The sequence below is a fragment of the Vanellus vanellus genome (assembly GCF_965231255.1).
Source record: "Vanellus vanellus genome assembly, chromosome: 26".
Taxonomy (NCBI): Eukaryota; Metazoa; Chordata; class Aves; order Charadriiformes; family Charadriidae; genus Vanellus; species Vanellus vanellus.
In genome coordinates, this window is record NC_138931.1 from 2,305,615 (window position 1) to 2,365,254 (window position 59,640).

At 67.2% G+C, this 59,640-nt stretch overlaps 7 protein-coding genes across 15 annotated transcripts; 5 read left to right on the forward strand and 2 right to left on the reverse strand.

Moving 5' to 3' along the window:
- The first annotated feature begins 1,323 nt into the window (after positions 1-1,323).
- Positions 1,324-2,522, forward strand: NPM2 (nucleophosmin/nucleoplasmin 2). The gene is made up of 6 exons (XM_082495634.1): positions 1,324-1,402; positions 1,518-1,603; positions 1,726-1,845; positions 1,928-2,021; positions 2,115-2,239; positions 2,363-2,522. Exons 1-6 carry the CDS (start codon positions 1,339-1,341, stop codon positions 2,387-2,389), a joined length of 516 nt encoding a protein of 171 aa, XP_082351760.1. The 5' UTR covers positions 1,324-1,338; the 3' UTR covers positions 2,390-2,522.
- Positions 2,523-5,567: 3,045 nt separating this feature from the next.
- On the forward strand, positions 5,568-10,190 carry FGF17 (fibroblast growth factor 17; the record flags this gene model as incomplete). 2 transcript variants are annotated; one of them, XM_082495703.1, is made up of 5 exons in its annotated part: positions 5,568-5,599; positions 5,798-5,834; positions 7,952-8,129; positions 9,250-9,356; positions 9,894-10,190. In XM_082495703.1, the coding sequence occupies 5 exons, from the start codon at positions 5,568-5,570 to the stop codon at positions 10,188-10,190; spliced, it is 651 nt and encodes a 216-aa protein (XP_082351829.1). The 2 variants fall into 2 exon arrangements, with proteins under 2 accessions (XP_082351829.1, XP_082351830.1); XM_082495704.1 differs by having other exon boundaries at positions 7,985-8,129.
- Positions 10,191-14,749: 4,559 nt separating this feature from the next.
- On the forward strand, positions 14,750-24,880 carry DMTN (dematin actin binding protein). The gene is made up of 17 exons (XM_082495661.1): positions 14,750-15,242; positions 19,480-19,543; positions 19,835-19,895; positions 20,411-20,485; positions 20,669-20,824; positions 20,957-21,001; positions 21,133-21,241; positions 21,412-21,468; positions 21,552-21,704; positions 21,813-21,922; positions 22,010-22,115; positions 22,241-22,305; positions 22,408-22,456; positions 22,773-22,780; positions 23,041-23,100; positions 23,190-23,270; positions 23,376-24,880. The coding sequence occupies exons 3-17, from the start codon at positions 19,878-19,880 to the stop codon at positions 23,487-23,489; spliced, it is 1,206 nt and encodes a 401-aa protein (XP_082351787.1). The 5' UTR covers positions 14,750-15,242; positions 19,480-19,543; positions 19,835-19,877; the 3' UTR covers positions 23,490-24,880.
- A 157-nt stretch (positions 24,881-25,037) lies between these two features.
- On the forward strand, positions 25,038-32,432 carry LOC309681728 (actin filament-associated protein 1-like 2). The gene is made up of 17 exons (XM_082495662.1): positions 25,038-25,146; positions 27,898-28,026; positions 28,146-28,220; positions 28,319-28,395; positions 28,652-28,736; positions 28,809-29,026; positions 29,104-29,283; positions 29,480-29,563; positions 29,764-29,851; positions 29,927-30,144; positions 30,224-30,354; positions 30,449-30,569; positions 30,674-30,785; positions 31,069-31,218; positions 31,332-31,492; positions 31,595-31,708; positions 31,817-32,432. The coding sequence occupies exons 1-17, from the start codon at positions 25,131-25,133 to the stop codon at positions 31,841-31,843; spliced, it is 1,986 nt and encodes a 661-aa protein (XP_082351788.1). The 5' UTR covers positions 25,038-25,130; the 3' UTR covers positions 31,844-32,432.
- A 798-nt stretch (positions 32,433-33,230) lies between these two features.
- On the forward strand, positions 33,231-39,522 carry FHIP2B (FHF complex subunit HOOK interacting protein 2B). 5 transcript variants are annotated; one of them, XM_082495677.1, is made up of 16 exons: positions 33,231-33,303; positions 34,245-34,414; positions 35,335-35,439; positions 35,598-35,720; positions 35,903-36,079; positions 36,173-36,369; positions 36,450-36,558; positions 36,640-36,716; positions 36,886-37,075; positions 37,167-37,336; positions 37,429-37,551; positions 37,632-37,722; positions 37,812-37,955; positions 38,366-38,506; positions 38,587-38,687; positions 38,803-39,522. In XM_082495677.1, the coding sequence occupies exons 2-16, from the start codon at positions 34,295-34,297 to the stop codon at positions 38,906-38,908; spliced, it is 1,974 nt and encodes a 657-aa protein (XP_082351803.1). In that variant the 5' UTR covers positions 33,231-33,303; positions 34,245-34,294; the 3' UTR covers positions 38,909-39,522. The 5 variants fall into 5 exon arrangements, with proteins under 5 accessions (XP_082351803.1, XP_082351806.1, XP_082351807.1 ...); XM_082495680.1 differs by lacking the exons at positions 38,587-38,687; positions 38,803-39,522 and having other exon boundaries at positions 37,654-37,722; positions 38,366-38,501; XM_082495681.1 differs by lacking the exons at positions 38,587-38,687; positions 38,803-39,522 and having other exon boundaries at positions 37,657-37,722; positions 38,366-38,501.
- Positions 39,523-39,692: 170 nt separating this feature from the next.
- NUDT18 (nudix hydrolase 18) lies at positions 39,693-41,801 on the reverse strand (the record flags this gene model as incomplete). The annotated part of the gene is made up of 3 exons (XM_082495866.1): positions 39,693-40,485; positions 41,359-41,572; positions 41,646-41,801. 3 exons carry the CDS (start codon positions 41,799-41,801, stop codon positions 39,890-39,892), a joined length of 966 nt encoding a protein of 321 aa, XP_082351992.1. The 3' UTR covers positions 39,693-39,889.
- A 3,078-nt stretch (positions 41,802-44,879) lies between these two features.
- HR (HR lysine demethylase and nuclear receptor corepressor) lies at positions 44,880-57,880 on the reverse strand. Of its 4 annotated transcripts, none has more exons than XM_082495889.1 (19): positions 57,641-57,880; positions 51,102-51,962; positions 49,516-50,362; positions 48,887-49,076; positions 48,399-48,631; positions 48,180-48,329; positions 48,007-48,093; positions 47,797-47,918; positions 47,542-47,620; positions 47,235-47,398; positions 46,904-47,137; positions 46,627-46,798; positions 46,386-46,461; positions 46,085-46,215; positions 45,885-45,980; positions 45,666-45,805; positions 45,423-45,590; positions 45,199-45,303; positions 44,880-45,113 (listed from the first exon to the last, which is right to left on the reverse strand). In XM_082495889.1, the coding sequence occupies exons 2-19, from the start codon at positions 51,909-51,911 to the stop codon at positions 45,051-45,053; spliced, it is 3,867 nt and encodes a 1,288-aa protein (XP_082352015.1). In that variant the 5' UTR covers positions 51,912-51,962; positions 57,641-57,880; the 3' UTR covers positions 44,880-45,050. The 4 variants fall into 4 exon arrangements, with proteins under 4 accessions (XP_082352015.1, XP_082352014.1, XP_082352013.1 ...); XM_082495888.1 differs by having other exon boundaries at positions 45,199-45,297; positions 46,386-46,518; XM_082495887.1 differs by having other exon boundaries at positions 46,386-46,518.
- Between the last annotated feature and the right edge of the window lie 1,760 nt (positions 57,881-59,640).

Below are 59,640 nucleotides of genomic sequence, written 5' to 3' on the forward strand. Positions count from 1 at the left end.
AAGGTGGCACACAGCAGGGCATGGTGGCCTGTGGCAGACAATGGTGGCACACAGCAGGGCACAGTGACTCCTGGCAGACCAAAGTGGCACACAGCAGGGCAAGGTGACCCGTGACACTACAAGGTGGCACACAGCAGGGCACAGTGGCCCGTGGCAGACAATGGCGGCACATGCCAGACCAAAGTGGCACACAGCAGGGCAAGGTGACCCGTGACACTACAAGGTGTCACACAGCAGGGCATGGTGGCACATGGCAGAGCACAGTGACCCGTGGCAGACCAAAGTGGCACTACAAGGTGGCACACAGCAGGGCACGGTGGCCCGTGGCAGACAATGGTGGCACATGGCAGACCAAAGTGGCACACAGCAGAACAAAGTGGCACACAGCAGGGCAAGGTGACCCATGACACTACAAGGTGGCACAAAGCAGGGCATGGTGGCCCGTGGCAGACAATGGTGGCACATGGCAGACCAAAGTGGCACACAGCAGGGCAAGGTGACCCGTGACACTACAAGGTGGCACACAGCAGGGCACGGTGGCCTGTGGCACACCGAGTGGCACAGGGCAGGACGCCGACGCTGTAGCCAGCGGGGTCCCTGCTCTTGCTGCGCCCCTCGGCACGGCGGAGCTGCCGGGTGCCCCGCGGGCCCCCGAGGTGGGGCTGTGTCCCCAGCAGCCAGCCAGGGGGACACCAGCCCCCCCCTCCCCAAGCCTCCCACCACCCCCCCCCCACCTCCAGCTGGGACTCACTGGGGACACTGGGGGTGTGATGCTGATGCTTCTCCTGCCGCAGCTTTTGGGGTGGCGGGTCCCCCCCGCCCGGTGCAGGGGTGCTGTGGCACCAGGGGACGGGGGGGGCTCTGCAGGGACACCCACTGCCCCAGGGTGGGACGGAGGGGCTCCATTGCTCGTTAGCGGTGAGGCAGGGCTGGGGGCTGCGGATTGCACACACCTGAGGGGCTTAATTAAAATTAACACCCCCCACCCCCCCTCGAAGGGCTGTGGCTATTTAAGAGGGGAAGGGTGAGGGTGTGATTGGGTGGGAGTTTCTTCTGCCTCTATAAGGTGCCCGGGTTTGGGCAGTGGGGGGGGGCTGCTGGTGTGTCTGGAGGCTTCTCAATAATTAAATTGGGGGTCTGGGGGTGAGTTTTGTCGTGCTGGGGATGAGGTGTTGGGGAACACAAGGGGTGAGCTGCCCCCCAATCTCTGGCTGCTGGTGGGGGGCTGGGGGGTCCCACAGCCCGGGGAGGGCGGCCTGGGGATAAATCCTTTTGGGGGGATCCCCGCAGAGCGGTGCTGTGTGCCCCCTCCCCCCCAGGCTGAGGGACCCCGGAGCCATGTCCCTTACGGACAGCGTTGACATCGACAGCAAATCCGAGAAGCCCGTGTCCTTCATCTGGGGTAAGCGCCGGGTCCCCCCCAGCAGCATCCCTATGGGGCAGGGGGCTGCCATCTCCCTGTTTGCTGTGTCAGCCCCCCCCACCCGACCCCCCCCCCCCCCCCCCCGTGTCCGCAGGGTGCGAGCTGAGCAGCCAGCGGGACTCCTACACCTTCCAAGTGCTGGAGGAGTGGCAGTGCGAGCAGCAGCTCGCCCTGCGGACGGTAGGTGGTCCTTATCCTCCCCTCCCCCCAAACTCTCTGGGGTCTCAAGGGAACGCCAAGGATGCTATGGGGGTCGTGGTGATGGGGGGGGGGGGGGCTGCTTTTCTTGCCCCCTTCCAAAGATCTGCCTGGGGGAGACGGCGCGGGATGAGTTCCACGTGGTGGAGATGGTACCGGCCGAGGAGGGGGACGCTCGTGCCCCGGTGCCCCTGGCCACGCTGAAGCCCTCTGTGCTGCCCATGGTGAGTGCCCGGGGGGGGATGCCCCGGGGAGGCGGGGAGGGGGCTGCTGCCGGTGGGTGCTGTCACCCTTCTTTTTTCCCAGGCCACCCTGATGGGACTGGAGCTGACGCCTCCAGTCACCTTCCGCCTGAGAGCCGGCTCCGGCCCCGTCTACATCAGTGGGCAGCACATCTCCAGTAAGTACTGGGGTACCACTGCCCTGTGACACCCCTCCCCACCCCCCCCCTTCCAGCCCCAGGAGGCAGAAGTTCAGCCGATCTCTCCCGCAGTGATGCCCAACCTGTCCTGGGATGAGGAGGATGAAGAGGAGGATGCTGAGGAAGAGGAGCCAGCGGAGGAGTCCCCCGAGAAGCCCCCCGCGGGCCAAGCTGCCAGGAAGGGCAGTGCTGCCAAGGTGACACCCCCAACCCCCCCTCCTTGGCTGGGGGTGTGGAGGGGTCCCTGTGCCACGGTGGGGGGGATGACTGGGGATGCTGGGAGCCCCCATGCCCTGATCCTGGGAATGGGATGCTCCCAGCCCCAAACCCCTCTGTTATGGGGGTGAGCCATGACCTTCATCCCTCGGGGAGGAAGACCACGGGCTGCGGAGCACAGTCCCTGTCCTGCCCGCGCGTACCTGGCACTGCCGCCTACGTTTGCCCCTTCTCTCCCCTAGAAGAGGAGGCTGGAGAAGGAGGATGAGCTGTGAGTACGACGGAGAGAAATGCATCCACCGGCCCTGCCATGGAGCAGGGGATTCCCACCCCCCCTGCCCCTGCTGCTGAGACCCCACACCCCTAATCCCAGCCCTCCCCTTCTCTTCCAAGCAGGAATAACGTTTCCCCCGAGGATCCCCTTCCCAGTAAGGTAGGAACCGGCCGGGGGTGTCCCTCTGCATCTCCCGCTTACCCCATCGCAGCCAGGCGTGTGGGTAGCGCATGTCAACCGGGAGCTCTTGGGGAGGGAAAAGGGGCTGACGTGTGATGCTAAGTGGCTGCTGAACTCAAAAAAAAAAAATGGGGGAGAAATGTGGGGCCAGGCTCTCCTGGGGAGGCTGGGGGGTCCCCGTGCTCAGCCCCGTCCCTGTCCCCGCAGGGGCGAGGAGCCGGCCGGGGCAGGAAGGCAGCAGCAAAAAAATAGCGGGAGCTGTGGCAGAGCCTGGCCAGGTACGGATGGGGCAGCGGGATGGGTGGGGAGGGTACGAGGGTCCCTCCAGGGCTGGGAGGGGGTCTCTGTGTGGGCCCCCCTCCCCCCTAGGGTGGCCGAGTGAGGCTGGGGAGGACCTGCCCCCAAAGCAGGGTGTAAAAACCCTTTTTCCTTCCCTTCCAGGTGCGGAAGAGCCTGGAAAGCTGCCGGGTTTGTGTTGTCTTTCCCCAATAAAGGATATTTTGCACTCCCGGCTCTGTGCTGGGGATGGAGGGGTTGGGCGGGGGGGGGCTGTAGGAGCATCACCCACCCTGCCCAGGGGATGCTCCTGCCTCCCCCCCAGGGCTGCGAGGAGCCCTGTGCCCACCGTCTGCTCCGTGCCTCGGCAGCATCCTTCCCCTCGGGCTGGGGGGGTCGGCGGTAGCCCCCCTACCCGCCGCCCGGCGCGGGGTAACAAGTGTTTCTTGTGAATAGGAGACAAAGGGGGATTAGGGAGCAGCGGGGAGATGATTATAACCCATTGACCTGGCCTTGGTCTGGAGGCAGCAGGTATTTGGGGAGGGTCCGGTGCCCCTCGGGAGCGTGCGGAGAAGGGGGGGGGGGGGGCGGGGGGACGACGCACCGCTGTGTCTCAGATTGGCTCCGAGAGGGGAGCTGAGCCCCCCACAAAGGGAGGCTTTAGTCTGCTCCAGGTGTGGGGCAGGAGGGCTGAGCCCCTGATGGGGGGGGGACGGGGACACATGGATGACAGACAGGCGACCTGGGGCCAGGTCTGTCCCCAGTCAGGATGCGAGAGGATGGGGATGGGGGAGCTGCTGGGATGGGGATGGGGGGGGGGGGCAGGGGGTCCCCAAGAGGGTCTCGCCTGCGAGGGCCACACGCAGGCGGCTTTGACAGGCAGCACTGTCCCTTCAGCCTTTCCTCGCCCCGCAGGGGCTGCTTGCACAAGCTGTCCCCCCCCCACCGCAGTGTTGACGGCTCCCCGGGACCCTCTGCCCCAAACCCAGAGGGGGACACACCAGGAGTGATGATGGCTCCAGGGCCATCAATCATCCCCCACCGCTGGAGGGGCCGAGGCGCTGCCCTGCCCCGCGACCCCCCAGGGATGGGATGCGGGGGGTGCTCACCCCCCCAACTCCCCCCCCCCCCCCCCCAGGGATTGGGGTGGAAGGGGGCCCCTGAGCTGGGGGATGCCATGCTTGCGGTGATTTGCGGCTGCGAACTGGGTTTTGGGCTGAATTCCTGGCCCTGGGAAGTGAGAAGGCGTCAGGGGAGGTCTAATTTGGGTCATTAGCACTGAATCAGCCCCCCCTGCCCTCCCACAGATGGGGGTGTGGGTTCCCTGGCACTCTCCATCACGCCTTTCCCGTGGGGCCCCGTATCCCTCATCATCCTGGTGGGGAAACTGAGGCACAAGCATGGAGGCAGTGGATTCTGTACAAAACCCCTCATCCCCTGCGCTGTCCCCTCTGGGCCACCCCACAGGGGTGTCATGTCCCCCCCCCCCCCCCCCTTCCCCGGGGGCATTACCCCCACTCCCTGCCAAGGCGATTTATAAGGCACTTAGCGCCTCCCTGGCCCAGCAAACGGAGCGTGGAGGGATGCGCAGCCCCCTGGTGGGGGGGCTATACCTGATGGAGCAGTTGTGTGGAGGGGGGCTACGACAAGACACCCCCCCACCACCTCCTCAGAGTCCCCCAACGCTAATAAAAACCACTGCGGCGCTTTTCTCCGCATCATGCCCCGACCAGGGCCGTCCCTGGCACCTCGCTGAAAGGAGGGTGACAAAAAGCATCCTCCGTGCCAGCGCATCCTTCCCCGAGGCCTGGCACGGCTTTTCCCACCCCCGCTGCCATCACCATACCCCCCCCCCCCCATCTCCCCTTCCTCGGCACCCTCCCCTGTGGGGGGCTTCGCTGGTGATGGGGACCCCCCGAGTGGCTGAGCCTCCTCCCCCCCCGTCCCCTCCTCCCTCTCCATCCCACCCTCCTTCCCTCCGCAGTGCCGACTGCCTCCCGGGAGAGGTTCGGCCCCTCTTTCCACGGGCTCTCCCCAACCTTTAAAGGCTGCCACGCTCCCTGCGTCGCCCACCCTCCCGTCACCACACCGGGACCCCGGGAGGGTGCTGGCGGCTGGATGGAGCTGGGGGGGCTGCGGGTGCTGCCGCCTTTCCCGCTAACTGCTGCGAACCGGGGGGGTTAGCCCAAAACCGGGGAGGCTGATGGGGTGGGGACGCAGGGGACAGGATGGATCTGGATGTCCCCAAAGCGTAGGGCGCGCGGCCCCCAGGGCTGGAGGAGGAGGAGGAGAGGACCCGACCCCGGCTGCCTCCCCCATGCTCCGTGGCTGTTGCCGCTCCGGAGACGTTGGCATCGCACGTGGGCTCACCGGCGCGGCGGCAGCCCGGGTTTCACCCCGTTTTTCCCTCGCCCGCCCAAAACGCGGGGATCACCCGAGGAAGGAGGGGACGGGCTGCTCCTTGGCTTTCCCTGCCCCGGCGGGGATGTGCCGGCGGTGAGGGAGGGCAGGTTTGCAGAGAGCCCGCGGCGGCGGTGCCTTCGTTTCATGCCGGTGTCTGGGGGACTTCGAGGAGCGCCATGCAGCCCATCAGCCTGCAGAACCTCTCCATGTAAGCCCCCGCGCGCGCCGCTCGGTCGCGAGTCTTCGCAACCCGCGTTTACCGGCGGTTTAATTCTTCGTGCCGTTAGACGCGGCTATTCCTCGCGGGGAGGGGGATTTTGGGGGTGGGGGGGTGGGTGAGGAAAACAACTAACCCCGAACAAACCACCCTGTTTTCTCTCCCTTTCTCTTTTGTCTCCGGCCGCAGATGTTTCCAGCTCCTCATGTTCTCCTGTCAGACCCAGGTGAGTGGATGGGTTTTACTAACCCCGCGGCACATCTGGCTGCGCCGCGAAGGCGCCCGCTCTGCCATCCGCCCGGATAAGCCCTTTCGCTTCGGGGATGTCCTTTGCTCTGGCGGGGGGGTTTTCCCGGTGGCCGAGGGGGCCGGTGCGTGGCCACCCCAGGTGGTACCCAGCTCCGGGCAGGGGAACGATGCCGCGAAGGTGCTGGCAGGGATGCGTCCCCACCGCAGCCGGCTGTGCCCATCAGCACCGGTCTCAGGGCGGGGGGGGGGCTGCAACGGGCCGGCACTGGGGTATCGGTGGTGGGGAAGCGCATCGTTCCCCGGACCCTTCTGCTTTCCCATCTGCCGTAGGGCCCGGGCAAGGTCAGGGGGAAGCCCTCCCGGGGCGGGGGATGCATTTCTCGCAGCTTTGCTCGGGGAGGGACGTGCCAAGTCCATCAGCCTTGAGCTCCCGGGGCCGGACTCTGCCCTCGCTCCCGCCGAGGCCGGCTGCCGAGGGGGTTAACGGGGCACAGCAGGTTCTGGTGTCCGTCCCCCCACACCAGCGGGGTGGTGTGAGGTTCAACACCCCCCTTCCTTTCTTCCCCCCGCCGCCCCCCCTCCACCCCACCCTCTCGGGCTGCACCGTCCCTTTTTGTGCGCTTTAGAAAGGCAGCGGCTATTAAAATGCACTGTTCCATATCAGCACCCTCTGCTCCAGAGCCCGAACAAAACCCCCGTAGCTGCCGGCCCCGGCAGCCTTAATACATGCTCGGGACCCTTTTTCTTTTTTCTTTTTCTTTTTCTTTTTTTTTCTTTTTTTTTTTTTTTCCCCCAAGGTAAATGCTTTTATTTCTTTGAAAATGAGAGGGGAAGGGAACCGCCTTTGATGGAGAGGGGCCGCCACCACCACCCCCCCCAACCCCCCAAGCCCACCTCCTTGGCCAGTCCCAAAGGCTTTAAAGTGCATCCTGGCAGGAAATGAGTCCCCAGGCGCACACAAAGGTGGGGGGTGGAAGTGGGGGGGCAAGCACTGCCCCCCACCATCCCGCTGCTCCCCCCCCACCTCACTGCAAGACCAATCAGGGCCGGGTCCCCTCGTGCCGAGCTTCACACCCGGCGAGGGGATGCTGCAGCCTGGGGGATGCGGGACGGTGGGTCCCGTGCAGCTGAGTGATGCTGCGCACCCCGAACTGGGCAGCCGGACCCTAAAAAGCTCCCTGGGTCTCCCCATGGGGTGAGGTCCCTTCGGAGCTTTTTTGGGCTGGCTCAGCCAGGACTGGTGTCCTTTGGGCATCTCTGGTGGCCGCAGTGCTGCCCGGAGCCCAGCTTCCCACTCGCACTGGGATTAAACCGGGTTTTCTCTTAAGATGCTCATAGAGAGGCACTGGTTGGGGTCCGGTATGTGGACGGGGGCTGACCACCAGCACTAATCCCCCCCTCCCCACCTCATCTGCGGTAATTAGCTGCCGTTTACCATACAATAACCCTCGTGTGTTTGTGCTGCCCCGTTAGCATAAGCCACGGAGCTGGTTGGGGTCCGAGAGGTGTTTTTTATTCCCCCGGTCCCGGGCTCAGTGCGTGCTCAGGGTGGACCGGGAGGGGACGGCTCTGCTCCTGGGACACCCGGCCCGGCTTTGGGTGGGTTTCGCCCCCGCTATGAGGGACCCAATGGGTGTTTCACAAGCTCAGCCCTTGCACCCCAGCCTGTCCTTGGAGCAGAGGGTGCTGCCCGAGCAGGAGATGCTGCTGAGCATCCCTCTGACCCCTGGGGGGGGGGTGTCCCTTGTTCCCGAGGGACCGGTCAGCTGTGCCCGGAGGAGAGCATCCTTCCCTGCGAGACCCTGCGTCCCCCTCACGCGTGGGACGCAAAGCAACATCTCTGCCTCTCCCTGCCTGCCGTGCCGCTGGCTCTCGGGTCCAAAGCATCTGCTCGGTGCCTTCGTCGCTGCTCCGAGGGGACCAGTTTGGCCGGCGATGGCTGGGAGCCCTCCCTCACCCGCAGACGGGGGTGGCGGGTGGATCAGCGTGTCCCCCCAGCCCCCCACCCCCCCCCCACCCCGGGCTCCCCGCTCCATCCCTTTGCCGTCGGCTCTCCAAAACAAATTGATTTTATTTTTCCCTTTGTAAACAAAGGGGGAGAATCAACCGTCTCCTAATTTTAACCAGTACGTGAGGGACCAGGGGGCCATGACCGACCAGCTGAGCCGACGGCAGATCAGGGAGTACCAGCTCTACAGCCGGACCAGCGGCAAGCACGTCCAGGTGAACGGCAAAAGGATCACCGCCACCGCCGAGGACGGCAACAAGTTCGGTAAGGGGCCGGCGGCTCCCCCGAGGCGTTTATCCACAGCCCGGGACAGCCGTGCTCACGGAAGGGCTGGAAAAGGATAGGGAAATGCCTCTTCCCAGAGAAGTTTTGCAGGGGAAGTGGGGGCGCGTGGAGGTTTTAATTGTCTCAGCTGGCTGGTTTTGCACCCAAAAATCCTTCAAATAACTCCCGCGTGAGCACGGCTCCCAACCAGCCAGCCCTGACCTCAAAACTTCCCAAATCAGGCATTTCTCTGACACCACGCAGCATTTATAAGCCCTATATTTAGGGCTTCTGCTTTCTAATCTCTTCCTGGCGCGAGACAGCCAACTTTTCCCGGCGGAGAATCACCTCATCCCACCATCAGCCTCTTAAATATCCCCATGTGGCGGGCGGCGCAGGGAGCCCACCCGGGGCAGAGCCCCCCCCCCCGGCCTCATTCCCTTTCCCCACAGGGTTTGCCGGGGACCCCCATAGCCCTAACGCCACGCTGATGGGCATCGCGGCCCCCCCGCGAGAGCCAGGCTGGCAGCCCCGACCTCTAAAACCTTCGGGAAAGGCTTTTTGAAGCCCGTTGGCCGGCGAGGCTGATTCACCACCTTTCCAGGTCTCCCTGCCCGCTCCGGCACGGGCTGTCGGGGACGTGGGAGCCACCGGGGTCATTGGTTTCAGTGTCGGCTCCCAACCTTCGCAGCCAGCGCTGTGTTGTAGAGACACAATAAGGACGAGGATAATTAACCCGCCGGGTGCTGGACTCGGTCTAGCCTTGGAGAAGCCATTGAATCGCTGACAATGCGGATGTGCCGGGGAAGGGGGGGGGAGGTGAGGAAGGGGCCGTTTCTCTCCCCGGTGCTTTCATCAAACGGCCGGTTTGACTCTGCTGGGTTTTAACAAAAGCCCTTTAGCATCGTGGCTGTTGAGCATCCCCCGGCAAGGGCTGCCCTGCCCCGGCTGCGGGGGCTCGGCGTCCTCCTGGCCCCACCGGTGATGGGCAGGGAGGGATGCTGGGGGGCGAGACGGAGGCAGGGAGAAGGAGATGGGGGTGGTTTGGGTGCCGGTAGCTCCTGGCGGGGGGGTGCCACAGCCCCCATGGGACATGTCCCCCTTGCTCCTTTCCTCCCAGCCAAGCTCATCGTGGAGACGGACACATTCGGGAGCCGCGTCCGCATCAAGGGGGCCGAGAGCGAGAAGTACATCTGCATGAGCAAGCGGGGCAAGCTCATCGGGAAAGTGAGTCCTGGCACCCCCCGCGCTCACCCTCTGCCTGTCCCCCAGTCCCCGGAGCATCCCATTGAGCAACTGGGTGTCCCCCAGTCCCCGGAGCATCCCATTGAGCAACTGGGTGTCCCCCAGTCCCCGGAGCATCCCACTGAGCAACTCAGCATCCCACTGAGCAACTCAACATCCCCCAAGCTGGGCATCCCACTGAGCAACTGGAGCTGGGATGCTTGGCCAGGCTGGTCCCCATGTTCCCAGTCACAGGGGCTGTGTTGGTGCAGTGGGGGGGTCTCTCCCTGCCTCCCCCAGAAGCTGCCAGTCCCCCTTCTCCTCCATCGGTACTGTCCTGCTCAGCCCGGCTCCTGCAAGGAGAAATCCCTGGGGAGCTGATCCTGGTGTATCGGGGATGGTGCTGCGGCAAACGTGGCAGGAGCGGTCGGGGGGTGGCAGAGGTGGGCAGGGGGATGGCAGCACCTCGTGGGTCCCATCCCCAAGCCCCCCAGCCCCATCCCTGCGGGTGCTAAGTGCCCCTTCTCCTCCTTCTCGCAGCCCAACGGCAAGAGCAAGGACTGCATCTTCACGGAGATCGTGCTGGAGAACAACTACACGGCTTTCCAAAACGCCCGCTACGAGGGCTGGTACATGGCCTTCACCCGCAAGGGCCGGCCCCGCAAAGCCTCCCGCAGCCGCCAGAACCAGCGGGAAGCCCACTTCATCAAGCGCCTGTACCGCGGGCAGCTGCCCTTCCCCAACAACGCCGAGCGGCAGAAGCAGTTCGAGTTCGTGGGCTCGTCCTCCCCCACCCGTCGCACCCGTCGCACCCGCGCCCCTCGCCCACGCACGTAACGCCCGGACTCACCCCCACCCCCGGGCTCTGCCCTCCTCATCCTCACAGCCTTCGGCCTCGCCAGACTCTGCCCCTTCTCCCGGCACCGTTTCTTCCCCACTTCTTTTGTAAAGATGCTCTATTTTTATACTCCTCTTGGGCACTGCGAGTAGGTTGGGGCGCGCATGCTTCGGGCACGGTCACTGGTGTCTACAGCCCCGCACTGGGGTCCCTTCATCCCTGGAGCATCCCGCGGTACCCACGTTCACCACCCAGTGCCTTTTCCCATTCCCCTCGGCAGCCCCTCGGAGACTTGTCCCCACGCCACCGAGGACTGGAAGCCCCGGCCACCTTCCCGTCCCCACAGACATCCCTCTCCGTGCCAGGGATGGATGGGACCGGCCGTAAGACTGTGGGATGTCCCCGTCGGAGCGGCATGGGGAGCTTGTCCCCGGGCCCGTGGGATGCTGTGCCCGTCCCTGCGAGGGACAGCAGGACACTGCGGGCAGCCAGGTGATGGGGAGCGTGGGGTGCCGGTCTGTCCGTCTGTCTGTCTGTCTGTGCAGCTCCGGAGGGGAGGTGGGGGGTGCCCAGGCACGCAAACCCCGTGGCCAGCACTTGTATCCCTGCGGCTGTGGGGTCTCTGCGTTATTTATTGGAGGGGAAGGTCTGTGCCCTCTCCCGGTGGCACCGAGGTGCTGGCGTGGGTGGACACCAGGCTCCGCTGGCCAAAGAGAAACTGCCTTTAGGTTGTGTTTATTTTTCGATTGGTTGTTTGCGTGTTTTTACGAGCTCTGCTGTTTCCTTTATGAGTCAGTTTTAGGCCTAAACAGTTAGACTTTGGAGTTTATTTGTGTAAAGGAGGAAACCCCGAGGCAAATAAAAGCGAGTGTCTAGACTGATGGGGCCTGGGGGAGTTTTCGTTCCCGTGGCGAGGCTTTGCCGCGGGCTTTGTGCCCGCTGGGATGGGGGGCACCCTGCTCCCCCTTGGCCCAAGGTGTCCTTACCCACCCATGGGTGCAAGCACCCGACGCTGGGGGAGAGATGCTGCATGGCAGGAGGATGAAGGTGGTCGCTGCAGGGGACTCCCCGTGTCCCCATCCCTGTCTGTGCCCCCCCAGTCTGCGCACTGGGGGTGTCCGCTGCATCCTGGTGAACAGGGCATCACCCTTGGTCTGGTACCCAGCATGGTACCCGCTGCTTCACGCCGAGGGCGATGATGCCCTATGGGGGTACCCAGCGTGGTACCCACTGCTCCCCCACACCGGGGCCACCGGCTCGCCCACCCCTCGGCGGCCACCGGTCAGGCTGTCCCCCCAGGCCCCGAGCTTGGTGCCCCCAGCCCGTGCCGTCCCACCCTCCCCATAATTGCTTTCCCTTCCGACAATGCCCTGGGAGGTGGCGGCTGGACCACGGGGAGGATGTAATCCCTTAACCGGGGGCTCACCCAGCCCCTACAAAGCCCCGCCGGCATAATGCCGGGGGGGTGGTGGTGGTGACACAGTGCTGGGGGGGGGCGGCGGGGAGAAAATTATAACAGTTTGAGTTAAATGAAGCTTTAAAGCAGAAGAGAAATGCAACACCCAGCAATTACGGCCGAACAATGCGCCCAGCGCTGCCTGCCCAGGTGTGGCGGGCAGGAATTAGCCGAGCGGACGGGGTAATTTTTTTTTTTTTCACCCCCCTCCCTCCTATTTCCTTCGGCCCCACAACCCCGGCTCCTTGTTTCTGCAGGAATTTGAGACGTTCTTGAAAGGAGAGGGCTTTGAGAAAGGGGCCGACTGGGTTTGGACCCTCCCTACCCCCACCGCCCCCTCCCCAATTTAGCCAAAGCTTCAAAGGTAGAGGAGTTCCCTTTGTGTAATCTCCGCTTTAATTTTTCCCTGTCCCATTCTTCCCCCCCTCCCCTTCTCTTCTCCTTCCCAAGCCCTTCCTCTCTTTTCTTTCAGGGTTTTCCCCTTCCTCCCCTCTCTTTCTTCTCGACCTCCCGGGATAGAAAGGGCTCGGAAGGGTGAGTCCTTTTTAATTATGACCGGGGAAGAAGAAGAAAAAAAAAAACCTCACACTGCTTCTTTCTTGTTTTTTGAGGTGAGACCTGGGGCGGGGGGCGGAGGTGGGGACAGGAATGTCCTCTGTGCAGAAAGTGCACTGGAGGGTGTCTCGCCCCGCCGCAGCGTGCCCAGCCTTTCCCAAGGCTTTGCTCTCCCGCCGGCTGGGGATGCTCGGGGGCCCTGGGATGCTCAGGGGGGAAGCGGGGGGGGCTTAGGATGCTGGGGGGGGGGGGCTGCGCAGGCAGCGAGGGCAGCTCCCCAGCAGCCACGACCCCAGAGTAACCACCTCACTGCCAAGGTGATGGGTGCCAGCCCCCCCCCCCCCCCCCCCGCTGCCATCCCCAGCCCCTCGTACCCCACAGGGTCCCAGTGCTGACAAAGATTTCTCATGATGGGGAGATCACTAGGGTGACAATGGCTGATGTCCCCTGGGGACATGGGTCATACCCAGGCCAGCCCTCGCAGGGCTGCTGTCACCGGGCTCCTCCGGGGCAATGCCCCTCTGCAAACCCAACAGCCCTACGGTGGGGCAGTGGGGGGCAATTTTGGGTCGGGTAACTGCCTCGCAGAGGGGCGCAGGGGCTGCGGGAAGGCTCCTCGCCCCTATCCCGTGGGGCAGCGAGAGTGAAGGATGCTCCTGCACGTCCTCCATCGCTCGGGCAGGCCGAAGGATGCTCCTGCACATCCTCCATCGCTCGGCTCCAGCCGGTTGCGGCGGGAGGCGGTCGCTGTAGCAACGTGCCGTGCGGCGCAGGGGAGGGGATGCTCGGCGCAGGCATGGCTCCCGGCGGACAGGCAGACCTGCCTGCGGCAGGCCATGGGCTCCTTTGAAGGTAGGGCCCTGCTACCCCTCTTTTCCCTCGCCCCAGCCCCCCAGCAGCCCCCCCAGCAGGGGACCGGCAGCTCCCTGTCTTGGGCTTCCTTTGAAGGGCATCACCGGGATGAGGGGTGACCCTGCGGGGCTGGCGGTGACACCAGGGGCTGTGGCGAGGGTGGCCGGGTTTGGCTTTCGGTGGGTGCACGTGAGGGTGCGAGAGCTGGTCTGTGATGCCCGGCTGGTGCAGGATACGTGCGTTTCCAAACTCCTCCCTCCATCCCTCCGGGCACCCCCAGGTGCTGGGCTCAGTGGCGTTGGGGGGCTGAGCCCACGGCGGGTGCCATGGTCGGTTCAGACGCCCGAGCAGCCCCGGGCGCAGGTGGCAGCCGCCGAGCAGCCGCTGCAGTCGTCTTCATGCTTGAGAAACTGGGTTAGCACGGGGGAGGCAGCCGCAGCCTCGATTATTCATGGGGATGGCCCCGGAGGGGACGGCTGGCGGGGCTGGGGCTGGCAAAGCCCCTCTGGTGGTGGGGGGGTATGGTGGCATCTCGGGGCCAAGGCCGTGATGCTCTTGGTCCAAGGAGCCAGGCTGGCCCGGGTACCAAAAGGCATGTGCATGCATCCCCCTGGGTGAGCATCCCCCTGGGTGAGCATCCCCCCGCAGATGTGCATCCCTGGGTGTGCATCACCCCCCAGATGTGCATCCCTGGGCATGCATCCCCCCACAGATGTGCATCCCTGGGTGTGCATCACCCCCCAGATGTGCATCCCTGGGCATGCAACCCCCGCAGATGTGCACCCCCCCCAGATGTGCATCCCCCAGCAGATGTGCATCCCTGGGTGTGCATCCAGGGCATCCAGCGGCCCTCGCTTGAGCCAGGAGGGAAACTGAGGCAGCCCACGGCACGGAGCGTAGCGCTGGGGAGAGAACCCAGAAACGGAGCTGCTGTCACCAGGCAGCTCTCTCCCACACAGAGCCGGGAATAGACGCCGGCTCCCTGCGCTGCGACGCCAACGCAGCCCTGCCACCCCCGGGGTGGGGTGGGGGGTGGGGGGTCCAGCCATGGAACCAGTCCTGCACTGGTTTCTCGGCCAGACCCGAGTGCCGAGGGGCTCCGGGGGGACAGCGTTGGCCGCAGCCCCCCCTGCCCTGCCTTAGCCCAGCCCCGGGGCATCCATCCAGCCCCACCGCCGAGCACCGGGGGCTCTGCCCCAAGGGCAGGGACTGGACCTTGGTCCCCCAGGGAACTTGGGGGGGGGGGGGGGGGAAGCTGGGGGTGGGGGTGGGCAGCGCCCAGGGGTAGGGCAGTGCCTGTGGAGGTCAGGGCTTGATTTTTAGCAGATGCTCAACACCTCCCAGGCCCTTGCTGGGCTCCCTTGGCCCCGCAGATGGAAATTCCTGCTGCGTTTCCCCTCCCTGGGGCAGGGAGGGGAGGGTGCCGCCCTCGGAGCACCCCTAAACCCACGCTGGGGTTCGGGCTGGACTGGGAGGGGGGGTGCCATCCTCACCCACCATGCCACAGCCCACATGCCGTCGAGTGCTCATTCCCCCCCAGCTCAGCGCTGCGGGACTCGGGGGTGCCAAAAACCCATCTTAGGGGGAACAGGGGATGCTGTCCCCAGCTGCATCCCCAGTTCACAGCTGGAGAAGGTGTTGGGGGGTGTTGAGGACCCCCCACACACACCGGCCGGGCTATTTCTGGCAGCCGGGGGGTGTCGGGCAGGCTGGGTTTATTTATGTTTTCCTCCCTCTTTGTGCCGGGGAAGCGGTGGGAGCGGGAGCGAGCGGCGGCAGGAGGGAATACTGCTTCGTCATGATGCCGGCTAATTCTCCTCTTGTTGGGAAAGGGACTGAGCCAGCAGCAAGAGGTGGGGAGAGGCGAGCGGCACCCACCCACGCACCCACCCACCCACCCACGCACGTCCTACCCGCCGCCCGGCGTCGGTTATCGGTGCGGCGGGCGGCACGGCCCCGCGGTGCTGGGGCCGGGAGATAGGCTCGCTCGCCCGCCGGCACGCTTGCACGCCCCGTTGCCACGCTCTCTCGGATGCGCACCGCAGCGCATCGGCGGTGGCTCGGCCGTAGCCAGGCCAGCCGGCCCGGCAACCCACGGGGTCGTTCGGTGGCCGGGCGAGCGGAGAAAGCCGGCGGCGTCCCCCCCGAGCTCCCCACGGCTGGAGGTATGCCGTGTCCCCATCCCTAGGTGAGTGGCCGTGCCCCCGCGCGCGGCGGTGGCGGTGGCGGAGGCGGCTCGGTGGGGAGTGGGGAGGGAGTTGGTTACGGGTGGGGGACCCACGGACAGGGGGGTCTGGGGGGGACGGTTCGTTGGGGTCGGTATCAGCCGCCCTTTGCTTTCTAGTGCTGCTGCTCCCCCTCCCCTCACTCGGCGTAGCCCCCGCTCCCGGGGGGGGGCTTGGGGGGGGCTGGGGACAGCCCCACATCTTGTTTTCTGTCTTCTCCAGGGGGGGCTGCGGCTGTGCCCCCCCTCCTCACGCCTGGCAATGCAAAGCTGGCTGCCTTTGCCGGGGGGGCCGCGGGGACAGGAAGGGCAGTGACATGAGGTGGGGACGCAGGGACACGGGCTCCATCGCCAGCGGGGGTACCCCTCCCCTGGACTCCCACCCGCATCCCCTCCCAGCACCCCACCCCCCCCACCCCCCCCCAGGACACCCCCCCAGCAGGGCTCGGCCACCGCCGGCGGAGCAGGGACACCCCCTGTCCTCCTTCCCTGGGGACACTGCCATCCGCACTGTGCGTCCCAAGGGAGGAAGCCAGAGCAGCCCGGCCATTCCTGCCCCCACTTGTAGAGTGAGTTTGTGGGGTCTCAGCAATTTTGCTGGGGGGGGTGGGCACCCCCATCCCACCCCCCTCCCAGGCACAGGTTGTGATGGGGTTTGATGTTTCCCCACATGCAGCGTGGTGGGGCCGTGGTGGTCGGGGTCTCACCATGGGTGGGGGATTTTGGAGCCCCCCCCCACTCCTCCTGGCCCCATCCAGCCCCCCCATCAAGGGGCCAAACACCCATTGCCCCACTGCTATAGACCACCGGGGGGGTTACTTGGGAGGGAGGGGAACTGGGGGGCAAACCATGGGCCCCCCCAGCTCTTGGCCATGGATGGAGCCATCTCCTGGGGGGGCGAAAGTGGCTCCTGGCTGTGGGCGTGCGGGGCCGGTGGTCAGGCAGGGCTAAGCCCGGCCTCTCCTGGGAAGACCTGGGCCACCAGCTGCCACCTCAGCCCTGGGGAGCCCCCCGCCACATCCCACTGCCCAGTGTCCCCCCAGGCAGGTGCCCCACGTGCGGCATCGGGGTACCCCGGGACCCGCCACCCCAAGGTGCACGATGCCGGGCATCCTGGGGGGGGGTGTCCCAGGGCCACCAGAGCTGGGGTTCCCTCGGGGACCAGGGGCATCACTAGACCCACAGCGGGAGCCCCCGAGGGACGTGGCCTCCACACATACCCCCAGCAGGTCCCTCCCGGCCCCTCCGCGTGCGGGATGAGCAGGCTAATCCCACTTTAATCCCAGATTATGTGCCACGTGAGCCACTGTCCAAAGCGGGCTGCAGCATGGCCATCAGGGCAGAGGGGCTGGGGATGGACCCCCACACACACACCCATCCAGGAGCTTTAGGGCAAGCGCCGTACATCCCCACTTGTTGGGGGGCTCGGAGCCTCCTGGCAGGGCTGGGGGCCAGGAGAGCAGCAGGGTTGGCCCACGTCCCTCAGATGGAACGAACCGAGCAGTGGGAGGGAGGTGGAAGTGCCCTCTTCATCTCCAGCTGCTCCTGGATGGGGCGGGCGGATTGCTGTTATCCCCCTTCCCCAACCGGGGAAACTGAGGCACGGAGCAGCCCTGTGTCGGCGGGAGGGGAGCTGGGCAGGGTGCGCCCTCCACCCCAGGGGATGGAAAAATCCCAGGGGCCAGGCACTGGCAGCTGGTGGCTTTTAAGGCCACCGCGGCGTCCCTCGGTGCAGGGTGCAATGGCACGGAAGCAATGGGCTGTCAATAGCCAAAGAGTCGCTCCGCTGTGCCGGGCGATGCTCCGGCGGGGAGGGAAAGGACGAGAAACAGGACAAAGGAGGAACCAGACACCGGTGAGACGCGGGTCGGGGACCCATGTGCTCCCCGCCGCGATCGAGTTGCCGGTGGGGCCCCCGTGTGCGGCGGTGCCTCGGTTTCCCCCAGCAAGGTGGCGAGGATGCTCGGTGCCTCTCCCAGGCTGTGTTTGTTTGGGGTTTGCGGTGGGAGGAGGAGGAGGAGGAGGCCGGGGCTGGGCTGGGAAGCACCGGACGTCGTTCCCAGGGCTGGCGGGAACCGTCTGTTCGGGGAACTTGTGACCCCGCCATGTCCCCCCCCTGCTCCGTCGCTGGCTGGGAGCCGGGGCAGCTGCGGGAGGTGCAGCAGGGTGCCCGTGGCCAGCACGATGGCAAGGGCAAGGCAGGCAGCGAGGAGGAGGAGGAGGGAGAGGGGAGGAAGGCTGGGGGGGGTCCCTGCCTGTTCCCCCCCCACCGCCCGGGGTGAGGGTTTTTTTATGCAGCCTGGCCCCTGGCCCGGCTGCCGGGCGCTGATGGCTTTGGCGGCTGCGAAATGTCAAATCCGGATTTCCTCGGGATGGGGAGGAGGGAACTGGCCTCTTCCCGCTGCAGTGGCAGCTTTCCCCACTGCTCCCCCCCCCCGGGATGTGCTGTTACTGGGAGGGGGGGGGAGCAGCACCTCTGCATCCCGGCAAGCCCCTGCTGGCACAGGGTCCGTCTGTCTGTCTATCCATCCATCTATCCATCCCTCCTCCCTCCATTGCTCTTCCTCTTCCTGTGCGTCCCTGCCCAGCACCTTTCTCTCTCCGATCCGGCGAACACTGTGGGTACCCACAGCACCGCCCTGGGACGGGTGACACAGTCTTACCCCCCCCCCCAGCCCCGCTCCCCCTCGCCCTCCTGGCCAGGAAAATCCCAAACACGCGCCGGGGCGGCCTTATCTCTGCGAGCAAGGGAGCGTGCGGGGGACCTGCCAGCGAGGGCTGCCGGGGAGATTGGAGGTTGCCATGGGGAGAGAGGCTGCCATCGGGGCGGTGGCTCTCTGCCTGCGCTAGATAAGGTGTCCCCGAATCCCCCAGCCGGTGGGGGGGGGGTGGTGGTGGTGACCGTGTCCGAGCTGGTCGTGCCACCCCGGCACCCCTCGCCAACGCTTCGGCTCCGTCGCGGCATCTCTCCGCACCCCCTGGCTCCGGCTTGTTTTCCTTCCCCGCCAGCATCCGCATCCACCCCGTCCCCGCACCCACCCTCCCATCGCTTCCTCTGCCTCCTGCTATTTGCTCTCTCATCCATCTGCTCGCCGCCACCGCGTCCCCACCGCCTGTCCCCCGGCCCACCCGTGCCCCCCAGCGCCGTGGGGTGTACGAGCCGGAGGCTGCGGAGGGGTGGGGGGGTGGGGGTTACCCTGGCTCTGCCGCTGGAAAGTGTGAGCTCATGGGTGTGCGGGGCGGCCGCCGCTCGCCCAGACAATGCCGCCTTGTACCGCGCTCGCTGCCGATGCGGGGGTGCCCGTCCCACCAGCGCCGGGTCCTGCAGACCACTGGGAAGGCTGGGAGGTGCTGGGCATGGGTGTGAGAAGGTTGGGACACCCCCCCACCCCCCTCCCAGCGCCGAAGCAGGGGGTTATTTGTTTCTAGGTGGTCTCAAAGGAGGGATGAGGCTGAAGCCCGGAGCTGGCGGCAGAACCTCCTCGTCCTGGCTCGACCCTCGGCGGAGCGAGCCGAGGGCAGTTCCTCGTGCCAGGCTGGCTGCCGGCAGCTGGGGGATGCTCTGGGCTGTGTCAGATCTGGTCCTTCTCCATCTCTGCATCCCGCGGGGATGGGCGCTGCGCCCACGCTGGGAGGCGTGGGGCTGGGGGGCAAGCGGGGCTGGGGGTCTCCTGAGGCAGGTGGCATCTCCCCAGCCCCACGTACAGGCTGCTGGAGGGGGGGGGTAGGGGGGGCTTCAAGGCTGGAGGGCTCCGCGCTGCTGTCGCTGTTGTTGCCTGGATGGCACGAGGTTTTCCCAACACGCCCTCCCCTCTGAAAGGAGAAGTTTTGAGGAGAATGGGGAATTTTCCCCTTTGTTGTGTGGCATTGTGGGTTTAAAGCACAGGGAGGGCTCAGGCCCGGGGGGCTGCGGGGCAGGGGCTGAGCGCAGCACGCCCGTCCCGCTGCCGCTGGAGCCTTCTCGAGGCCACTCGGTGCTGGCGGACAAAGGGCTTCATTACCTCTGCTCCGCTTGCCAGCGCTCGTCAGCAGCCGCCGGGCAGCGGGGCCGGCAGCCGGCACGGGCAGAGGCGGAACGCAGCAAGGCAGGGTGCTGCGGCGGGCAGCCGGGGGGGGTTGCAGGGGCAGCGGGAGGACAAGGCTGAGCTTCGTGCCGTTGTCATCCTCTGAGCCGCTGTCACCTCTCTCTTCTCCGTTGCAGAGGCAGCACCCGAGCCCCAGCCCGGCGTTAGCACCCAGAGGGATGCGGAGCCACAGAGGCAGCGGTGAGTGGGGGTCCGGCATGACCCAGCGCCTCTCCCCTACCCCGGGGCAGACCTGAAGCCGTTCGGCCACCCCGGGGACGGTGGCATCCCCTGGCAAGCTTGTCCTACTGCCAGCCCCGTGCCACCTGGGGGTCCGGTGCGTGGGGGGCTTCCAGGCTCAGCCCCATGGCAGGAGGGCATTGGGGAGCCGGACTCTGTCCATCCCCGCTCCCCTCGGGCACCGGGACCAACCTCGGGGTGCCCCCTGCCCACCCTGGCAGTGCCCCGAAAACCTCTGCTCTCCCCACGCAGGACCCTGTGACTGACACAGCCCCCCCCCCCAGCCCGCAGCTGAATGGAAAGACTGCAGAAGGTAAGTTGGGGGTCATGGGAAGGGTGTTGGGGGCGTTGGGCAGGGTGCCGGGGGTTGTCAGGGTGCTGGGGGTGTGCAGGCAGCGGGGACCCCTGCACCTAGAGCAGGCATACAGGGGCTGGTGGCCAAGGGCAGGGGCTGGTGGCCAAGGGCATCGTCAGAGTCACCCTGGGATGCTGTTAGCAGGGCCCTGCCTTCCTCCTCCTCCTCCTCTTCCTCCTCCCAGCCCAGCCTGGCAGCACCATCTAGTGGCAACGTGTCCTGGGCAAAGCCACTGTCACCTCCCGGCTGTCCCCCTGCCCTGAACCACACCGCCGGAGCAAAGGAGACCCCAGCACCCATCCAGACATATCCCGTCCCAAAGGACGTTTCGCCCCGGTGCACTGAGGTCCACGGGGCACAGGGATGTCCCCGGGCCCCCCTGCCATGCCCCGGGGTTCCGACCATGACCTTGAGCCCCTTCCTGGGCTGATGGTGCTGAGGATGTTTGCTAAAATCTCCCCTTTTTCTTCCAGCAACCGCTGACCTCCCCTGGGAGCGTCTGTTCCTCGCGCGGGTCCAGCGTCCCCGGATCGCCCTCCAGCATCGTGGTAAGAGGTGGCTCACATCTCCCCACCACATCCCTCCATCCGCGGGGTCGGGCTGTGTCTCCCCAAACCTTCTCCATCACCCCAAGGGAGCCACGGAGGATGCCAGCCCCGGGGAAACCCTCCCCATTCCCCACTGTTCCCTTTCTGCACCAGAAACCGAAGGTGCTTTTCCCTTCCCTCCAGGCCAAAATGGACAATGAGGTTCTGGGCTACAAGGACCTGGCCGCCATCCCCAAGGACAAAGCGATCCTGGACATCGAGCGTCCGGACTTGATGATCTACGAACCCCATTTCACCTACTCACTCATGGAGCACGTGGAGCTGCCCCGGAGCCGAGAGGTAAGGGTGCCCCGGGGCCACCCATGTCCCCTGGTTATTTTGGGGGGCCAGTGGGGGAAATCCCCCCAGACAGAGGGGACCCAGAGGGCAGGTGTGGGGCTGCTGGAATAAATCGCTTCTTGCCTTCTGCAGCGCTCCCTGTCTCCCAAATCCATCTCTCCTCCCCCGTCTCCGGAGGTGAGTACCGACACCGCTCGCCCCAGCTCTGGGATGCAGGCGGGGGGAGGGGGGGGGGGGAGCTCCGAGGAGGAGGGGGCGATGCCGAATTGCCGAGGTCTCGCTGCTCACCGGCCCCCGCTTGCCCGCAGGTCATCCGGGAATGGCTGGAGAGCCGGACCCCCGGCAGCGCCCCGCAGCCCACCCCTCGCCAGGGCAGCAGCTCAGCCCGCAGCAGCGTGCAGCACTTCCACCGACCCGGTACGCTCCTTACAGCACTGTGACCCCCCCTCCTCCCAGCACCATCACCCCCCCCAACACTGCCTAATCCCGATCCCCAGCGCAGACCCACCATGGGGGTCTGGGCAATCACTTTTCCCGAGTCGTGGGCTCCCTATTCCCGGACCCCCAACCCCCTTTTTTCCTTGCAGAGACCGACACGACGGAGCTCAACATATATAAGAAGCCTCCCATCTACAGGCAGAAAGGTGAGCGGGGGTGTCTGTCCCACACGGGACTGGGCACCCTGGGGCGCTGCCTCACCCCCCCCCTCCCCCACTGTGCCCCACAGAGCACCATCCCGGCGCCCACCACGGGAAGCATCTCATAGAGGACTTGATCATCGAATCCTCCAAGTTCCCGGCGGCGCAGCCCCCAGACCCCAACCAGCCCGCCAAGATCGAGACCGACTACTGGCCGTGCCCCCCATCCCTGGCCGTCGTGGGTAGGTGGGGAACGGGGGGGTGAGCTGCACCAGGGGCTTTATCCTTCCCCCTCAAGAGACCCCACAGGGGTGCTTGGGATGGATTTAACATCCCCTCTTTTCCCCCAGAGACGGAGTGGAGGAGGCGGATGGCCTCCAAGAGAGGGGAGGAAGAGGAGGAGGACCTGACAGAGGAGATGAAGAACCTGCGGGAGCTCCAGAGGCAGGAGCTGAGCAAGGTGAGGGGCAGAGCGGGTGGGTGGGTGCCCTGCGAGGGGGTGGGGACATGCTGCCACTGACCCCCACCCATGTCCCTTCGCCCCCAGGTCACCTCCAACCTCGGGAAGCTGATCCTGAAAGAGGAGATGGAGAAATCTCTCCCCATCCGGAGAAAAACCCGCTCGCTGCCGGACCGGACACCCTTCCACACATGTACGTGGGATGCTCTTCCCGCATCCCGTCCCTTCCCTTCCCCAGCCGCTGGCTCCGGCTGCCTGCACCCCTGCCAGCTCCCGCAGCCCTGCCTGCGCCTCTGACCCTCTCTTCTTCTCTTGCAGCCCTGCACATGGGGAGCTACAAGAGCTCCTCGCTGCCCGCCTCCGGCAGGAGCACCCTCACCCGGGTGAGCGGGCAGGCGGCTGTCCCCACACTGCTGGGGCCACACGGCCTCGGATGGGGTCTTGAGGGTGGCACCGCTCTGATGCTGTCCCCTGTCTCTTTGCAGCTGCAGTCGGCAGAGTTCAGCTCGGCGGGCAGCGAGAAGGGCAGTCCGGGTGAGCATCAGCCCAAGGCATGGGGATGACCTGGGGGGTGGGGGATGCGGGGGTGTCCCAGGGGATGAGGGGGTGTCCCGGGGGATGCGGGGGTGTCCTGGGGGATATGAGGATGTCCCCAGGGATGGGGGATGTCCCCAGGGATGTGGGGATGTCCCCAGCAATGGGGGATGTCCCCAGGGATGGGAGATGCTGGAGCAAACCATCAGAGGGTGGAAAACCACCTCTTGGGGCTTGTCATCACCCGGGGGAGGATGGTGGGGGGGACATAGTGGGGGTTCCCTAGTGCTCAGCCCTGCTCCTCTCTGTTTTCCAGGCCTGCAGGTAAGCACCCGTCTGGCTGCCGGTGCGGAGACCCAGCGAGAGGGTGATGTACGCTGGGGGGGGGACGGGGACAGGATGGACGACAGACACCAGGACCACCTCTGTGATGGGTCCCAGAGGGGAGAGCTGGAGGTGGGGAGGGTGGGTGTGCCGGTCGCCAGGCCGGAGCCCATCACCTTGGCTTCGGTTTGGGGTGGGAGACGGAAACCCTTTGGGGAAGCGGGGGGGTCATGGCTGACACGAGGCTTTGCGCCCCTCAGAACGGCCAGCGCGGGCGCATGGACAGAGGCAATTCCCTGCCCAGCATGCTGGAGCAAAAGGTGAGCGGGGCTGGGGGTTGCGGGGGCTTGGACGGGGGGTGGGGGGAGCTGTGGAGAGGCTCTTACAGCCTCCCCCCCTCCCCTTACAGATCTACCCCTACGAAATGCTGATGGTGACAAACCGAGGCCGCGTGAAGCTGCCGCCCGGCGTGGACAGGACCAGGCTGGAGGTAGGGGCTGAACCGGGGTCGGGGGGATGCAGAGGAGGGGGGGGGGGACGGGACACACCTCGGCATCCCATCACCTTCCCTCTCCCCCCCCACTCCCCTACACAGCGGCACCTCTCCCCCGAGGATTTTCTGCGGGTCTTCGAGATGGCCCCCGAGGAGTTCAGCAAGCTGGCCCTCTGGAAGCGCAACGAGCTGAAGAAGAAAGCCTTCCTCTTCTGAGCCCGCCTCGGCCCCGAGCTCAGTCCGTGTCACGCCGTGTAACCGCTTTAGGGCTCTCAGCCGGTTTTTACTAGGATCCCCCCCCTTCCCCTCTCCCCCGTCCCCCCCACGGCTCTGCCCCCCATCTCCCTCCTCCTGCGGGAAAAGGGCTCGGGAAGGGGGGGGGGGAGGATGTCAAACCTGCCTCCGCCGCCTGGCTTGCAGCGGGGTGATGGGGCTGGGGGGCAGACCCTGCCCCGGAGCAGGCACGGTTCAGCCGGGAGGGGAGGTGGGAGGGGGTATCTGTGCTTTGTGCCCCCCTCCTCTCCCTCCGGGCATGCTGGCAGGGGCAGTGCCTGGCTCTGCTTTTGGCTGGCTGGGAGCGTGCCAGCTCCGTGTGTGGGCAACGGGGCTGCTTCCCTCCTCCCTGGGGTCGGCTGCCTTTGTCCCCCAGGCCCGGGGTACCCCTCTGCCCCCCGGGGATGCTCCTCTTCCTCTTCCCCCTCCCCCCTCCCCTGCACCTTCACCCCCTTGGCCACAGCCTGGAGCTTTGGGAAGAGACTGGGGGCCGACTCACTGCCAGACCGATGTGCTCCCGGCAAAGCCAGGCCGGCATCCCACCTTGCCCCCCCCTCCAGCCCCCCTTTTAACATCCTCCCCCGGTCCCTCCTGTGCCAGCTGCTGCAGTGAGGACCGCAAAAGGACACGTACACTGCCAAAACCTGCCCGGCACCGGGCTGGCAGAGGGCAGGGCTGGGATGCCGGCGAGGTGGAGCACCGTGGGATGGGGCAGGGGGTGGCAGAGCGGGGGTCCCGGTGGGACCCTGGGGCAGCTCCTGCTGCATTTCTGTCTGCGGATGTGCCCGCAGCGAGGTGATGCAGCGGGGGATGCAGCAGGGCGATGGGGCCATGCACCGGGACGATGCAGGCAGGCAGAAAGGAGCAGGGCATGGCTCGATGGGCACCGCGGCCGCCGGGGGTCTGGGCAACGCTGCCTGGCCCCCCCGCAGCCGTGCAGGCAGGGCTCGGCACCGGGCAGCATCTTCCCTTCTCACACCTCTCCCATCCCCTCTTCGGGCACACATTTTGGGCAGGACCCCTCTGCCCCTGTATACCCTCAGCCCCCCCCACACGCTCCCCGGTTTCTGTTTCCAGCCACTTTCCAGCCGCTAGACCTTGTTGGGATGTAAAGAATGTAATTTATCGGGAAATCACTTGCCCATACTTGCCTTTCACTGCTACTCTACGAACGACATATCTATAAATATATATATAAATATGGGTTGTTTTCTGACTGGACTACAGTGATTCACTTTCTCTGTTTTGTTAGAGTTTATTTTATTTGCTGGTGTCGGAGAACCCGCGTGAGAGTGATTTTTTGCTTACAATTAAAGGTGAAATGGCTTTATCCAGCCCGGGCTCCGCTGCTTTGCTTTCTTCCCCGCCCCACATCCCTGCAGATGGCGATGGTGCTCCGAGGAGGATGCGGAGCCCTTCCCCGCCTCCCCCCTACACCACCACCACCACCCCCACCACCACCAAACCCCTCCCCGCCCCGGCCGGGCCGTGCTGGGGGCCCGCAGGGCGTGTGCGAGCCCAGCCGGGCCAGCGTTTGCCCCGGTCCCGGTCCCGGTCCCGGCGCGATGTGAGCGCGCCCGCATCATGTCCCGGCAGAGAGGTACGGAGGGGTTGGGGGGGGCAAAAGGGGTACAAGGGTTCGGGGAGGGGGGGTGTAAGAGAGGGCACCCACGGAGGTGCGAGAAGGGGGTGGGTGGGTGTGGAAGGGAAAGGGGGTGTGTGGGAGTGGGTAAAAAGGGGAGAGTGGGCGTCCGGGGTGGTGGGAAGGGGGTGGGGGGTGGGGGATGGGTGCTGGGGAGGGAAAGGGTGCAAGGGACAAGGCGTGGGTGTCAGGGCTTGGGGGGTCAGAGCAGGGACAGGGTGCCTGGGTGACCCCCCGAACACGGTGGGGTGCCAGTGCACGGTGCTGCGGCAGGGAGTGGGATGCTGGGGCTTCTGCCAGCACCATCCCCGGGGCATTTTGGGGGTGCAGCAGCCGTGGGGGGAGTGCCTCCACCCTCGAGCCGTGGCCCGGAGCCTCCCTGCAGTTGACGGGTCATGCTGCGGCCAGGAGCAGCTCCAGGCTCGGGGTGGCCTCCAACCTCCTCTGAGTCATCCCGCACGGGGTGAGAGCCGCCCCAAGCTCTGGAAGGGGGGGGCCTGGGGTGCCCCCGTGTCGCTGCTCCCCCCTGCATCCCACTGGCGAGTGGGGATGAGCTTGGGCACCTCTTTGCCCTCGTTGCACGGAGAAAAATGCACTTGCCCATGGGGTAGAGGTGCCAGCCCCGAATCCCCCGGGTGTTGGTATCCAGGGGTCATGCGCTCCCGTGGCATCCCTTGGGCATCCCGTGGCATCCCTCTCCTTCCTCCTCCTCCTTCTCCTCCGAGGATGAGGATGCCATCGGGCTGGGCTGTGTCCCGTGGGAGCAGGGCGCTTTGCTGTGTGTTTGGGGGGGCATTTTTCTCCCGCCCTGGAGACGGAGGCAGTTGTTTTTCATTTCGGCTGCTTTCCCTTGGCCCCGGCAGCGGGCAGCTGGCACGGCCTCGCGGGTGAGGGCAGCTCCTGCCTGCTCCGCACCGGGCTGCCGACACGACCGGGCACTGCCGGACACGGCTCCCCTGCCCCACCGAGGGCATCGGGGCTGGTCGGGGGGGAGAGCAGGGGGAGGATGCAGGGAGGGCTTGGGGGGGTTGAGTGGACGGAGATGTCATTGCCGAGGAATTTGGCCTGGGCGGAGGAGAGGAGAAAGGGAGGGAGAGGAAGAGCCAGGCACACCGGGCACGGGGGACGGTCCCCGTCTCCCCCACACTTGCGCTCTGCCCGCAGGTCCCTTTGGCCAGCCCCTGCCTCAACCCCCCTGCCAGCCCCCCCCCCCAGGGAGCTGGTTCCCCCCTTCCCTTCCCCAGTTTCCAGGGAAATCCAGATGTTTGGGCCCAGCTCCGGCATTGCTCAGCCTTGCTGCCCTGCCAGATGTTTCCTCTCCCCCTGGGAAGGGGTGTGTGCTCCCCGGCTGGGGACACCGAGGAGGGGGAATGGTGCTCCCCCCGTGCCAGCACCTCCGTAAGGGCTTCTCCCACGTCCCCAATAACACACGTGGGACCGGCGGGCTCCTTACCCCTGCCTGCCCTCGCTTCCCCTGGGGGGCTGCCGCTTGTCTTTGGGGGTGCAGTGCATCCCCACCAGCCCGGAGCGATGTGGGATGCAGGGATGCAGCAGGGCATGAGGATATCGGGGTCACCTGGGGCATTGCGGGGGAGTCACCGAGGCAGCATCCCGACCAGCCGTGGCTTCGCTGGGGTTGTTCCTCTTCCAGTCGGGAAATGGCTGGGGGATGGTGAGGAGGGAGGCTGGGGGGTGGTGTGGGGGGAGCCGGCACGGCCAGGCTCCGTGCCAGGAGGCAGTGGGTTTCGACAGCGGGTCTGCAACGTTTTATCCCAGCTGGGAGCAGGGAGCGGAGCGGCCAGAGCAGAGCGATGCAAACCATTTCCAGATGCATGGCAGGAAGGAGCTGGGGGGGGAAGCAGGCAGTGACCCTGGGGGGGCTGGGGGGCATCTGCCCGCTCCTGCAGTGGCAGCCGGAGATGCTCAGGGTGAGGGGGCACTGTGGGAGTGGGGCGAGGGGTTGAGCTGGGGTGTGCGCAGTCCTGCTCTGCCACATGCTCCTCCGGGTCAGGGGAAACCTGCACAGACCCAGAGCTGATGGGGTTCCCACCGTTCAGGGATGGAGGGACCCTCTCCCCATGTCCGTAACCCTCCGGGTCTCCCTCACCTCTGGGTGACCGTGGGACGGAGGCAGTGCTGTCCCATCCCACTGCGCAGAGAGCGGGACTCCCGGCTTCCCCGGCCAGGGTGAGGAGGCACAAAGCAGCTCCTTGTCCCCCTCCATCCCTCCTCCCTGGCACAGCAGGGTCGGGGTCCCCAGCTGGTGCTGAGCCCTGGCCCTGCTCCCTGCCCTCGGGTGAATGCTCAGCATTTTCAGCGTGCCCAGAGCAGCCTTCATCAGCTGCTCCCATGTGCCATGCCTCCTCCTCCTCTTCCTCCTCCTCCTCCTCCTCCTCCACAGCATGGAGGAGCAGCACGTTGGGCTGCCCGGCGCGGCCCCCGGCCACGGCTCCCCTCGCCCAACCGGGAACAAACCCGCTCTGTGAACACAAACAGAGGAGCCTTCAGCGGTGCGGGTCCCCGTCCCCCCCTCCTCATCCTCCCCCGGCACCCCGGGCCCGTCAATAGCGGGATTGTGCGGAGCCGGGGCAGGTGCTGGCAGTGGGGGCACGGGGCGCGTAACCCCCTCCTCTGTTTGCATGGCATCGGAGAGCCCCCACCAGCCCCCTCCTCCAGCGGGGTGCGATGGCACGTCCCTGTCCCCTGCAGACCTGGACAAGCTGCTGTCGGACCTGCGGTCCTTCCTGCTCATCCTGGACCGGGAAAGCCTCAGTGCCGCGGCTCGGGCTAAGAAGAAGTCGGTGGCCGATCTCCTCTCCCGGCTGCAGAGCCCCCCGTGTGAGTGCGGGTCTGCGGGTGGGGGGGTATGGGGTGGCCCCCCCCCGCCCTGGTTAGCACCCAGCGGTCAGCGGGGCAGGGGTCTGGAGCGGGGCTGTGACTGGGCGCTCCCCCCGCAGCAGAGGATGCAGAGTACATGATCATGCGCTGCCTCTCGCCCTCCCCGGGGACCCCGCAGGGCCGGACCAGCCCGGGTGAGTCGCACGCTCTGACCCGCACCCCATCTCCCTCCGGGGATGCCCGGTTCCTCGCCCACCCGGCGCACCGCTGCCAGTCCTGCTTTTCCCCCCAGGAACCAGGACGGCGGATGGAACGGGAGGGAGAGCCTGCGAGTGCCGCCCGGCCAGCACCCCGAGCCCCCATGGAGGGGTAAGGGTGGGCAGCGGAGGGGTGGGGGGCTGGAGGGTGCGGGGCAGCTCGGGTGGCAGCGCTGTGCTGGGACAGGGGATGGGAGAGGAGGACCCGGCAGCCATCCCCGCGCTGCAGCCTCGCTGGCACGGGGGTCCAAGCGGGCCGGGAAGCTTCCCATGCTGCCTGCCAGCTCCGGGCAGAGTCAGTCCCTCGGGGATCCTGCGAGGTTCACCCCGGGGGGCAGCACCGTCGGAGCACCCCTTCTCTTCCCCAGAGCAAGGTGCCGGGTGTCTCGCCGTCCCCACCAGCCGACGACTCCTATGAAGACGCCGAACCCCTCGGCTCCGGTAGATGCGCCGGTGAGCACCCCACCGCACCCCCTCCCCAGCACCCACGTGTACCCAGCACCCTGATGCCGTTCCGGCTCCCAGGCGGTGCCGACACCGACAGCAGCCACTACGAATCCTACGGGGAGGATGAGGATGGTGTGACGGACCGTGCCCACTACCTGCGGCGACCGCCGGCCACCGGCCCCGATGCCGAGCCCCCCGGCCGCCCCGAAGCCCAGCTCTGTGGCTTCCTCTGGAGGAAGCGCTGGCTGGGGCAGTGGGCGAAGCAGCTTTTCATCGTCCGGGAGCACACGCTGCTGGTGAGCGGCCGGAGGAGGATGGATGGAGGGTGGGAGAGGGTCTTCGAGCTCTGCCGACCCCCGTCGTGCCTCTGCAGTGCTTCAGGTGTGCCGCCGACCCGCAGCCGGTGCTGGAGGTGGACCTGCGGGGCTGCCGCGTCGCCTACAAAGCCAAGCGCGGCAAGAAGATGCCGCACACCCTGAAGGTGATGGGGACGGTGGGAGAGGTGCTGGTCATCGGTTTCCAGAGCCGGCAGCAGGCTGAGGACTGGAGGAAGGTTTGGAGGTGTTGCAGCCTGGCAGAGCTCTGCGTGGGCAGGAGGGAGGGGGCATAGCCCTGCTGGGATGCTCCCGAGGTGGCTGGGGGTGACCTCATCTGTCCCCAGCTCCTCTCCCATCCCAGGGGTGCTTGGAGCCCCGTTAGATGGGGGAGTGGGTCCCCGGGGCTGCAGTGCTCCACCTCTCCCTCGGCAGGTGATCGAAGAAGTCAGCAGCGATGCCCCGAGCGGGCTGGCAGCCGTCAGCGTCCCAGCATCGCCCTCCTCGAGGCTCGGCAGGGTGAGCTGCTTGTCCTCCCCCTCGAGAAACCCAGGCGCGGGAAAGGGGCTGCCGGGGGTGTCGAGAGTACACCCCAATTCCCTGTCCTGCTGTCCCCATTGGGGGATGCTGGGGAGGGTTGCATTGCCATGGGGTGGGAGTCAGGGTGCAGGGGGCTTAAAACCTGCAGGGGACGGGGCTCTCTGGATCTCCGTTCTCAGGCTGCCGGGTCCCGACTCGGTGAGAAGGAGGATTGCTCTCGGCAGAGCCCTTCCCGCAGCCCTCGGCCTGGAGAGGATGCTAAAGGAGGTGCGGTGCGTGGGGACCAGGCGAGGGGATGTCCCTGCACCCCGTGCTGCTGCTGATGGGGGAATGCACCCGCAGGTTTCCTGGCGGTGCGGCTGCGCGGGCGCTGGCAGCGGCTGTGGTGCGCGGTGCGGCAGGGAGCCCTGCGCATGTTCCCCGAGCCCGGCGGTACCCAGCGCCCCGTCTGCGCCCTGCGGCTGGAGGGCTGCGAGGTCTCCCCGGGGGCGTCCGCCGGCTCCCCCCAGCACCTCCGCATCCGCATCGCCCAGAGGGGCCGGGAGCTCGCCCTGCTGCAGGTGAGCAACCGCCACGGCACCCCCACATCCCTCGCTGGGGGGGGGACCCGCTGAGCCCGGACCCTCTGCCCCATGCCAGACCCGTTCAGACGAGGAGAGGGAAGCCTGGCTGAAGACCCTGCGGGCCAGGGGAGGAGAGGAGCCGTCCGGTGACAGTCCCTGCACCGAGACCCCCAGGTTGGGCGATGCCAGCGGCTGCCCTGCTGCAGGGTAAGGAGATGCTGGTGGGAGCACAGCCGGCTCCAACCCCCCCACTCTGCTGCGGGGCAGTGGGCAGTAATGGGACCCCCCCTCCTGCTTGCAGCGGGCTGCTGCTGCGCCGTGTCCCGACTCCCAACGCCTACATGGACGATCCCTTCGGGCAGCTCCCGCCAGCTGAGACCCCCAAGCATCTCTACTCCAACGTGGAACGGCTGCAGCAGTTGGTAACCTCCGCTGATGCACCTTGCCCCCCCCCTCCATGCGAGCCCCGGTGGCAGGCTCCCACCAGCCACTTGCCCACGGGCTTTTCCCGTGCTTCTTTCCGCAGCAGCAGAGCTTGGACCGAGCGGTGCAAGGGCAGCCGCGCAAGAGACCTGTGTCTGCGCTGCCCACCAGTCCCTGCAGCAACTCCCCGAGCAGCGCCCTGCCCTCGCAGGCAGGTGAGTAGGGGATGCAGGCTCCATCCACGGGAGCAGCGGGGTCCCCCCGTGCACCCCAGCCCCACGTGCTGGGATGGAGACTGTGGTGCCCCTGAGCACTTTGTTGGGCCATGATTCCTCTGCCCTTCCTCCCCAGCATCCCTCCTCTGCCCTCCCCAGCATCCCTCCTCTGCCCTTCCTCCCCAGCATCCTTCCTCTGCCCTTCCTCCCCAGCATCCTTCCTCTACCTTTCCTCCCCAGCATCCTTCCTCACCAGCATCTTTCCTCTGCCCTTCCTCCCCAGCATCAGCGGCAGCTCTCCGGGGCAGGGCTACCAGCCCACAGCGGACAAAGATGAGCCCTGAGCTCCGGAGCAGGGATTTCTCCCGATCCCAGCGCACCCTGACGCTGCCTGAGAGGAAAGGGGCTCGGGATGGGCTGGATATCCTCATCGGTAGGACCACAGAGGGGCTCTGCCCCTGTTCCGGGGGTTGCCTGGCCCTCACCCGAGCAGCTGGCAGGGTGGAGGGGTGCCCGGGCTTGGCAGTGCCCCTGCTGTCCTTGCAGGCAAGAGAGCCTTCCCCAAGCTGGAGGAGAAGGTGGGGCAGCTGGAGAAGGCCTGCCGCATGAAGGGCAGGCTGAAAGCCGGCTCTGAGATGAACCTGCTGGCCATCGGCAAGTCGCTCAAGGGCCACATCGCCGCCACCGCCAGCTCGGCTGGCTCCGAGGTGGGGAGGCACCAGGGATGGGGACCGGGGAGGGCACAGGCTGCAGGAGCGTGAAGGGTTTGGGAGGGCAAGCATCACCCTCTCTCTGCTCTGTTTTTCCAGCAGGGCTCATTCTTCACGCCGCTGTTGAAGCGCACCACGTCGGCGAAGAGCGCCCTGAAGCCATCTCCCTCCCCAGTCATCGTTGAGAAGGGAAAAGTGCTGCAGAAGAGAAAGGTATTGTCCGGGAGCGGCGTGGGGTGGGCAGAGTGACAGTGAGCCGGGTACCACACGTGGCACTGGGACACTGGGGGGGGGTGACCACCCGTCTCGCCCCCTCTCCAGGAGTGGGAGATGAAGTCTGCGATGTGACCAGCGCTGCAGCAGCCCCGGGGGCAGCACTGACCCCGCAGACGTACCTGCCGGACCGGGCATCTCCCAGCAGAATGTAGGGCTGCGCGTGGATCGTGCAGGACCAGCCTGGTATCTTGTTTTTTAACCATCTGTATCAACGCTACAACTACGCACATCTATTTTTTTTACATATATATATATATATATATATACATATAAACTCTCCGCCTGTGGGTTTCTCGTTTCTCCGGTGTGAGGCTGGAGAGTGGCGAGCCCCTCGCAGGCTCGCTGCCTCCTCGCCCGTCCCAGCACTGTGGTTTTGGGGCAGATTTCCCGGTTGTGATCTCATGAGCCACCAGCTCTGTCCTCACTGCGGGTCCAGTCGAGACGGTGCACCGGCAGCACCCCAGGCCCCCCCCTGGGGACACCCACTTGCAGGGATGGGTGCAGATGCACCCCAGACCGAGCAACTGGGGGGACACAGGGTGGGGGGGCTACTTGGGGCACCTGAATGCACCTTCCCTGGTGTCGGTGGGACCCGGGCTGGGCCCTGGGCTGATTTCCGGCAGCCGTGTTCGTCACGGTTTGGTTTTAATTGTAGAAACTTTTTTTTTTTTTTTTTAAGGATTAAAAAAAAAAAAAACAAAACGTAGAATTTGGCTTCTACCACATGGTACCATGGGAAGAGGCGAGCTGGGGGTGGGGGCTGTCCCCATCCCAGTGTGAGGTGTGGATGGGGTCTGTCTCTATCGCAGTGTGAGGTGTGGAGGGGGTCTGTCCCCATCCCAGTACGAGGGGTACATGGGGGGCTGTCCCCATGCCGGTGCTCAGGGGTCCGTCCCCACCCCGGGGTTTCCTCCCAGAGCAGTTTTAGGGCTAAGGGACCTTTCCAAGCCCTCCGCCCCCAATACTCCTCCAACCCCCCGACACCTCTCCAGCCTCCCCCCTCCCCCTCCCGCTCCCGCAGCCCCTCCGCCCCCCAATCCATCCCCATCCCGACACCCCCCCATTCGGTTCCCCAAACGCAGCCGCAGCCGAGAGCCGGAGAGGAGCCCCCGGGGGAGGTACCGGGGCCGGGCCGCCCTCCCCTCCCGGCGCCGGGCGGAGCCACAGCAGCGGGGCCGCGTCGGGGCGCAGCGGAGCGCGGCGGAGCCGGGACCGGGAGAGGGACCGGGAGCGGGGAGAGGGACCGGGGGGTGGGTGCCGGGGCCGGGGTCGGTGCCGGGAGGGCTGAGCCATGCTGAGCCGGCTGGGCGCGCTGCTGCAGCAGGCGGTGGAAACGGTGAGCGGGGGGGGGAGGGAGAAAATTGGCACGGCGGGATCGGGACCGGGACCGGGACCGGGACCGGGGGGGGGGGGGGCTTCTGTGCGACCTTGACCTCGGCCCCGATGTGTGCAGCGGGAGCCCAGCGTGGACCTGCTGGAAGCCTTCACCGAGCACTGGAAGGGCATCACCGGTTACTACCTGGAGGCCACGGGTGAGTGGGGTGGGGGGAGAGGGGTCCCCGTGCCTTAGGATGGGGTCCCCGTGGCGTGGGAAAAAGGCCCCCGTGCCCCGAGAGAGGGTCCCTGTGCCCTGAGAGAGGGTCCCATGGCCTGGGAGTAAGGTCCCTGTGCCCAGGGAGGGGGTCGCCATGCCCTGGGGCAGGACCCCGTGCCCTGGGTTGGGACCCCGCACAGCAGCGGGGCGCTGTGCCGAACCCCAGCGCGCCGCGGCTGATCTGGCATGCCGGGCTTCGGCGTGGGACACCCATTCCCGTACCCCGGGAGGACTTATCCAGCCGAGTGCTTGGCCCTCCCCGGCTCTGACCCCCCCCCCTGCACACCGGTGGGGTCAGGCACAGGAGGGTTTGGGTGGGTGCAGATTCTTCTGGGAGCGATTGCATGCTGGGGCACGTCCCTCTCCGAGAGCATGCCGTTCTCCGGGAGCACTAAAAGCAGGGCCTGGAGAGCTTCAGCCCTTTCCCCGCCAGGATCGCGGTCCTTCATGCTTGGCCCACACCACCCCTTCCCCTCCTGGACCGTGCCGGGGGGGTCTCTGGGGCTGGCAGTGCCGGGCAGCTCCCCGCAGCCCCCCAGGCTCAACCGGCCGCTCCGACCGCGTCTCTGGCCCCAAACGGGGATGGCCGGCAGCTTGCTAGGCCATGAGCGGAAGGAGCTGCCTCGAGTGCTGCTGGGACTCCGTCATCACATTGCCATCTAGCGTTGTCCCCGCTCACGGTGGTGGTGGAGGATTCTGGGCCAGCGCGGCTCGGGGTGCCACTGGCGAGCACCCCACCTTCGCACCCGGGCACCCCGCCACGCGGCGCTCCCCTCGCCGAGCCCGGCGGCACGCTGCCGCTGCCTTGGCGGGATGAGGGGGGACACACATGCCGCAGCATCCCCCCACCACCACCACCACCGACACCTGTGTCCGCAGACGAGAGCATCCCCGCCAGACAGACGGACATTCCCTGGCGCCTCAAGCAGATGCTGGACATCCTGGTGTACGAGGAGAAGCAGCGCCCGGCGGGGGAGACGGGGCCGTGCCTCGAGTACCTGCTGCAGCACAAGGTCCTGGAGACCCTGGGCACGCTGGGCAAGGCGGAGGTGGGTGCGCAGGCACCGGGAAAGCCACTCGGGGGGGGTGGGGGTTGGGGGGGGGTAGGGGGGCAAGCCCCTGCAGCACCCGCAGCCTTTTCCAGCTGCTTTGCACGGTGTTGCTCAGTAATTCTAATTTTTAAGCTCTTCTAGCTGGACGATGGGAGTTTGTGGAGGGTGAGCTGCTCGGGGTGCTTGTTTGTTTTTTTTTTTTTTTTTTAGGGGGGGGGTTGCTCGGTGTAAGGTGCCCACTGGGGTCCTTTCTGCCGCTCCTCCGAATGGTTCTTGCACCCCGGCACGTCCCTGCGTGCACGGGAAGGGTGTTTGTCACACCAGCCGCCTGTTTGCACGACTGGCCCGTTGCTGCGGCGTTCGCCGGACAAGCTGGTTTTAGGCAGCCCCCTCTCAAAGTAAATGTTGCCCAAATATAAGGGCTCTGCTGGTCCTTTGTGGCCAAGAGGAATGAGGGTCCCTATAAACAGCCTTTTACTCAAACACCAGCGCAGTGTGGGCTTCAGAAACACGCACTAGCCTTTCCATGGCCGTGAGAATTTGGGTTTTTTGGGGGTGCTGGGCTTTAACTCCCCATCACTAGCGTTGTAGCGGTGGGAAAGGGGAAATAACCCTCCCTGTTTTGTTTTGTTTTTTTCTCTGCAAGAGAATTCAATTCAGAGAAGTGAGTTAGTCCCTAATTGCTAATGGGAGAGGAGCCCGGGGCGGGTGGGACATCCTGGGGGGGGGGCGTCCATGGGCCCCTTTGCATCATTTTAGGGGAGCAAAACCGGGGTCTGTGCTGAGGGTGTTCTCGCAAGCCCACCCCCACTGACCACTGGGGGACCTGGGGGGCGATATGGGGCAATTACAGGGTAATCAGGCACACAGACAGATAACTGAGCTCCCGCTGATGCTCCTCCCCATCTCCCTCCCAGTACCCCCCCGGGATGAGGCAGCAGGTCCTCCTCTTCTTCAGCCGGGTGCTGGGGCAGGTACAGCACCCGCTCCTGCACTACCTCAACGTGCACAGACCGGTGCAGGTGAGTCGGGGACCGGCGATGCCGCCTGCCGGAGCTGGCCGCATCCCTGCCACAGGCTGCCGGGAACCGGTGCCCGCGGTAATGGGGCAGCACTGCTGGACCCGGGCAAGGCGGCAGAGCAGCCCGGCATCCCAGCATCCCGCTCCCTGCCCTGCCAGAAGCTGCTCCAGCTCAGTGGCGACCGCCTGGGCTCCGGCACGGAGAAGGAGGAGGTACAATTCGCGGCCGTCCTCTGCACGAAAATCAAGCAGGATCCCACCCTGCTGGCATACATCCTGGAGGTGAGCAGCCCCCGGGCATCCCTGTGCCGGTGGGACACCGTATGGGCTTATTTATGGGGTTTGGCTCGTTTAATTGAGAGGGTTTTATGTGCTTTGCAGCTCCATCCCCACTGCAAAGCTCCTCGGGGTGGGTGGGAGGAAGATGGTGACTACGATGCTTTGCTGCTCCTCTTCCTCTCCAGGGCAAGAGCATCCTGAATGGGAGGAGAGCGCAGGAGCTGCCGGCCAGCCCCGTGGAAGAGGGTACGGAGCATCCCCCGGGCACCGCCGCCGCTGCCAGCTCGCCCCCCGCCGAGCCGTCCCCACCACGGAGGGACAGCAACCTCGTCACGTCCTTGGTGGGGCTGTGCAAGAGCCAGGTAGGGGGGAAAGGGCTGGCAAGGAGGGGACAGTGGGTGCTGCCGGTGGCGTGACGCCGCCTCTCCTCCTCCTCCTCCTCCTCCTCCTCGCAGAAGAGCAGGGTCGCGCTGAAGGCTCGGGAAAACCTGCTCTCGCTGGTGGGGCTCGCCCAGGAGGCGGCTGCTGCCTGCCTGGTGCGGAGCAGCGCCCTGTGCCAGCTGCTGACGGAGCATCTCTGTGACCTCTACAGCGCCGTGCCCGCCTGCACCGACCCCGCCGACGTCCTCACCCTGGAGAGGGCCAACTGGAGGTAAGGTGGGCACCGGGCAGGGTCATCCCCAGGCACCGCCGAGGCTTTGCCGCAGCCCCACGTCCTCTACCCCGTCGCAGGTCGCAGGGTGACGCTGCCAGCGACGGGGTTTTCCCGGGGAAGGAGAGCCTGGCTGCCTTCTTCAGCTGGCTGGACTACCTCGATGAGCTGGTGATGGGCGCCCACCCGGTAAGGAGCACCCGGACGGACTCGCAGAGCACGGGCAGCCCCCCACCCGTGCCGCGGCTCAGCCTCTGCCGTCACCCGCAGGTCGTGGCAGATGCCATCACCGAGGCCGTGGAGGAAAAGTTTTTCCGGGGCATCCTACAGCCACAGCTCCTGCAGATGTGAGTGTCTGAGGCACGAGACAGCGGCGGGGGGAGATTTCCTCTGTCAAAGATCCCCTTGGGGCTGGGACCGCAGGGTCCCCCTTGCCCGCACCTCCTTTTTCCCCGCTGTGAGATGCTGTGATGCTCTCAGGACACCCCTCGCAGCATCCCACCCTGTGCCCAGCAGGTCTGAGCTTGCCGTCCTCAGCGCCACGGCCGTGCTGACGGGCACGGTGCGGCAGATCCGCGCGCCCCCCCTGCTCCACTGCCTCGTGCTATTCTTGCTGGGGCCGGACCGGCACCCCGAGACCCCGGAGGACACCCCCCACCCTCTTCGCACCCAACTCATCGACCGCTGCAATCACCTCTCCGATGAGGTGAGCCCCATCCTTGGGGGGTGGGGGGAATATGGGCGATGCTGGGGGGGGGGGCAGTGCCGGGGGTCTCACCCCCCTGGCCGTGCTGCAGATCAGCCTGGCCAGCCTGCGGCTCTTCGAGGAGCTCCTGCAGAAACCCCACGAGCATGTGGCACGCAGCCTGGCGCTGAGGAACCTGGAGGCGAGGGGCTACCTGCACCGCGGACCCCCCGTGCCCGACGAGCGTGGACCCCTCGAGCCGGACCACGATGAGGATGGGCTGTGAGCAGGGGAGGGGGGAGGACCGGGTCAGGGTGAAGGGGGGCAGCCCCCTGGTGCCCACCCTGCTAACGTCACCGCGACTGACCCTGCAGGGACCTGGAGGAGGATCCCTATTTCACCGACGGATTCCCAGACGCCGGCTTTGGGACAACGAAAAAGCCTCTGCCGGGATCGGCCCCGTCGGGGAAGGGGCAAGTGAGCGAGGTGGTCAGCAGGTAGGGATTTGCAGGGGCTGCTCCAGCATGGGGGGGGGCCTGTATCCCCCCTCCCCATCCCTCTCTCCCCTCTCTGCCAGCTTCCTCTGCCTGGTCCCCGAGGAGGCGAAGACCTCTTCGTGCATGGAGGAAGGTGGCTACGACACCTACGTGCACGATGCCCTGGGCATGGTGAGTGGCTAGCGGGGAGTCCCCATCCCCGGCGCTGCTGGTTCTCACCCACCATCGCCCACCACCACCATCACCACCACCACCACCAGGTCCAGGCGTGCCGTGCCAGCGCGGCCCCGTGGGGGTGGCCCGTGGCTCCCCGCCCCCTCGATGCCGGCCATCCCGAAGGGACATTTTACGAGGGACATTTCCTCAAGGTGCTGTTTGACCGGATGACCCGGATCCTGGACCAGGTACCGGGGGCGGCCAGTCGAGGTGCCAGGGACGTGCCTGGGTCCCCACCGTGCTCTGCCCTTCACCTTGGCACAGTTGGGGGGGACTTTTCCCCATAAAGGGCTCTGCGGGCTGGCACAGCCTTTGTCTCGGCTGGGGGGTGGGTGTTTTAATAGGGGATGCTTTGGCTTCCTGTGGCTACTGCCAGCCCTGTGCCCCCAGCGACCCACAGCAGATGGTGGCAGCCCTCCTTTCCAGGGTCTGGGACCCCCATAGTGGGGGCGAAGTGGCCAAGAGCATCTGTGGCTTTTGCAACCACTGAGCTCCTGTTGGTGGGGACAGCCTCAGGTCCCCCACCAGGGGATGCCAGGGGGACACTGGCCATGTCAACTCCCCCCTGAGCATACACCCCCCCCCACTGCCACCCCAGCCCTACAGCCTGAACCTGCAGGTGACCTCGGTGCTGTCCCGCCTGGCCGCCTTCCCCCATCCCCACCTCCACGAGTACCTGCTGGACCCCTACCTCAACCTGGCACCCGGCTGCCGCTCGCTCTTCTCCGTCCTCGTCAGGGTAATGTCACCTACTGGGGTTGGGGAGGGGGGATGGGGACACCCCTAGAAACGGCACCTGACTCTTTCCCCCCCATGCAGGTCATCGGGGACCTGATGCAGCGGCTCCAGCGTGTGCCCCATTTCAGGGCCAAGCTGCTCCTGGTGCGCCAGCAGCTCATGGGGCTGGTACCCGGCGAGCAGTAAGTGCTGGGGGGGAAGGGGGGGGGACAACACGACACACAGGATGGGGGCAATGCATGCCCTTTGAGGTAGGGGGTGTACCCCACAGAGCCCCCATTACTCGTCTCCCCGCAGGATGGACCACACGATGCTCTTCAAGGGGGTGGTGGTGCTGGAGGAGTTCTGCAAGGAACTGGCTGCCATCGCCTTGGTCAAGGGACCGCCGGAGGGGCCCCCCTGAGCTGCGGCTCCCCGGACCCCCTGCCGGGCACCCCCGTTTCATCCAGGCTGCAGTGGCCACTGGGGATGGCCCAATCCATGTGCCAGTAGCCTCCAGTGACCCCAGTCATCCCCAGTAGCCGGGCATGGTGGTGGTACTGCAGGAAGGACACCGGTCCCGCAGCACCCGGTGAGGAGGAAGAGGAGGCGCAGAGCCCTTCACCACCGCCTTGGCCAACCCGGAGGTGATACCACCTCCCCAGCGCAGGATGCGGCCCCTCTGGGTGCAAAGCAAACGGTGCTGCGTTTCCGCCTGGGTGGTGGGTTCCTTCTCCCCCTGCCCTGTGTCGGAGCTGCCACCGACCTCATGCGGGATTTTTCTTGGCAATAACGGGCTGCGCGGGCACGGTGCCGTCCCCTGCCTGCCTGGGGCAGTGCCACCCCCTCGGATGCAGTAGCTCAGTCATCTCCCCCCCCCCCGGCTCTGGGGCACGGGGGGGGGGTGGGGGGTGGGGGTGTGTGCACACGCGTTCATTTGTGGCTCCTGCGTGGCGGGGACGGGGTACCCCGAACCCCGCAGAGCCAGGCACCGCGTCCCCCGGGTGATGGGACTCTGCTGTAATAAAGCCGTGAGCTCAGCACCACACGCTGTGCCCCCGCCATCGATACTGCGCCCGTCCCCCTTCCCAAGCATCCCCCAAAACCGGGCTGCCCACTCCCCCCATCCTTTCCCCCCCACCCCCCGACTCTAACCGCAGCCAGGTGGATGCAAGAAGCAGCAGACGAGTTTATTTCTGCTTTGGCTCATTCTCAGCACCCCACAGCCCCCGGGCCGGGACACAGCACCCTGCCCTGCCCCAAAACATTACCCCCCCCGAGTCATGGGCAGCACATCCCGGGGCTCACACCTTCGGCACTGTGAGCAGGACCCCCCCCCCTGCATCCACGTGTCTCGATCAGACCCCCCCATGTCCAAATCTGGGCTGCCAGGGCTTGCTGGGCACTAGCTGCGGACGGGCACCGTGGCCGCGGCACGGAGCCGCTGCAGGATGCGGCCCCTCAAGCTCTCCTCCTCCGCACGCCACCAGCGGAAAGCGGAGCTGTGGGGCTCAGGGGGGGCAGCCCCGGGGCTTCTGGGGGGGATGCTCAGCAGCACATTGAAGCAGACACCGTCGCCCCCCCCGGGACCCCCAGCCCGGTGCTGCAGCCCCAGCAGCCCCAGGGGTCCTGGGCGGGGGTCCGGCGGCAAGCAGTCCCGCAGCAGCCGCAGCACGGGCAGGCGGAGACCCCCCCGGAGCTCGGCCGGGGACGTGCTGCAGGCCACCACAGGCAGGTGGGGGGTCCCGGCCGTGCCCAGCAGCACCCAAAGGTCCCCGGCATCGTTGGCGAAGACCACCAGGAGCCGCAAGCAGAGCAGGGCGCAGGGCAGCTCCTGCGGCAGCGTGGGGGGATGCGGGGGGCTGCGGCGGTAGCGGGCGGCGAGGTCCAGCAAGGGCAGGATGTCCAGGGCTCTCAGCGGCAGGGCACAGGGGTCCCCGGGCCACCACGTCGCTTGCAGGGACTCAGCGTCAGCCTCCTCCAGGGTCTTCAGGGTCCCACCTGTGGGCAGAGAGACAGCGATGCCCCGGCACAGGGGTGGCCGGGGACAACTATGCCCTGGCATGGGGGTGGCAGGAGGACAGTAGGACCCCGGCACTGGGCTGGCAGGGGTTGTCAGTGCCTGGTCATGGGGCTGGTGGGACCACCAAGACTCCATCACTGGGCTAACAAGGGATACCGATACCCCGGCACGAGGCTTGTTGGGGGACGCTGGTACTGGTGATGGTGTTGGCAGGGGACATTGATGCCCGGGCACAGGGCTGGCTGGGGATGCCAAAGCCCATCATGGGGCTTGCAGGGGACACCAATGACAGGGCACAGGGCTGGCAAGGGATGCCGATGCCCATTATTGGGCTGGCAGGGGATGCCAATGCCCTGGCACAAAGGTGGCAGGGGACACTGATGCCCGGGCACAGGGCTGGCTGGGGATGCCAAAGCCCCTTGTGGGGCTCGCAGGGAACAGCAATGACCTAGCACAGGGCTGGCAGGGGACACTGGTGCCCATCATGGGGCAGGCAGGGGATGCTGATGCCCTGGCACAAGGCTTGCAAGGACAATGACGCCCTGGCACAGGGCTGGCAAGGGATGCCGATGCCCATTAATGGGCTGGCAGGGGATGCCGATGCCCGGGCACAAAGGTGGCAGGGGATGCCGATGCCCGGGCACAGGGCTGGCTGGGGATGGCAAAGCCCGTCGTGGGGCTTGCAGGGGACAGCAATGACCTGGCACGGGGCTGGCAAGGGATGCTGATGCCCTGGCACAGGGCTGGCAGGGGACGCCGATGCCCCGGCACGGGGGATGGCAGGCGATGCGCCAGGTGAGCCCTGTCCTTCCCACACCCCTTTCAGAGCACCAAACGGCACAGGCACGCACCGGTGGGGCGCGCGAGGAAGGCAAAGCGGACCCACGCTGCCCCTCTCTCCTCCAGCGCCAGCAAGGTGAGGGGTTCGCACTCCAGCCCCGTCTCCTCCTTCACCTCCCTCCGCATGGCGGCCACGATGCTCTCGCCGGGCTCCATCCTCCCGGCCGGCAGGTACCACTTCCCGCGGCACTCGGGTTTGGCCTCCTGCACCAGCAGCACCCCGTCCTGCGGGGACGGAGAGGGGTCGGGTGGGCACCGGGCACCGCTGGGGTCGGGGGTCCCGCGGGGGCTGCCTCACCTCCTCGTTGAAGAGCACAGCCAGGACGACGTAGCAGGCGTTCTTCCCCAGGCGGATGGGGCCGGTGGGTTGGGGGGGACCCTCGAAGCTCCCCCCAACATCCCAACCGCCACCACCCAGCACCGCATCCAGCTCCGGCACTGGAGCCTCCCCCATGGGACCGGGGACCCCGCAGGCTGGATGGGGAAGGGGAGAGCGGAGCCCTCAGGCACCCACTCAGGGGGTAGCGGGGTTTTGGGGTGGGGAGGGCACCCCCCAGACGTGCAGGCGGGGGGACAGGGAGCCCCGGCGTCGGCTGGGCTGGAGGGGGCGCTGAGGGAGGGGGTCCGGCGATTGCGGGGGGCACGGGGAGGTGCAATGAGGGAAGGGGTCTCCCAGCAGCTGCGGGGCGCTGGCGGGGAAGGGTTTGCTGGACTGGGGGACGTGGAGGGGGGTGTAGTAGGGGAAGGGTCTGCTGGGCTGGGGGGGCACGTAGGAAGGGAAGAGCTCGGTGGCCTTGGCGATGCAGGGAGGGGGGCAGAAGGGAAAGGGCCTGCTGGACTGGGGGACGCCCAGGGGGGCGCAGGAGGGGAAGGGCTGGCCGGACTGCAGCGCGTAGGAAGGGAAATAATAAGGGAAGGGGTCGCTAGGTTTGGGGAGGCGGGGGGGGCTGCGGTAGTGGAAGGGTTTGCTGGACTGGGGGAGGCATGGGGGGGCGCAGTAGGGGAAGGGCTGGCTGGACTGCAGGGTGTACAGGGGGCTGTAGGGGAAGAGCTCGCTGGATTTGGGGATGCGGGGAGGGCTGCGGTAGAGGAAGGGTTGGCTGGACTGCAGGACGCAGGGGAAGCTGAAATAAGTGAAGGGTTTGCTGGACTGGAGGAAGGAGGGGGGAAAAGGTTTGCCGGACTGGGGGATGCTGGGGGGGAAGGGGCGGCTCGACTGGGGGATACTGGGGGAGAAGGGCCTGCTGGACTGGGGGATGCCCGGGGTGGGGTAGGAGAAGGGCTCGCCAGGCTGCGGGGTGCAGGGGGGGCTGGCCAAGGGGTAGGGGTCGGTGGGCTGCGGGGGCCAGGGGGTGCTGGACTGCAGGGCGCTATAGGGGAAGGGCTGGTCGGAGTATGGGGTGCATAGGGGGAAAGGCGGGGGGGTGCAGGGGGGCGAGCTGGGCTGCAGGGTGGTGGGCTGCGGGGGTGCGGGGGGCGCAGGGGCTGCAGGGGAGGGCTGTGCTGGCGCGCAGGGGGGGTGCAGGAGGGCGAGGGTTGGCGGGGTGCGATGGGGAAGGGTTTGGGGGGCTGCAGGGTGCAATGGGGAAAGGGTTGGGGTACGGGCTGCAACAAGGGAAGGGCTGGGGGGGCGTCAGGGTGGAATAAGAGAAGGGTTTGGGGTGCAGAGTGCAGTAAGGGAAAGGTGGGGGGGCTTCAGGGTGCAATGGGGAAGGGGTTGGGGGGCTTCAGGGTGGAATAAGAGAAGGGTTTGGGGTGCAGGGTGCAGTAAGGGAAGGGCTGGGGGTCTTCAGGGTGCAATGGGGAAGGTTTTGGGGGGTGGGGGGCAATGCGGAAGGATTTGGGGGGCTGCAGGGTAGAATGGGGTGCAACGGAGAAGGTCTGGGGGTGCGGGGTGCAATGGGGAAGGGTTAGGGGGTCTGAACGGTGCAGTGGGGAGGGTTTGGGGATTGTGGGGTGCAATGGGGGGGTCTGGGGGTGCAGTGGGGAGGGTTCGGGGGGTGTTGGGTGCAATGGGGGGGTCTGGGGGTGCAGTGGGGGGGGTGGAGGGTTGCAATGGGGGGGTCTGGGGGTCCGCAGGGCGCAGTGGGGAGGGTCGGGGGCTGCGGGGTGCAACGGGGAGGGTGTGGGGGTGCAATGGGGGGGTCGGGGGGCGCGGGGCTCCGGCAGCGCAGCCGGGCCGGGAAGGGGCGCAGCGGAGGGGCGCAGGGCGCGCGCAGCTCCCACCCCCCCCTCACCCCGCGCGCAGCCCCCCGCCGCCCCCCAGCGCGCATGCGCCGCAGCACTCACCGCGTCCCCGGGGCTCCGCGGCACCGCCCCCGCCCACCGCGCTCGTCGCCCATTGGCCGCCCTGCGGAGCCATCTGGCTTTCCATTGGTTAGTCCTGCCGCCACCTCCCCCGCACGGCTGCGGGGCGGGGCTTGTCCTTAAAGGGGCCGGGTGGGGCGTGAAAAGGGTCGTGGCGCAGAGTGCGTGTTGCTCGGAGGGTGCGGGTTGAGCGGGTCCCCGTTGCACGGTGGTGATTGCATGGTGCTAATTGCACGGTGCTAATTGCGTAGTGCCCATTGCATGGTGCTAATTGAATGGTGCCCATTGCATTGGTGCTAATTGCGTGGTGCCTGTTGCATGGATGCTAATTGCACGGTGCCCATTGCATGGGTGCTAATTGCGTGGTGCCCGTTGCATGGATGCTAATTGCACGGTGCTAATTGCATGGTCCCCATTACATGGGTGCTAATTGCGTGGTGCCCGTTGCATGGATGCTAATTGCATGGTGCCCATTGCATGGATGCTAATTGCACGGTGCCCTTTGCATGGATGCTAATTGCATGGTGCCCATTGCATGGTGCTAATTGCATGGTGCCCTTTGCATGGTGCTAATTGGATGGTGCCCACTGCACAGTGCCCATTGCATGGCGCTAATTGCATGATGCCCATGGAATGGTGCCCATTGCACAGCGCTGATTGCGCAGTGCTAATTGGGGGGGGGTGGGGGGTGCATAGCGTGCACTGCATGGCCCCTGGCCCACCTCCCGCGGTGCACGCAGTGCGCGGTGCCGCTGGCACAAGGCGCAGTGCGTGGGGACCGAGGCACCCTGCACCCGCCCTGGGGTGCCGTGAGCGGGGGGCACACCGTTTCCCCCCTCCTGCAATGCTCCTGTGCGGCACAGAGCGATTCCCCTGCATCCTCAGAGCACCGTGCTCCGCGGCCGGGGCTGTTTCGGTCCTTGGGACGAGCCTTCGTGGCTGTTGCTTCCCCGTGGCAGAGCAGGGTCGAGCCACAGCCTGGGACCCCAAACCTCCGGGCAGCGATGAGCGGCGCTGCACAGATGTTTTCCAGTTCTCTGCGAGGCTGCCAGCAGAGACCGCACCAAACTCATCTCACCAGTGGTCTCAGCCAGCCACCGAGGGCCAGGACCAACCCCGTGCCACTCTGCCAGACCCCAGCCCTGCCACCCCACCCCGTCCCCAGGCCACCAGGGCATCCTCGGACACGGATGGGGATGAAGGCAGAGGCTGAGGTGGGCGCTGGTGCTGCCGGTGGCCCCGGCACGCTGCAGACACTTTATTCCCCGGCTGCCCCGCTCCCGCCCCGAGCCTCCCCGGGCGATGGCGGAGCAAAGCACCAAGCGAGAGGCGCCCGGTCCCGGCTCCCCGCGGCGTCTCGGCCATGGCCAGCAGCGCTGGCTTTGTTCAAGCATCTTCACTTGCATCCCCGCAGGACGCCCACGGCCTCCCGCACAGCGGAGAAGATCATGCCGTCCAGCTGCAAGGGTGCAAAGAGCGGGGGGTCAGCACCGTTCACCCCGCACCGGGACCCCCTCACGGCCCCCAAACCACCACCCACCCACCTGGGCGCGGAGCCGGGGGTGGGTGCTGTGGTCCCGGAGGCGAGCGGCGTTCTCCGGCGAGAGGAACCGCTGCTCCACGCTGATGGTGCCGGTGAGGCTCTGCACCTACCGGCGGCATGGCAGCGTCAGGGGCCAGGGCTCAGCCGTGCCTCAGTTTCCCCAGGGGGCTTTGGCACAGCTGCCCCTGGGGATGGTGGGGCGGTGGTGTTTGCAGAGCTGCCTACCTGGTGGGGAGCCCCGGCAGGGACCAGCACCGCGTCCCCCAGGAACTGGAGGAGGGTCCAGCCGCTCACCCCACACTCCTCCCGCAGCCGCCTCCGCAGCGAGATGTCCAGGTAGCGGCTGGGGGGCTCCGCGGTGGCCACCCCCTCCTGCCCTTGGTCCTCGCACGCCTGCGGAGGGGTGGGGGTGAGCGGAGCCGGGGGTCGGGGGGATGGAGTGGGGGGCCTGGGGGTGATGGCACCCACCTTCTGCAAGAAATCCCGGATGCGGCCGGCATCCTCGGGGCGAAAGATGTGCCACAGGGCACCGGGCTGGCTGCCGGCATCCCAGAGCCGCTCCTTCAGCGGCGCATCCAGGCCCTCGGCATCGGCTTGCAGGAGCACGTCTGGGGGGCACAGGGATGCTCAGGGGGGGTCAGAGGGGGACTGGGGTAGGGGGACACCCCCCCCAAGCTCCCACCTTACCCTGCCGTGCCGCGGCGTGCACCAGGATGCTGATGGAGTCGGTTGCCTCCACCGTCAGGTTTTTGGTCCCAATGGTCCGGTCCTGGGGATGCACGCCTGCAAGCAGGAGCGGGGCGGTGGGCGAGCATCGGCAAGGCTGGGGGGAGCCCAGCAAGCCCCCCTACACCCTGGGCACGGCGAGGTTGCCGGATGGCACTCACCATAAGCCACGCAGACACGTGGGCGCAGCCAGCGCCGGGCCCGCTGGCCCCGCAGGTAGGTGGCCAGGTTGAGGCGACCGACGAGCCCGCAGTACTCCGGCAGTGGCAAGCTGGCGCTCAGGTTGGTGGCCCTGTGGCACAGGCACGGTCCTCAATGCCAGAGCAGCCCCCGCTGCCCCCAGCCCTGCCTGCTGCATCCCACACCGGGATGCATCCCGCTGCTGTGGGGACTGGCACCCAGCTGGCGAGGGGAGGGGGCACTGGGCTGCCAGAGGGGGGGACCCACCACCCCATCACCTACCGGCACAGCTCCATGTCCCCAAAGCCACTCTCCAGCTTCAGCAGGTCCCCACTGCCCTGCTCCGGCGCCAGGGATGCTGCAGGATGGAGCCCGGCATCACACACAGGGATGCTGGCATTGTGCCGCCGGGCATCTCCCGGGGAGGGAGGGATGCTCAGGCTGGCTCACCCCCCCCCCATCCCCACCAGCTCTTACACCCCAGAACGGCACTTGAGACCCCACAAACTCATTGCACGCTTACCCGCGCTGGCAGCGAAACCGTCCCAAAACTCCTGGCTGCTCATCCTGACGCGGCTCGGTGGTACCCGCAGGTTCACCGCCTCCACCGCCTGCTCCCCCCCGGCCGGGCGAAAGGACTCCGGCCCCCACAGCCGCCCCTCCAGCTTCTTCTGTAGCCCTGAAACAAGGACGGGCTGCCGGGGCAGCCAGGGCTCAGCAGGGCTGGGGAGGGGGGGGGGGGGGGGCGCTAGAGGGGGGGTCCGCGGTGCTGCCGTGCATCCCCAGGGTGGGGGGCTCACCTGGCCCCGCCGCCAGTGCTCCTGGAAGAGCTTGTAGTTGCTGGCGTGGCCGGGGTCGTGCAGCCAGAGCAGCCCGCTGGGTACCAGGATGCAGTGGGAAGCAGTGGGGGCAGGGGGACTGGGGGGGCTAGGGGTACCGGGGGGGCTCAACTCGCCCCCCGCCTGCCTCTCCTGGATCTTCCTCTCCACCACGCGGGCAATGATGCTGTCCAGGATGCTGGTCAGGCGGTTGTCCTGGAAAGGAGGGGGGGGATGTAAGTGAGGGAGCCCCATCAGCCCACCCTGACCCCCCCCCCAGCACTGCTGAGGGGTGGGGGGGTACGGGACTCACGCTGGGCAAGGCGGGCGAGACGGGGGCGAAGGCCATGCGGACCCCATCCTGCCCCAGGCACAGCTTGACGGCGGTGGAGGCGAGGAGGTCGCAGAGGGTGGCGGTCTGTACGGTCCCCCGGGGGGGCGGCTGCCCCGGTGACGGTGGCCCCCCCTCGGGGCTCTCTGCTCGGGGGAGAAAGGGGTGAGGGCTGCCCTCGCCCTCCTCTGCCTCTCGTCCCCCCCACCCCCACCCCTACCCAGCACCCTGTAGGGGATGCGATGCAGAATCCCCGACCCCCCCCCAGCCCGGAGTGGGGCTGTCCTACCTTCCTTGATGGTGCGGGAGGTGTCGGTTTGGCCGTGGCCGCTGGGCAGGAGGGTGGGCACCGCAGCCCCCGGCAGCTCCTGAAAACACCCCGGTCCATGCGAGCATCCGCCGGGGACCCCCGTCCCCCATCCCCAGGGCTGGTCCCCTCCCCGGCATCACGCACAACCCCCACCCCAGGCATCCTTTTGCAGGGGTTGGGGTGCACCTGCACCCCCTCTTACCCCCAACCGTGCCCGCCCCCCCCCCCCCATACCTGGCTGCTCCCTGGGGGCTCCGTCGGGCTCTGCTCCGCTTCCCCCTCCCCGCAGGGACAGTGCGACTCGATGCCAAATTTGGCCCGGACCTCGTGCAGCAGCTTCCAGAGCCGGGTCAGGACTGGGGACAGATGGGGACAGGCGGATCAACCCCGGGCAGCGGGTAATGGTGGGGGGGAGGTCCCGAGGTTGGGGGGGGGGACACTCACCGCGGGTGGGGACAAACTGCGTAGGGACGAGGGATGCGACGTGGTGGTCTTGCCCAGGGATGCACTCAGGCGGCTGCGCCAGACCCTCTGCGTCAGAGAGAGGGTGCGTTCGTCCCCACCAAGCCCCCTCCCGTGGGGCTGACACCCCCTTTGCAAGCCCCCCATCCCCATACCGTGGTCATCAGCCTCCTGCCTGCTGCGGTGGCAGTCGGGGCACAGCTGGAAGCCACATCTGGCGCAGCTCCAGTGGGAGTTGAAGAAGCCGCGCTGGCAGGCGTCGCAGAGCTGGGGGGCTCCTTCCCCCCGCCTCCAGGCCGTCACCCCTGCGGGAAACACAGCCCTCAGCCTCCCCAGTGCCCCCAATGTCACCCTCTGCCCCGGTCCCCACTTACCCTCGGGCCCGCCGGGGGCTCCCGACCACGCGTCCCTGTCCCTGCGGACGGCCTCGCAGAAGGGGTCCCCCAGGACCCCCAGCAGGTACTTGGCCAGGCAGAGGCTGCTGCCCGCGCTCCTGCTCCCTCGCTCGGGGCCGGCCGCCTCCAGCCGCAGCGTCATCTCCCCATCCGCCTCCCCCAGGGTGCAGAAGCCATCGATGCTCAGCTCCCCACCGTCCCCAAAGGCAAACCTGCGGGAGAGAGGGGACGGGAGGGGATGTTCTGACGTGGGGGTGACAGGAAGGGACGCTCTGAAGTGGGGTGATGATGAGAGAGGATGCTCTAAAGTGAGGTGACAGGAGGGGGATGCTCAAAAGCAGGATGATGGGAGAGGATGCTCCAAAGTGCGGTGATAGGAGGGGATGCTCCATGCATCCTGACAAGGGCTGCTGGGAGCCCCCCCATCCTGGGCAGGACTGTGAGCTCCCCAGGAGCCCCGGGCTCACCTGCGGAAGCGCAGCAGCCTGCAAGTGCTCTCGGGGGGCTCCTCCTCCTCCTCTTCCTCGCCCTCAGGGTTCCCCGCAGCCCGAGCAGCGCAGGCACAGCACCGCGGGATGCTCTCGGGCAGGGTGGTGCAGGGCACGCTCTGCAGGCACCACGGGTCCCGCAGGTCCGGGTCAGCGTGGCTCGGTGGGTCTGGGGGAGACAGGAGGTGCTTTGGGATACCGTTCATGGGGACACACCAGCTGAGAGGGACTGGCACGCGGCGGCGGGGGCTGGAAACTGGGCCAGAAAGTAGGGCTGGAAAGTAGGGCTGGAGATCTGCAGAGGTCAGGGCTGAGACGCCAGCACCTCCCCGAGAGCTCTGACCCAGCGAGAGTGCTTGCCACCCACCCGGACATCACAGCCGAGGATGCTGCGCTGCCCCAAAGGGGCAATCCTATAAATCCCCGCCCTGGGAGTCGCTGCCAGACCCAGCCGTGCCGGGAAAAACCCAAGCGCAGCAGGTTTCCCAGCCCTCACGTGTTGGCGGCTCGTGTTTGTGGGCGCCGGGAACTGGGATGCAAAACTTCCCCAGACATCTGGTGCTGCCACCGCCCTTTGCATGGACCCACCGTGCACCCCCCCAACTTACCGCCCTCTCCCAGTTCCATCCTCCTCTCCTCTGGGTCCCCTCCGCTCTCCGTGCCATCACCTGGGCATGCCACAGCCACGGTGGCCTTCGTGCCCCGTTTGGCAGCCCCAGCGCCCTCGCCGGCAGCGCGGGGTCCATCGGTGGTGCCGTGCGGGCGCTTGGCCGAGCGCTTCCCCTCACCGGCCACCTCGGGACCACCATCCCACCGGGGAGCCTTGCAGCGCGGCGACGACTGCTCCGAGTGCCGCGTCAGCCAGGTCTTCTTCAGCTTGGTGTGGTTGCTGGGTGGGCACGGGAAACGGCCCCCGGGGATGCCCAGGTTGGGCTCAAAGGGGCCGAGCACCCCGCAGCCCACCCCTGGGCACCCATCGCAGCCCGGCGCGGTGCAGAGGCAAGCCGGGGGCTGCTCTGGCTTGGCAACAGCCGGAGGGTAGTGCCCGTCCACAAGTGGAGGCGATGGGTCGGGCTCCCCCGGTACTCCGAGGCTTTGGTACTCCAGGTGCTCATCTTTGGGCTCGGAGGAATGGCCTGACCCTGGCTCCAGGGGGAAATCAGTGGCGTGGGTCCGTGCGCCCACCCAGGGGCCCCCGCAGCCCCCCGCCGTGCCGGGCTTCAGGAGGAAGAGGGGCTGGCTGGCGTTGGGGGGAGGCGTGCGGGCATGGGGAGCGGGCACCGCCGAGCTGCCCCCGGCTCGGCCATCCCTCCACGGGGCTCCCAGCAGCTCCGGCACCACCGGTTCCCCTTCCCCATCTCCATCCTGCCCCGCCTGGCCCTTGCCCAGCAGCTGCGATGGCGCTTGGTCCTTGGCCGGGGGGTGGAAGCCGGGTTCTTTCTTCAGGTAAAACTCCTGGAGGGGAGCAGAGGTGCTGTCAAGGCTGGTTTCACCCCAAATGTGGGCCCCCGTCCCTGCCTCCATCACCCACATCACTGGGAGGTGGTGACGGGGAGCATCCTGTGGCCCTGCCTCAGTTTCCCCCCCATTCCACCCTCCCGAGCTGGGCAGCCGCCCGGTGCTTTCCAGCCCCGGGTGGCCGAGCCCGTGGGGTGCCCGCGTTGCCCCTGCTCGCGTGGGAAAGGAATGGGGAGCCGCAGCGGCGCGGGGCGCGACGGGCGCACCCACGGGCTGGCGGCTCTGCCTCCCGCCGCCTCCGTGCCGCAGCTCCCGCCGCCGTGAGTGACTCAACCCCGGGGGGGTTTGCATCACGCCAGGAGGAGCCGCCCTGGGGAGGAGAGCATCACCCTTCCTCCCCGCCATGGGTGCATTGCCCCATCCCTCAGGGCGGGCAGGGGGGGTGTGTCTGGGACCCCCATCCTGCCAAGCTGCAGGAGCAAACGAGGGGGCTGCATCCCGCTCGGGGGGGTCACCCATGCCCGGTGCATCCCTGCCCTGCCCTGGGTGCGGGTGCCGGCATCGCCTTTCGCAACACGCCGCTCCCGGCCGGGTTCAGCTGAGGCTGGAGCCCGCTGTCACCCAGGGGAGCCGCGGTGCACCGGGGAGCCGAGCCCCGAGCATCCCTGCTCTGCATCCAGGCCGTGGGAGCCACCATCGGAGCCAGGCGCCGATGCGGCCATCCGGGATTCCCTACCTTGTTCCCTGAGCTGGAGCAGTCCTCGAAGGGGGCCGGAGCCACTTTGCACCTCGGTGGGACCCCCAAGTAGAGGGGCTGACCCCAGGCGGGCACATAGGAGCCCAGGCGCCAATCCATGCCGGCGAAGCGCCCGTCGCCCATTGTTCCTGGTCCCTCCGGCCCCCCGCCGCCAAACGGGGGGTCAGCTGGGGGTCCGGTGGGCAGCAGCGAGGACAGGAGGAAGGGGCTGTGCTTGGCCTCCACGAGGAAGGGGCAGTGGCGGAAAGCCGGGGGGTCACCAGCCGCGTCCCCCGCAGCGGCGCGGGGCTTGCCGGCAGTGCCGGGGCGCTGGCTCTCCAGCCCCGGGAAGGGCAGGGGGTAGCGGTGGTATGCGTGGCTGTAGAGGGCTAGCGGGGCTAGCACGGCCTCAGCCCACCGTGGCCCTGGGTGGTCCTTGCAGGGCTCAGCCCAGCCCGCCTTGGGTTGCCCGTTCCTGGGCGGCAGCAGCGGCGAGAGCTCGGCTCCATCCTTGGGGCGGCACAGGGTGTCCCGTAGGCACGGTGGGGCCGGTGGGTAGGGGCAGCCCAGCCGGCCACCGGCGAGGTCCCGACCCGGCCCCAAGCCTCCCTCGGAGCCCCTCCAGGGACACCCCTTCTCCGTGCCGTAGCTCAGCTTGCCGGGCTCCTGGTAGCCCGGGAGTCCCAGCTCAGCGGCGGTGCTGCGGGACAATACCACCCCGCTGCTCTCCATCCCCCGGGCGTCCTGCGCGGCCTCCTGGGCTCTCCTCCACCGTGGCGGGGTCTCCCCCATCCTCGTCTCGCTGGCCATATCGCTCTGCTGCTCATGTGGTTCTCAGCGCCGTCCCGGGCTGGCCGGACCCTGCGGGCAGGGAGCGGGGCATCAGTGGGGCACACCACATCTCACCAAACCCTGCCAGGGCAGCCGTGAATGGGTTGGAATTGGGGGAAACTGAGGCAGTTGGTGCTTGGAGGGGGGGAGCTGCTTTCAACCCCCCCTGCTCCATCCTCCTATGGTGGATGGGAACCTCCCCGGTACGGCGAGGGGATCCTGGGCTCCCGCGCCCGTTGGCACATGGTGGGATGCACGACCCGGGGAGAGTGGGTCCCCTCCACCCTGTCCCGTGTCCCTCCTGCGCCCAGCCCGGCGGGGCTGGCGGCGGGGACGCAGCTCGCACCCACCCGTCCCTCCGCACCCAGCCTGGCCCCGCGCCCGGCCGCTGGCACCCAGCGTGGGGAAGCCTTGCCCCGCGCAGGTATTCGCCGCCGGCCAGGGCTGGGCTGCGCTGCGCTTCCCAGGAGGGCTTGCAAGCGATGGAGGAGGGGGGAGCTCCCAGCTCCCCGAACCCCCCCCCCCACCACACACCTCCCGGGTAGAAATGCCTGGGGAGATTTGCTGGATTAATACTCCTCCGGGACCCAGGCCACACGCAGACGTGGCGTTCGGAGCCAGCCAGCGATCGCGTCCCTCCGCGGCGGAGTAAACGCCACCCCCTCTGTCCCCCAGCCCGCCCTGCCCAGCAGCCGGAGACGCCGAGGGGGACAGGCAGAGGGGGACGCTCAGCTCCAAACCCCGCTGCGGGGTAGGACAGAGCTGCCCCGATGGCTGGGCAGGCGGCTGTGCCAGGGAAAGGGATGGGGACGGGAGCGTGTGTCCCCAGAGCCGCCTGTCCCCGTCACCTCCCCGTCCCAGGAGAGGTCAAAGTCCCCGTTCCCACGCTGCTGCCCGAGCCCCTGCTCAGATGCACCGTGCCCAAGCAGGGACACCCTGAGCATACCCACCCCATCCCTCCGGGGCACGGGACCCAGCCGGGTTCTCCCATCCAGCCCCCACAGCGGGAAGATGCTCCCGGCACAGCTCCCTCCCGGTACCCTAATGCTGCCATCGTCCGCTGCCCTTCACCCCATCCAGAGCACCGTAAAGGGGTCCCGCGGCTCGGCGAGCATCCCCGCCGCCCCACAGCACAGCCAGCTACCTGGAGGGTCCATCGGGGACCCCGCCGCCTCTCCTGTGGCGGCGAGGACAAACAGGCGTCTCCGCCGGTGGCACCGGGTCCCGGAGAGATGAAGCCGGAGGGTCGGGAGCACCTAAACCCACAGGCTGAAGGGGTCCGGCTCCGGGATCTGGAGGAGGCAAAAAGCCGCCTGGGTGGCCCTGGGGACGTTCTTCTCCGAGTGCTGGAGCTGGATTTTTTGATCCATTGGCTTAAGGGGCTCCGTGCTCCTCCTGCCTATCGTCCTACGAGCGGGGGGCTGCCGGCGTGCTGGGCGGGGGGGTGAGGGACAGGGGCACCCAAGGCAGCGGCGACGGCGGCGAGCAGGACCTTCCCCCGGCTCTAGGCAGCCTTGAGCATCTTGGGGCGAGCGATGGCAGGACGTGGCGGCGGTGGCAGCTCTGCTCCCGGCGAGCGTGCAGCCTCCGCCGGCTCCCGCAGCGACTGGGCAGGCAGGAGGGGCGCTGGGGTTGCCGATGCCCGGGAACCGGCACGGTGCCGGCGGTGCCGCCCAGCCCCGGGGGTACCGGCGCAGGCAGCGGCGGCCGTGCCAAGGCAGGCAGGTGTGCTCTGCCCCGCGCGAAGAAAGCGCCCTTTGTTCGGCAAACGCGGTCGAGCCGCCCTGTCGCCGATGAAAGACGCCGGCCGCCCGCTCCGGGCGAAACTGGAATGGGAGAAACACCAGGATGGGCCGAGCGCCCCATTCCCGGTGCGGGGGGTGGGGGGGCTGGAGGTGGCACGCCTGGCACGGAGCACGTGGCCACCTCATTTTGTCCAAAAAGTGAGGATGTGGCCTCAACCCACACTGCCGCTTTGCCCACGCAACAGTCCAGGGCTGCCCTGCGTTGCAGCTGAGCCTCGTCCCCCTGCCGCCGTCCCTCCTCCGGCTGCCTGGGATGAAGGCAGAGCTCCTCTGCCTCCTCTCCCGGCTGCAGAGCCTGCGGCAGCCGGGTGGCAAAGGCCGGGTGCGATCCGAGGGGTGCCGAGGGGCTGACACAGAGCACGAAGTTGCTACGACAGCATCCCCACGCTGCCATCCCACCGAGGGCTGAGGACTACCTGGGACCACTCAAACCCTTGGCCCGCAGCCCACCGGGTGAGAGCCGGCACCCATCACCCTCCCAGTGCTCACCCAGCATCGTGTCATCCCCCCCCCCCCCCCCCCTCCCATGCACACCCCCGGCACCGACAAGACGCACCGACCCCAAACCCACCGACTCCCACCACCCCCGTGCCCACTCCCGGGGTGGGGGGGTGATGCTCCAGCCGGGTGCACGTCCCCCCAGGTGGGTGCCCCATTTCTGGATCCCCAGAGAAGGACCCGGTGATGGACACACACACACACACACACACACACACACGACGGGTGCCAGCGGGTTTATATAACGTGCGTGTGTCCCAGGGACACGCTGCGCACACAGCTCGCACGCCTTACGTAAACCGCAGCCGCTCCGCACAGCCTCCCCCGGCGCGGCACAGCGCGGCACGGCGCGGCACCCGGGGGCTGGCGGGGCCGGGGGCGCGGGGCGATGGGGTGAAGGCAGGCCACGGCCCGCGTGAGCTGAGCAGCGTGATTAACATCAGACCACGGGCTTCGTTACAGCTCAGCAGCTGCCGTGCGGTCTGGCCCCGCTGGGAGCGAGGAGCCACGCTTAACCCTTGCTGGCCGTGGCTCGGGGCGCTGGGTGCCACCAGGGTCCCTTTGCAATGCCAGCAGGGCATCCCCCAGTCCCCATCCCACCTCCAGCGTGGGTGAACCCATAGCGGCATCCCCTCCGGCCCCGCTCACGGAAGAGGGGAGGGCTCGGGGGGGGGGGGGTGGTTGCGGCACCCGGTTGCTGCTCGTTGCACCCACTGGGTGCCAGGGAACAGGGAGGGGACCCAGACGGGGCTCGGGGCGTAGGCGAGCCCGCGCCTTCCTGCGATGAGAAGGTGCTGAAAGACAAACTCCCTTCTCGTTCCCTCCCGCCGCTCCCCGGGGATGATGGCTCCAGCAGGACGGGGAAGGGGGGGGGGAGCTGGCAGCCAGGAGGGACCCCGGGAAGGGTCCGCAGCATCGCGGCACAGCCAGATGGGTCAGCGGACGCCCAGAGCGAACGGGACCATCGCGGCGGTGCCAAGAGAGCGACGGAGAAGAGGTTAGGTGGGGAGAGGGACGGACACACCACCCTGGTGATGCTGGCGAGCCCCACGGAGGACCCACGAGCAGCCCTTGCTGGGGCAGAGCAAAGAGCAAGGAGCTGGGGGGGATGCTGCGAGGGACAGCAGGGAATTTCCCACACTGCACTGGGGCAGCATCTCTGGGTGCTGAGCCCTCCCCATACCCCGCCGTCCCGGCTGCTCTCGGCTCCCGGCCGGGGTGATGCCGCTCCTCCTGTAGCGAGGAGCCCAAGGCCACGGCAAAGCCTCCCCGGGGCCAGCACAGCCCGCGCAGGGCGGCCACACCGCCGGCAAGCTCTTCTGGGATTTGGCCACCAGCCCGCCTCGTCCCCAGGAGCGGGCTCCGTGCCTGCCTCCCGTGGCACAGCGGCTCCAACTGGGGTCCCCCTGGCTCCCTGCCTGTCCTGGCACCACCCATGGAGGGTCCCCCAGGGAAATTTGGGGTGGGGGTCCGGGCCGGGCTTGAGTTCTGCTAGCTCAGGCTTTGCTGGGAGAGAAACCCCCTCCGGGAGGGGGGGTGACGGACGCTCTGCCTTGGTGGCTTGGCACAGCCGGCCTCAGAGCTCCAATCTCCCTGTTTTTCCCCTTAAATCGGAGGGACTGCAAACACCCACGAGCCAAACGCTGGCCAGAAAGACGCTGCGGGAGGCCGGAAGCTCCCAAATTAGAAACCTTGGCATCCCTGCCCTGCTCGACGCCGAAAGATGGGGAAAGACGTTGCGCGGACACAGGGTGGAGGGACGCTGTCCCCCACGGTGTCCCCTGGGACCACGGTGGGGCACATGGCCATACGGGTCAGGGGGCTCCCGGGATGCTCCAGCACTGGGGAGGGGGACAGATGGGGGTCCCGGTGCAAAAGGCTCACTGGTCCCCCAACAGCCCTGCTCTGTGCTGGCCCTCCTGCCAGCCCTACCCTGGTGCCCACGTCCCCTGCGCTCCCCGGGCCGGTTCCAGGCACCCCAGGAAAGGGCTCCGCAGCCCCCGGACCCACTAGCCACCTCCAGCCGGGAAAGCAGCCTGAAATCCAGCTTTTTTCTCGTGCAAAACAGACTCGACATGCCCCCTCTCGCGCTTGCCCAGAGCCCCCTCCAGCTCCTTCTGCATCCACAGAGCCCTTCCTCCTCCTCCTCCTCCTCCTCCTCCTCCTCCTCCTTCCTCCTCCTCCCAGCACCGAGCCCGGCACGCACCTACCTGCCTCCACCGCGGCGCAGGTGAGGAAGATGAGAGCACAGGCAGAGGAAGGCAACCCCGTTCCCCCCCCCGCCACCCTTTTTGCCCAGCACCGGGAGCGATGATGGCAGCGAGAGCTTTCGCTAATCTGCACCCGGTGCTTAAAAAAAAAAAAAAAAAAAAAGCACAAAAAAAAAAAAAGGCACAAAAAAAAAAAAAACCACGTCAAACCTTCAGGAGTCTGGAGGCTGCGGCGGAGCGGAGGGCACGGGAGGACACTCACTCCCACACGAGCAGCTTTCTGGGAATTAGGGCCACAGCCCAACTGCTCTGGCAGCCTGCGCTCCCCTCCAGCCCTGGCTGCCGGTACGGCGTGGCCTGGGCAGCCGCCTCGCCGGTACGGCCCCGCCGCAGGGTCGGACACCGCTCCCGGCCCTAATCTCCCGCTTTTCCCCTGGGGAGGTGAGTAAGCATCGCTAATCCCGCTCGCTTCGTCCCTGGGGAGAGAGGAACCGCTTCCCCCAGCCTGGGGGCTGCGCCCCGATACCCCCTGCCCTTCCTAAAACCCCCTCCAAAAAGGGGAGGGCAGCGCGGGTCACCCCGTCCCGGGGTAGTTTTCGGGTGATGCGCGCCCTCAAGGTGAAGGCTGGGATGGGGCGAGGAGATGGAGGCGGTAAAGCAGCGTGTCCCCATCAGGAGGGACCCGCCGTGGAGAGAGGGGACCCGGGGGACGTCGCGGCTGTGCCCGCTGCCAGCCCACCTTTGCCGGGGTGTCCCTCGCCCTGGCTGCGTGCCCCCCCCTCCCTCCCCTGGCACGACGCGGGGGATGCTCTGGGGGATGCTGCGGGGGATCGCAAGGACCCGGTGGTGGATGGTGCTGGATGCTCCCTTCCCCGCATCCCTCCTTCCCATTCCCGGGGGAGGACAGGCAGGACGAGCCGTTCCGGCCAGCCCCAGTGTGGGGGCACAGTGCCCGTCCTGTGCCACCCCCTCAGCTCCCCCCCCACCCCCCCTCAACTCACCCAGGACTCCTGTTTACCCAGTCCAGCGCCAGCAACCAGCTTCAAATACCTTGATGTAATTAAAAGCTCACCCCCGGGGCCAAAGGCTTAGGATGGCAGCCAGGGACACAGGCAGCCCTCTGCCACCTGCACGCCGGAGAGGCAGGGCAGGCAGCTGCCTGCTGCCCGCTCGCCCAGGTCCCGACAGCACCTACCTGGGGAGCAGTCGGGGTCTCCTGCCCTCAGCCCGGGCCCCTCTTCTCCCCCCGCCGCCGCTGCCGCCGGCCAGCCATGGCCATGGGCAGCGCTGGCACCGGGCAAGGCGATGTGGCAGCACGGCTCCTGGGCACGGGGGGGGAAAAAAAAAAAAAAAAAGAGAGTCACGAAGGATGGGCAGCCCCCTGCCCGCTTGCTGCCTCAGTTTCCCTCGGTGCCCGGCGATGCGGCGTGGTCCTCAGAGCCCAGCGCCCCTCTCCCTTCCCAAAAGGGGTCCCTCAAATTGCCAGGCACAAGTGTGAGGGTGGGGAGGTGGCTCCTGCCCTGGCACACGGAGGCGGAATCGTCCTCGGTGCCAGCGCAAGGCAGAGCCAGGCTGTGAACGGGGCTGGCTGGGGACAGACAGGTCCCCAGGGGGGGGACAGGCGGCTGGCGGTGCGGGGAAGGGGAGGGGGGGGTGGGGGGGAAATGCACCATTCCTTCAGCTGTGTCCTCCTACACCCCCGTCACCTCAAACGCCCCCTCCCCGCCTGCCGTTGCGCTTTCCCACCCACTATCCTCTTCCTCGCCACCCTCTTCCTCGCCAGCGGGGTGATGGCAGCCCCGGGGGCAGGCGTGCCTTTGAGGACGTGATGGAGGGGGTGAGATGCAGAAGAGGTGCTGTGTACCCCCCACACACACACACCAGCATGGGGGAGGAAGGTCTTACCTGCCCGGTGGCGACGGGGCACGGGGAAAGGGGGGGGCTTTCAGCCCCTGCCCGGCCGAGCCCCCTGCCCGCGGGCAGCGCGCTGCCTGCAGCTTCGCATCGCGCCTCCTTGCCCTCTGCGGCGGGAGGCGGCTGAAAGCTCCCCCCGGGGGCTGCCAGAAAAGAGGCTGCATTTAAACAACAGACATAATTATGCTTTTGATACCGTCTGCTAAAAATACAGCGCTGTGCCGCGCGGGGAGCCATGTGTGCGCGGCCTCACATGGCTCCCGCCTGGAACAGCTGACTCAGGCGGCGCGGACGGAGGGGGCCGGGGATGGGGGGGGGGACTCCAGCGAGGACCAGGGGGCAGGGGACACCCGGACCCCCCTGCTGCAAAGGGCCCAGCCTGAAGGAGGGTGCTGCTTTGCCAAGGACCCCCTCCCCCCAAAACCAGCCGGTTTGGGGATGAGGGCAGCCCCAGGGATGGCACCAGCATCCCCCCTCCTTCATCCCCCATCCCCTTCTGGGGGGAAGCTGCAGAAGGGCAGCAGCCCCCAGGTTGGCTACAGTGGGGTGAAATGAGCTGGGAAAGGGGCAGGGAGGGAGGTGGGGGGGCTGCAGGCTCGCTGGGTGCCACCAGAACGTGCTCGGGGGGGGGCTCAGCCGGTGCCCGCCCCCCCCAGCAGCACAGGGGGATGCCGAGGGGTGGATGCAGCGGGACACTGGGGACGGCACCCAAAGCCACCGGCGGCTCCCCGGGGAGGTCTGGCCGTCAGATCGCGTTAATGAGTAACGGCCCCCGCTGCCCTGCGACCCAGTGCTCCCCAGGGAGGGAGCAGAGCCAGCCACGGGGAGCGGGACCTGGGCTGCCACCCCCCGCGGTGCCCGGCCACGGCAGCCCCCGAGCGCTGACCTTTGGCGGTGCCAAGGCACCGGTTCATGCCATCTCCGGGCTATTGCCCGCCAGGAACGGGCAGTGCCTGTCCTGGGGGGTCATCAGCTGCCCGGAGTTTAGTGTCACGCTTCCCCGGAGCATCAGACATGTCCCTGTCCCGCTGGGAGAGGGGGACACCCCTGCATCACCCAGTCCCCCCCTGCCAGCTCTCAGGGATGCAGGCAGGAGAGCAGGGAAGCCCCGGGAGGGGAACGGGGGGCACAACGGGGCGGCTGGCAGGAGCCACCGGCCAGGGTCAGCGACTTGACCCTCGCTAATGCCTTTCCAGCGGGGAAGCTGCTTATGGGGGGGGACGGGGACGTGAGCCACCCCGGCTTACATGACCTCCTGCAACCCCCGTCTACCGCAGAGGA

Bases quoted from the DNA above. Each gene is read 5' to 3' on its own strand.
- LOC309681728 (XM_082495662.1), top strand. The intron at 30,145-30,223 runs GTGAGCAACCGC...GCCCCATGCCAG, and splicing joins GGGAGCTCGCCCTGCTGCAG to ACCCGTTCAGACGAGGAGAG. The intron at 31,493-31,594 runs GTGGGGAGGCAC...CTGTTTTTCCAG, and splicing joins CCAGCTCGGCTGGCTCCGAG to CAGGGCTCATTCTTCACGCC.
- FHIP2B (XM_082495677.1), top strand. From the start codon at position 34,295: ATGCTGGACATCCTGGTGTACGAGGAGAAGCAGCGCCCGGCGGGGGAG. The intron at 35,440-35,597 runs GTGAGTCGGGGA...CTGCCCTGCCAG, and splicing joins ACGTGCACAGACCGGTGCAG to AAGCTGCTCCAGCTCAGTGG. The intron at 37,552-37,631 runs GTAGGGATTTGC...CCTCTCTGCCAG, and splicing joins GTGAGCGAGGTGGTCAGCAG to CTTCCTCTGCCTGGTCCCCG.
- DMTN (XM_082495661.1), top strand. The intron at 20,825-20,956 runs GTAAGGGTGCCC...TGCCTTCTGCAG, and splicing joins AGCTGCCCCGGAGCCGAGAG to CGCTCCCTGTCTCCCAAATC. The intron at 21,705-21,812 runs GTAGGTGGGGAA...CTTTTCCCCCAG, and splicing joins CCCATCCCTGGCCGTCGTGG to AGACGGAGTGGAGGAGGCGG.
- HR (XM_082495887.1), bottom strand. From the start codon at position 51,911: ATGGCCAGCGAGACGAGGATGGGGGAGACCCCGCCACGGTGGAGGAGA. The intron at 45,981-46,084 runs GTGAGTGCCATC...TCCTGCTTGCAG, and splicing joins ACGTGTCTGCGTGGCTTATG to GCGTGCATCCCCAGGACCGG. The intron at 45,304-45,422 runs GTAGGCAGCTCT...TGCCGCCGGTAG, and splicing joins CTGCCGGGGCTCCCCACCAG to GTGCAGAGCCTCACCGGCAC.
- NPM2 (XM_082495634.1), top strand. From the start codon at position 1,339: ATGTCCCTTACGGACAGCGTTGACATCGACAGCAAATCCGAGAAGCCC. The intron at 1,604-1,725 runs GTAGGTGGTCCT...CCCCTTCCAAAG, and splicing joins AGCAGCTCGCCCTGCGGACG to ATCTGCCTGGGGGAGACGGC. The intron at 1,846-1,927 runs GTGAGTGCCCGG...CTTTTTTCCCAG, and splicing joins AGCCCTCTGTGCTGCCCATG to GCCACCCTGATGGGACTGGA.